At 49.4% G+C, this 70,382-nt stretch overlaps 2 protein-coding genes across 4 annotated transcripts in view; both read right to left on the bottom strand.

Moving 5' to 3' along the window:
* MLEC (malectin) overlaps positions 1-14,560 on the bottom strand; it is a 14,777-nt gene extending 217 nt beyond the window's left edge. The window contains exons 1-5 of one of the 2 annotated variants that reach the window (XM_003280288.4): positions 14,083-14,560; positions 7,344-7,522; positions 6,613-6,789; positions 6,461-6,518; positions 1-5,298 (exon numbers count right to left, since the gene is read on the bottom strand). The exon at positions 1-5,298 is cut by the window's left edge and continues 217 nt beyond it. In XM_003280288.4, coding sequence (XP_003280336.1) covers positions 5,069-5,298; positions 6,461-6,518; positions 6,613-6,789; positions 7,344-7,522; positions 14,083-14,323 — 885 coding nt within the window. In that variant the 5' untranslated portion in view covers positions 14,324-14,560 and the 3' untranslated portion in view covers positions 1-5,068. The remainder of the gene's footprint in view (positions 5,299-6,460; positions 6,519-6,612; positions 6,790-7,343; positions 7,523-14,082) is intronic. The other variant, XM_012510005.2, reaches the window with a different exon arrangement.
* Positions 14,561-32,980: 18,420 nt separating this feature from the next.
* Positions 32,981-59,866, bottom strand: CABP1 (calcium binding protein 1). Of its 2 annotated transcripts, XM_003280286.4 has the most exons (7): positions 49,759-50,781; positions 44,158-44,337; positions 40,438-40,468; positions 40,007-40,150; positions 39,505-39,614; positions 39,128-39,275; positions 32,981-33,430 (listed from the first exon to the last, which is right to left on the bottom strand). In XM_003280286.4, exons 1-7 carry the CDS (start codon positions 49,801-49,803, stop codon positions 33,405-33,407), a joined length of 684 nt encoding a protein of 227 aa, XP_003280334.1. In that variant the 5' UTR covers positions 49,804-50,781; the 3' UTR covers positions 32,981-33,404. The 2 variants fall into 2 exon arrangements, with proteins under 2 accessions (XP_003280334.1, XP_030677367.1); XM_030821507.1 differs by lacking the exons at positions 44,158-44,337; positions 49,759-50,781 and adding an exon at positions 59,087-59,866.
* Positions 59,867-70,382: the final 10,516 nt, after the last annotated feature.

Genomic DNA, 70,382 nt, shown 5'->3' with positions numbered 1-70,382 from the left:
TTGTGGCTACTGACAAAGAGTTGGTTTGGCCTCCACAGAGAGAGGATGGGAAACTAGAGTAGAAGCTACAAGAGCTAAGAACTTGATGCTTTTTCTCCAGTACTTGGTACAGAATAGAGCAGCCAGGCCCAATGTGGAAGGGTGGGGTTGGTTTCCTGACAAACCAGGTTAGACCAATAATGGTTGCAAAGGCTGCCCTGGGCTCAGAATGGGCAGCTGGTCCTTGCCTGGGAAAACTTCGTGGAAGGAAAAGGTAACATTCCTTAAGTCCAAGGAGAGAACCAATCCAGGGTCAAATTTCTTTTCATTCCCTGGATCACAACACACCAGGGAAGAGAGGAGTCAAGAATGTCTCTCCCTGCCAGTGCTCCCCTCCTACCTCGCAACTCGGCTCTCCCTTCCTGACAGTTGTCCTTTGAAAGGACGGAAAGCGCACTTCAGTTTGTTGTTGTTTTTCCTCATACTGAAATAAAGCACTGAAGCTCAAAATAGAGGTGAGAATGGAGTTCTGCTTTCCCCAGTGCTATGTGCCCCCATCTCACAAGACTGCCTGGATGCAAGAGGTGCCAAGGCCCTCTCTGCCAACTCAAACAGGCACTACTGTTTCCCTGGCTGCCAGCACAATCCTGGCTCCTGTGTTTATACTCCTGGGGGAACCCGTCCCAAGAGATCCATCCTGCTCTTTTCCTGCCAACCCAGCTAGTCCCCAAATCACCTGCTCTTATCAAGATGATCTGGCCCCCCATAGCAGGCTAGACAAAAGGCACCTGGAAAGGACAGGCCAGACTGGAAGCAAGCCACACAGATGCAAAGAAGAAACCCGCCCTCACTAGGCAGCTGATCTATTGGTACCAATCTAGTCTCATAACAAAATGAGGAAATCTAGCCCTCTTGCCCCAGAGGTTTAAATACAGAGTCTCAGTTTGGACTGAAAGAGAAAAATTGCTCTAATCTTTCTAAAGCTTGAACATTAAGGCTCCTTTGCAATTTTCTTAGAGCTCTTTGATTGTTAATTATATCTTTCCATCGAAGAGAAGCAAATTTCTTCTGAGATTTCTGAACAGTTCCTGGGTGTTTCTGGTTCTGCTTCAGTGTACTATCACTTTGCCTTGCCTCAGTCTCTCCTTCCTCCAGGGCCACAGAAGGAGAAAGCCCAAAGCATACCCATCCTGCCCTTTAAAAAAAAGAAAAGAAAGAAAGATTCGTCTCTCACTTTGGAAAGCTCACCTACTCTCCTAGGTCCTTCTGGAGAGGCATGGAGGACAATATTCCATGTTGCCATTTGATGCCACTAAGGATCCTCAAGGCAAGAAGACACTTGAATTATGCCAGAGTAGGCCAGCAAAGGGGAGGGAAAGGACAGGGAAGCAGCCCCGTGGCAGGGACTATAGGACCCCTGCCCGGACCTGAATCTAGAGGGAATGCCCCACCCTGGCTCAGAGCAGGAGAGGAAAAGGCACTGTGCTGACCGGGGTGGGTCCTTCCCCAACCCCCAAGGAGGGCAGAGAACCTGCTGATTCTTTCCCTGGGTTTCCCAAGGTGAGCCAATTTCTAGGGAAAGGGATTTTAGCACTAGGAAAAGGAAAATACTGCTGCTGTTTGCTGAAGTTCTCAGCTGAGATTTTAGAAACCATATCCAGGCCTTTCCAGGAGAGGCTACAGGCAGGAGAAGAAGGAAGAGAAATTCCTTAAAACAGAAGCTTCTCCCAAGAGATAAGGAAGTCAAAACCACAGTTCTAAAGCTGGACCAAACACAGGCACAGAAAGGGGGAGGTAAACCTAACTCAAACTTTGCCCTCTCATCAAAGCCTAAGTGCCCGCTAACACGATCCCAGTAGCTCTTAGGCAGTGAGAGCAAGAGAACACGGACACGCTCTCAAACCAACAGGTGGCCCTGTGGGCAGGGCTAGTCTTCCTGGGAGTCTAACGCCATTGACACCTGAAGAAAACTATCTTCCCAGTCATGAGAACTTGGGGTGTCCACTGAGCAGCCTCTCCTCAACAATGGAGATTTTTCAGAAAAGTGAATCTGGTTTAAGGGACACAAATCCCACAGAGTTTCTTGGCACAATGTTTCAGTAAGCATGAGTGAGACCCAAAAATGTCCGATTAGAGACCAACTGGCCCCTGACCTAAGCCAGAGCTAGACTGCAGAACTCTCAGCCCATCTCTGCAGCAGACATCTGCGTCATCCTCCCGGAAATTCAACTCAGGCCACACTTCTGGCAAAAGAAGTTTCACCCTGACTGTCCTTGTTTTCAGCCAGCTGGGCTCAGTGGGATCTAAAAACCTAGGACAGAGTGTAGATTCAGTAGAGGAGCCCGGGCCTCTCCTCCACACACCCCTCACTGGCACCCCTCACCACCTCCCATGCGTCCCCTATGGTGCAGCCTCTCAGTCCTAGCACTAAGCTCAAAATACAGATAGGGGAACAAACAGTGCAAAAAGCAAAACGTGAACAACAGAGTAATTCTTGACACATACAATACAAAAATAAAAATAAAAATAAAGAATCCCACCCCTTTAACCTAAACTTCATGTACCTATATCTTGGAGGAGCCACAAAACAAAAACAAAAACAAAAAAACTTTCAAGTTCAGCATCATGAGCCAGCTGTGGCCAGCCCCAGGGAACTCTTGTTAGCTGGATAGGCTTGGCTCCAGGGGAGTCTACCCCAGCCCCCACTATACTTCTTCCTGTTTCCTCACTTCCCCTTTAGTTTTTGTTAGCCATAGAAAGATGTTCCTTCCTTTCGTTCACAACCAGAGAGGAAAGCGCCCATCCCTAACCCTGAGCTCAGGGGAAAAGGGTGGGCTTGGAAACAGAGGCAGAAGCAAAGCTGCTTGGCTTACAGTACCATTAGGAAATGGCCCCAGGAGTCAGGGTTTCCTTCTGAGACTCTGAGTCACTGAAGGGATGTGTTGAGGTGGAAGGCGGGACCCCCGCCGTCCTCAGACAGACCCAGGCAAACTAACAAACAAGGCAAAATGGAGGCAGCCAGTCCTCCTCCTTCATCTTGACTAATCCAATGGCAGTGGCCCAGGGCTTTGGGGAATTTTGATGGGATAGGAACCAAAGCTACTGCCAGAAGCCTGTTTAGTTAGGATGTTCACTGCCCCAGGCAGGTGGTCCCCAAGACCAAGGCTACAGTACCTTATCCTTTAGAAGCAGGTGAGCTGTGTGAAGCACTGTGGGAAGTATACCTCTGACTGCAGCCTCAGGCCACAACCCTCCAGCTGCCTGACTCAATACCCTAGCACTGAGACCCAAGTCACAGCGAAAACAATAGGCTACAATTCTCAAATGACTAAATGCTGGCCTGGAGTAATCATTAAAGAGCCAAAACCCAGGACATGAGCCCAAGAGCTACCCATTTTGTCACATAAGGAGCAGTTCAAATATATAGAGCTCTTAAAAAACGTACCTAATAAAGCAAACTCAAAATTAAACACATTCTAGAAAAATGGGCCTGGCCTGAGATCCTATATTGACTGCTCCAGTCCAAGCTGAAGCTAATTCTGCTGTCTCCCATCCACAAAATTCCTTCTAGCTTGGCTGGGTCCTCCTTCATTGTTGCCCTAACTGGGAAATGGATGACAATGGCCAGAAAGGAGGGGACCAGGGAAGCTTCATTTCCTATAGAAATTTTTTCAGGGAATTCAAGACTGACACTTAGATGCTAAGGTTAGCTTCAGAGCTGCCAAGGCTCTGGCTGACTGGAATTCTTTCAGTCCCATCACACCAAGAACCAGACTGCTACTTGGATAGAGAAATGAAAGGACGGGGGAGGGAGGGGCATACTATTAAGATCAATAAGAAGCATCACTGGGCCTATATAGCTAATTAGTCTAGTTCCTTGAAGTAGCTCTAGGCATAAACCAAAACTGGCTGAACTGTGACACACAAGAACATGGGAATAAATGAACATCAGATACCAGACACTCTAAACAGTGGTCAGTCACTTAGTAGGGCTCAAGTCTCTGAGGTTGCTCTTAAGCTATGCTAACATAAGCCTTTTCTAATCCAAAGACCAGAAGAGACTTTTAAGGTCAAGTGTTCTGTTGCTGCAGGCTGGAAAGCATCCCTGCCCCCTGGCAGCAAGACCCTACAAAGGGGCCAGTAAAGAACTGCTGGGTCAGGTCCTCCTGGCTGCTGGCTCAGAGATCCAGGGAGGGAGGTACCAACAAGGTGAGGTGGTAAAGGAGAGAACCCCAAATCCCCATGTCTCCTTCCCTTCTTGGCTATAACTTAGTGGGATGGTTGAGAGGGAGAAGAAATTTCAAATGAGCCAGATTAAGGAAACAAACAAAACTGAGAAGAAATCAAGTCCCCAACAGGCACTGAAATCAAAATGATTTGTTGTGGTAACAAGTCAGAGGCGATCTGAGGACCCGACATAACCTAAACGTCTTCGATGCCGGACAGTCTATAACTGGCACATGCCAGGGAGACAAGCAGTGACAAAGCTCAAACACTAAAGGTGGGACCATCACTGGATTAATCCAGAAAGACTTCCAGATAAGAAAGCATTTTCTTTCTTTTCTTTTAATCTCCCTACTGTTTTTTTTTAGTCTTTACCGCACAAATTCTAACCCTTCACACACATTCTTTCAATCCCAGGACATCTGAAGTCTTATCGAGACATAACTTCAGACCATACCTAACTCCCAGTGCTGGTCGTCTCAGGTAATAAGATGGCATTTCCCTGCTGTTAATTTCTAACCTAAAAAAAAGGAACGTGACTCCTCTGAGTTCAGAGTCCTTTCCACTAGGTATACAAATGAGGATCCTTGAGCAGGAAGGATCCAGTTTACCCTAAGTATCCTCAAGAGGAAAGAGACGGCTAGGGGCCAGCCACAAAGAGAGGACGAGGACCGAAGCAGGTCTGGGACCAGGTGGTGAATGAGGGCTGCTCTCTACTCGCTCTGCCTCTTTTTGTCTCCTTTAATTGATGTGTGTTTTTTTGTCTTTTTTTTCATTAATCATTGTGAAAAATATAGAAACCAAAACCAATATGGCTGGTTTCTTTCCCACACCCCTCCACCCTGTTCAGGATGGTCATTTGTTCTCACAACCGGCAGAGGCAGAAGAGGGTTGGAATGAAGACTCCAAAGGCCACCAGGATGGGAAACATGAGGCTGCTGTTGTCCGAGGCATAGGGGTTGGGTGTGCGGGGGCCTGACTGCACCCGGTTCTTATTGGTCTGTTTTTTGAGATTAGACCCTTCATCATATTCTTCTTCTTCTTCTTCCTCTTCTTTCTTCTCCAATCCCGGATGAGGCTGAAGCTTTGGTACATCTAACACAAGGAAGAAAACACTGTTAAGACCCACAGCATTTAAGTAAGAGAGACCCTTCAAAGCAGCAAATAAGCCACAGTAAAGAGATTGCTGTGATTGAACCGGGTCCAGAGAAAAGACCAGAAGTAGCAGAAATAGCTTCTGGTCTACAGAACAGCAGAGTGCTGCAAAAGCTTTAGATTTAACTAGAAAGTAGAAAAAGCCGTGCTCATAGGTTGGTTCACTATCTTACCTTCCTATTCTACTTTTACAGAGCCCCAAGATAACCAGACTGGACAAGGACAATGACCCAATGCCTAAACTTTAACCTTTTCAAATCCCTCCTCCTCCCACAAGCCCACATTCCCTTTTGATTCACACAACAACTGAAGAAAAGTTGACGCAGAGAGTTCTGGGTTCCCAGCACACACTATCCCTCTGTCCTGCCTCCTCCTCAGGGACTTGAACACAGGTCTGTTTGGTGGTAAGACATTCATCCTCCTAGATGTCATAATATCAGCATTTGGGGGACATCAAGACAATAGAATGAAATCCTCAGTGCATTCAAGATTGAGTTGGGGAAAGGTACAGAGGTGGAATGGGGGAGAAATGCCACAAAGACGCAGCCTTCCCTGCAAAAATCAGCCTGAGATGCTGGCAGCCAGGAGAATCTAAACTCTGAGAAAGAAATATACTCTAAGGCTTGATCCCAAGGATAAGGAGACATAAATAAGTGAAGTTTTGTCCCAGTGCAGTCCAGCAATGCTGGAATCTTTCAGAGCATACCAAAACCCTACAGGACTCCTCCTTTTACCTTTTTTTCCCCTAGGAAAGAGATGTCAAACAAACAGAATAAGGACAAGTTTTAGGTGATCCCAAATGACTACAAAGGTCAGGGTACACCAATAGGTAGCATTATTAATCCCAATTTATAGGGAAATTAAAAGCATCCATCCAAGACAAACATCTGATTAAATGGCAGCAATAAGATATACATAGACCTGACTCCAAAGTTTGTGGCTAGTAGCATGTTATGCTTCATCCTCATCCAACTGATTCTGAATCCCCTACAATTTAGCTTTAAGTGTTTCCAAAATAGTAACCAGCTCAATTACCTCCCAAGGGCTTCCTCAACCATATCCCTCCACTCAAGTCAAAAAAGCAGGTCAGAACACAACTTACCATCCACTGTCCCAGCCATGATGTAGAGTGCACAGACCTTGGGATTGTCATAGTACCCCTAGGAAAAGGGAAACAGTGGTCAACCCCACACAGCAGCAAACAACTTCCCCTGTACCCACTCTCTTCGGCAATGGGCAGAATAGGGGAATTACCTTGACAAACTCAATGTAGAGTTTCCCTGTGAAGGTGGACACCTCCCCCTGGACACTCAGCTTCCCCTTTCTGATGCTCATAGGTATAATTTCATCGTGAGCTGTGCTATGCCCAACACGATCAAAGATATCCAAGTCTTTCACCACGACGTGGCCATTCAATCGTACATCAAATACCTTCCAGGATAAGAAAAGGAAACAATGTCAAAACCATCAGCTTTACATCCTTTCAAGCAGTTGGGCATCATGCACCTGTTTGGGCTTCACGTTCAAAAATAATTTAAGAAATGATGGGTCTGGATATCCAGGGTGGCTAGCATCCTTAACCCGGGTCAAATCAAAGCCATGTTCCCTCGCTGCCCAGGAGGTCTTATATTGGCTTTAAGGAACAAAGAATACAAACAAAAAGCTTAGCACAGGAAGAAGGAAATTCACAGGAAGGGACAGAGGAAAAATAAGGCTAAAAACAAGAAGGTGCAGCAAACCATGGAGGGAAGTAGCCAGGAGGGCCTTAACAGGATCAGTTAGTTGGCAAAACAAGGATTCTGGCATTGCTTTCTGTCACTAACCCCCAAGGCAAGTGCAGCCTTGTGGACTATGGAACACGCTTCTCTAGAGCTCATCTGTTCTTCCTTTCTGGAGAGGCTCTCACACTCTCTAGCCCCATAATAGTGGATTGTCCAAGAGCAGCAATGTCCCACTGGTCAAGCAACAGCCTGACTAGGCCTCACCTTTTGCTGGGACTGTGCAAAGTAGACCTCGGCAAATTTCAAGACCAGCACGTAGTCCCCCTCCTCTTTGATGGGCACTTCGTAGCCAAAGGTCTCCTCATTGTACCGCTCAGTTTGATACAGGATCTGGTCCTCAGGGTTGGAACGCAGGATTGGCAGTTTCATGCCATAGTCTGAGGCTGAGGACAAAAGACAAAGAGAAAGCACATCAGAGGCAAGACACAAAAGAAGAGCAAAGACCCCAGAACAGCCAGAGGCATTTCCAGGGCAATGCTAATAACCCTCTCCATAAAAGGGGCCACCCACTCTGCACCTGGCTCCAAACAGAGCTCCAACAAAGGCAGGAATCATACAGCCATTACTATGGAAGAGTAAAATGAAAGAAACTAAACACTAATCAGGCCAACAGCCCCTATAAACCTCAGAGCGGAACTTTCTAAAAGCACATTAAAATGACTTTTTCCCCCTGACTGTATGGAGAACAAGTCTAACTCATTACCACAAGAAAGTGCTGTGTTGCAGCTGCCTGGTTCCCCAAGAGGGAGGGCTTCAGAGAAACCTCCTAAAACAAGGGGGATGGCCAGGAACTCCATACAAGATGAAGTTCAAAGAATGTTTTCTCTCATTCAGAAAAGCCCAGAGTCTAAAACAAACAGGATATCTGCTTTGGAAAGTCATTCTTCATTGTCCTTACGAATAAAATTCCAGCTTTAGTGGTTGTGTTTTTTTTTATAATTTTCATTCAAAAAGTTCCAAAGCTGGTAAACAAAAACAGGCTCATAAAAGAAAGGTGTGACGCTAATTTCCTTACTTCCCACAGACTCACAAAACTCTACCTCACCTACTCACTTGAACATTCACTCAGATAAACCAACAGTAGAAAAAAAAAGTTACTACTGCACCTCCAGTGCCTAGCACGGGACCTGGCACATAGTCGCCACTCATACAGTGTGCTGAATGAACAAATGACAATGAAGGAGGTGCCTGCAAAGCAGTGAAGCCATGCCATTCTGTCCACAAGGCTACAGCATCCTGCAGGGAAAGACAATCTGCCTAAGATGTCCAAGTCCTAGGGGAATCACCTTTCACATTTCACAAACTGACAAGGAATAAGAGAGGGTAGAAGTAAAAAGTTACTTACCTCGGGTCAGTATCAGAAGAGCAGAAAACCTCTCTTGGCCCTGGCCCTCTCCCAACCTTGGTATAAGACAGTTGTATATATGTTTTTTTCTTCCTCTCGCACAACAAACTAAACTCCTGACCTCAGGTGATCCGCTCGCATGGGCCTCCCAAAGTGCTTAGGGTTACAGCTGTGAGCCACCACGCCAGGCCGAATCTTTTTTATGCAAATATAAGATATCACATTTTAGTCTCAGAGGTAAATAGTTCTGCTTCCTCCAGAGAGTAGCCTGACTCCTTTATCCTATAAACACAGTAAGGCTTTCTAGTGCTCCATAAATATACTTTTCCAACTACAGATGTAGCAGTCATGTAGTCTCTCCTCCCGCATGAAATTAAGATTTCAAGACTGCCTTCCAATCTCACATGGTGACCCTGAAGACATCTGGCAACTAGATCCTTTGGGAGACGGCCAGGGGCTGTCATCCCCAGAGCTTTATCTTCTGAATCATCAACAAGGGAGAAGACATGGCAAAAGGTAAAAGATTAACAAAAAGACCCAGTGGCTGAGGTCGAGACCTCAAAAAAATAAACATAACTGTTAACGGTTCCTGTAAGTGACATTAGCCACGAGATCAGAGGGACTGATGAGACAATGGAAGAGGAAACTCATTGCACTTTTGTCTTCAGACTTTTTTCTCCCTATTTCTCCTCAAGAAATCAAAGAGTAGCTGAGCAGTGCATACAAAGGATGTACTGCTAACATGCTCCCCCTCCTTTCCAGCCTCAAAAAACCACTGCCCTGGGATACAAACCTATGAAGACTGAAAGACTGCTATTTCTCTTCCAACTGAGCTCTAAGAATTTCCTTCTTCCATGAGGACCGTGATCCTTACAAATCGGGAACATCAACTACATTTCATTTATAGATACACAGAAAATTTTGTGCAAGTGTGGGGAATTGTCTTTTTGTTTTTGAGGTTTTTTTTGGAGACGGAGTTTCGCTCTTGTTGCCCAAGCTGGAGTGCAATGGCGCAATCTCAGCTCACTGCAACCTCCACCTCCCAGGTTCAAGCAATTCTCCTGCCTCAGCCTCCCGAGTAGCTGGGATTACAGGCGTGCATCACCACGCCCAGATAATTTTTTGTATTTTTAGTAGAAACGCGGTTTCACTATGTTAGCCAAGCTGGTCTCGAACTCCTGACCTCACATAATCCGCCTGTGTCAGCCTCCCAAAGTGCTAGGATTATAGACGTGAGCCACCGCACCAGGCCGAATCTTTTTTTTTTTCTTGCCAAGTGGAAAAAGTGAGAAACTGACAGTAATGTAATCTGTGGCAGTCTCAGTCCCACAGTGAAGAAAACTCAACCATGTGAACAAAAATTGCTTAACAACCTTGGAATTACCTTTAAAATATTTCCCTTTAAAACCCAAGTGGCTTTCCCAAGAGATCTGCCATATGCAAAGTTGAATTTGCCCAAGTCCCAAGAGATGCAGCAGCAAATAAGGGTTTTCCTTCCCTCCTTAGCCTTTATGCATTCACAGCGAAACAGATTTCTCTAAAATACAATGAAGTGTACAGTCAGCATGCTGCTGATATTGGCATAACTCAGTTAACCAAAAAGGAAGGGGGCCGAAGGGCCTACATTATGTCTGCTCTTTCTTAATTTTAGACAATGTAGTAACTAGGCTCCTTGGAAAATTCAGCACAGGGTTCAGGAAAAGACATACATGAAGTGTCACTGAACAAGTTGTTTTCTCTAGGTCTGTTTTCTCACCTATAAAATGGGGAGACCACCTATCCCACAGCATTGTGGTATGGATAAAACAATCCGTATAAAGAGCTCAATACAATGCCTCACACAGAGAGAGACACAGAAACATGGGTATGCTAGCCAGGCAAGGATATGCACTCAATAAGCACTAAATAAATGCCTCCACTCAAGGGAGTTTAGGGAATGGATCAAAAGAAAAGGAAGTAATAAAACTAACTGGAAAACTGCAACTGGGAACCACAAGAGTGGGAAAGCCAGAATGAGCAGAAGCCTGTCCTCCATGAGAACACAGCTGTAGAGCTCCCCTTGGTGCTTTAGCGTCACTCCCACCCCACCCTCAGATCTCCCGGTCACTAGACTGTTCTTCTGGATCACTTGTTTCTCAAGTGAGGCCAGTACCTAAAGAATTGTTCTGAACGGGCTAAGACAGGGAACCCAGGGATTCAGGGACCTAAATTTCCTACCTGTGAACTTCCACTACTTGGAAGGCCTGCAGATGAAGCCTGCCTGTTAGGTGACAGCAGAGGTAGAGAATTCTAAACAACTCCCATGGCTATGAGCAAATCAGAGGCAGCAGTGACTCCTCTCTCATCCCATCTTTCAAGGTCTTACCTCCCCAAAGCCAAATCCTTCCCCAGCTGAAAGGAAGGCAGCCCAGGAAAGGGTCTTCCTTATGGTTACAGAATTAGCAACCTGATAGGCTCTGGTCCCCAGCCAGCTTTTTTCCCCTCTGGAGCCATGTTCTGCCCTATTTTTAATTCCATGTAAAAGGTCATCAAGGAAAAAAAAAAGTGACAGAGACACTTTAAGCTACTCTGGACAGGAGAGTTTACAGTCTTATCAGAAATTTCTAAAGCATGAGAGTTTTTTTGAGAAGGAAAACAAGGCTCAGAGAAGTAAAGCAAGTTTCTTGAGGCCATGCGACTTTAGCAGGTATCTTTCTATGAAGAGGAAATAGCCTTCCCTAAATTCAAGCAAAATTCTGTGCCCTCGGGTCAGATAACCAGGTCTTTTCCTAGTCAGAGTGAAGAGGAACTCAAAATGACCAAGTTACAAATCTGGAACATGGTCAGGCACGATGGTTCACGCCTGTAATCCCAGCACTTTGGGAGGCCAAGGTGGGAAGATCACTTGAGGACAGAAGTTCAAGACCAGCCTGGGCAACATAGAGAGACCCCTGTGTCTACAATAAAAAACAAAATGAAAAATTTTAAATAAATAAATAAAAACCCTGGAATGTGCCTCATACCAAAACCCCAAGGTGAACGCTTCTAAACCACTTTCTGTAGTGGTGCTCCCATCTGTGGAAGCACACAGGCTGAAAAAGCCTTTCCCAGGCTGTAAGCGCTAGCTATCCTCAAGGCAGAAATGAAATTCAATAAATATTCTGAACTGCTTTTGAAAGCATAAGCCACTAGGTGCCCTGGGCCACTCACAATTACAAGAATGTTGAACTACAAAGAAACTATACAGAAACAGCAAGTTCAAAAGAAGGCCAAACCCTTATCTGGACTAACTTGGTAACAAATACCTGAATTCATTCAACATAAAATCAACTTTTCTCAGCATGCTGGAAACAATATCATGGGCAGGTGGGAAAAGAAATAAGGCATACAGTTCCTACTGCAATCAGTGTAAATAGCTGCACGAGGCAAGGATCTCCAAATACCTGGCACACTCTTATCCAAACAGGCCCAGAAGAAAGGCAGCGTGAACAGCTGGACTTCCCTTGGTAGGACTGACTCCTTAGTAGAGAGCTGTCTCCTGAGAGTGCAAGCTTATGCACATCTCAGCCCGACCTAAAGCCAGCAAAATGCCTTTCTCAGGAACCTGGTAAGTGCAATGTTGCAACAAGCTGGTCCACACTGCAGCTGACAAGTGCCACCTCCCACTCCTCATCCATGCCTTAATACTGCTCCAATTCTTACCCAGATTGGTAGAATGGAGAGGGGAACCTTAGCAGGGAACTTTCATTTATACAATGCCCCAAGGACCAGTGTCCGAAATAGGACTCCAGTACACACAAGCTTTGGTAGGTCTCATGTAATTTTACCTGCTACAATAAACTCCTCCCAAGGAACTGCAACCATGAGCCGATAACCCAAGGACAGAGATCTTGGCTGACTGCTGACCAGGCCAAAGAAACACACACACACACACACCACCTGCATCAGCAAATTCAAACCACAATTTCTGAATAAGGGCAGTATCTGGGAACTAAACCTGTGTGGTCTTACTCAGCTTTATCCTCTGCACAACAGACTGAATAGGACGATGTAACCAATGCAAGGCCTGGTATCTGCTAAGTGAAAGAAACCATCCGCTCAGTGCCCTCACCACAGCTATCTCAAGAGGCAAAGTCCACAAACTGTCTAGTTTCCTCAAGGGCTCCTTCCTCCCTGCCCACACTCGTGAAGAAAGAGGAAGGGTCCAGGATAGAGATAGTAATGACCTCCTGCTATAAAGTCTGGCTTTGGCTGCTGCTACCCCTGCTGAAGACTGGAGCCCTGAGTCAGCTGAACCCAGGCTACTGTGATCTACATGCCAGGGCTCAACAAATTCCAAGACAAACATAGAACTTCAGAAAACAGCCCTGTGTCCCAAGACCCTCACATGTGTGAAAGGCAATAAACTCCTTAATATAACAAACTCCAGGACACTGCAATCGACTTGGGAAGAACTCTTTTAGTAAAAGCAAGAGCCAAATCTGGGCATCGCAGAAAAAGAGTGAGAGAAAGTGAAGAGTGAGTCTGTCTCCTGGTTGTCTGGAGGTGGCATACTGCCAATTTGGCAGCCTCTGAACCCAGCATACAGCATCAATCTCCTTCCAACACACGAAGCAAAGAACTTCCTTCTGAAACCTGTTTTCCAATCCCTCCAACAGAAGAAACAAAGATTATAAAGCAGATCTTCCAAAACAGTGGTCTCGGGGCAACCTACATCACAAGCCCCTGGTGCAGAAACCCGGGCCCCAGCAAAAAAGCTCAATCTACTATAATCGATTTCGAGTGGGGACTAGGAATCTGCATTTTTAACCAGCTGCCCTGGCAATTCTGACACACACTAACTTTGGGAAGGGAGCAGCTCTGTTAAAAACCACTGTTGCCCAACAAGTTAAGTCACAATCATTTTCCCCCTAAGCTGGAATTAGAACTCTCAGGATCACCTAGGGGAGGTTGTAAGCATGCTCTGATAGACCATTCGGATTCTTACACTGGTTGACCCAGTTCACACACAGCCACCAGCCTCACGTGCAGGATGGCTTCGATAGAACCACCCTCTGGGGGCGGCCTGCCGATTCTACTTTTAAGCACACATATTCATCGCTCGAAAAGAGGGCGGGGGAGGAGGCTACAATCAAACTTTCCTGGCCCATTCTCTTCGAAGATTCCTTCCTATTCTGGCTAAGAATCAAGCCCCGCTCGCGCTGCAGAAGGGGCAAGGGAAGAGGCCGATTCCTGGGTCGACGACAATCTCCCAAGAACTGTCTCGACAGGAGAAGCAGGGGCACCCATGACCTACAACCCGCGAGGCCTGGAGGTGGCAAAAGGCCGCCTTCGTCATTTCTCTCCCAGCTTGGATGGGAGTGAGGGGTTGAGAAAATGCAGGATGAGAAATCCAAATATAACTAACTTCTGGCCAACTCTCTGCCTGTATGACTCTAGGTATCTTGGAGCCAGTGCCAGGCCCTGAGCTCAGAGTGGGCCCCCGAAGAAGCTGCAGAGAGAAACTTCGCTCCAGAGACGCGGCCCCAGGGTTGAAAGGGGCTCGGGGCCCGCAGCCCCCGGCCGGCTGCGCCCAGCACAGCAGGCCCCGGATCCCGCGGCTCCGCAGGGGACTCTCACCTCGGCCCACCCGGCCTTCCAAAGGGTCCTTGCGGAAGTGGATCCCGTGCACGTCCACATGCGCCTCTCCGCCCGCGTTGACCGCCCAAATGACGCTCTCGGGCAGCCCGGCCCCCGCCGCGCCGGCCACGCCGGCCACGCCGAGCCCGGGTCCCCGGATCGCCGGCAGCAGCAGCAGCAGCAGCAGCAGCAGTCGCAGGAGCGCCACAGCGGTTCCCTCAACCGCCCAGGCTCCCAGCATGGCGGCCACCACCACGGGGGCAGCCCCCGCCGACCCTCGTCCTTGGCTGGCTGCCAGGCCACCCCGGACTCAGAAAAACAGCGCCACGGGCCGCTCCGCCTGAGCCGCCGGGGACATGTCGCTCTCAGGCCTCCTTCTTCTCAGCCACGGGTACCGCCTCCCACCTCAGGAACAACCTACCCCGCAGCCCCGCCCCCGGCCACGACCTGCAGCCAATCAGCGCCCGGCCCTCATTAATTACCCACCACCCTGCCGGGAGGCGCCCGCTCATTGGCTGTCAGGCGCGGGAAAGGGCGTGGCTTCTCCCAGGCGCCGGCCCAGCAGTCGGGCACGAGATGGAGCGCGCGCAGAGGGAGTGAGTTCGGTTGAAGCGGCGGTTGGATGCGGAAGTGGCGGGTGCAGCGCCCAGGCGGCCCCGGAATCCCACAGCTGAATGGGAAAGGTGGCCTGGGGGGGAAGGTTTAGGGTAGGGCGCACTGACACGTCGCCAGCACTTCCGGTGCTCTAGCTCTTGAGACCTAATAGGCTCTGGAGGGGGCGTGGCCGACTTTCCCGCTCCCTCTTCTTTTCTCAGGGAGAAGCATGAGCATAAATTCTAGTAGGAGAAGCAATGGACACTCTCCAGACCTAAGAGACGCAGTCCTTTTCCCCGCGTGAGGGAGACGACCCATGCTTTCCCAGAGAGGCCGCGGACACAGATCTCCAGGGAACGAATCCCACGAGGATAATGCCCCGCCCCCCTCCCCTTAGCGGGCTCGGGGCGGGTGGTAGCGTCCAGACGGCCGTCCAATGAGAAGGCTCCAACGCAGCGGAAACGCGTGGCTTTGAGAGCGAGGGGGTGCCAGGCTGCCCGCGTCTCCATGGCGACAGCCTCTGGCCGGCCTCCGCTGCGTAGGGGCGGGACCGAGGCACCCTAGGCGCTGGCGGGAGTAGCCGCCGGCGGTGCCCAGAGTGGAGGACTGAGTTGTCCCGCACAGGCACGGCCCGAGCTCCCTCCCTGCTCCTTCACAGTTCACCCGGCGCTGTCCCACACTGGCGATCCCTGCGCTTTGGTCGCTGTTCAAACTCCCATTTTTCCGATGGGGAAACTGAGGCACAGAAAGGGACTGAATGTTGCCAAAGGGTCGCGCCGCAAGTGTAGGGCAGAGTCAACGCAAAAAAACAAAACAAAACAAAAAAAACACTTAATGCATTTTCCATAAATACTGGTCGATTTAGAAATTCTCCCTAAAAGGAAAAAAAATGTATCAAGTCCCTACTACCAGGGTTGTCAGATTTGGCAGATAAAATAGGAGAAACCCAGTTATATTTGAATTTCAGCTAAGCAAATGGGACCCACTTATACTAAAAAAAAAAATGCATTGCTTATTAAAATTCAAACTTAACTGGACTTCTTGGTTTTTATCTGCCAATCCTACCTACTACTTAGGCAATGAGCTTTGTGCTACATGAACAAAATACACACCTGGGGTCCCGCATGAGAATCACAGACTTTGCACAACCCATAATGAAATTAATTGTTTAGTTAGAACAGTGATAAGTGCTATACAGGAACAAAACAGGGTACCAAAAATGGAAACTATCAGTGGTGGATCTAAATGCACCCAAATTCCTTCCCAGGCCCCAAATTCAGACCCCACAGGGGTAACTTTTGGAAGTGTTCCCTTCCGGTCTCACTTTCCCCCCTATTTTGCAAGCATCTGGCCTTACTTCCTCCCATAGACATGTTTCCTGTCCAAGGTGTTTCTTTTTTTTTCTCTCTCTCTTTTTTGGAGACAGAGTCTTGCTCTGTCGCCAGGTTGGAGGGCAGTGGTGCAATCTCTGCTCACTGCAAGCTCCGCCTCCCGGGTTCAGGCGATTCTGCTGCCTCAGCCTCCTGAGTAGCTGGGACTACAGGCGCGTGCCACCACGCCCAACTAGTTTTTTTTATTTTTATTAGAGACCGGGTTTCACCATGTTGGCCAGGATGATCTCGATCTCCTGACCTCAGGGTCCGCCGGCTTTGGCCTCCCAAAGTGCTAGGATTATAGGTGTGAGCCACCACCCCTGACCTCTTGGGGTTTCTAATTCTTCTATTCTATCTCTCAAGGTGTCATCTTTTAAGGATCTTGACAACTCAGAGGCTTCAGTTACCCTCAAAGGAGGGGTGTGGTGCAAATGGGGAACAGAAACACAAGTAGTGGTGATGGGGCTTCCTCCCTCCCGGCAGTTGGCCTGCAGAGCCCACGTACCACTCACGTATTGCGCTGCCACCAGGAGCTCATGTTTATTTTATCCTCAAGGCAGTCTAGTCCAGGAGAAACAATCACAAAAATGGATTAATTTTTGGGGGAGGCCTCTAAAGGCCTTCTCTTAGTCCTTCATGTCTTTGGTCACCCCAGAGGGTGAAGAAGATACCTGGCTAGCTCCTATTATTGAGCTCTTCAGATACCATTCGTGGTTGGGCCATCTTTGTAACAAGGAGCCTGGTTCCCTTTCTGAGATCCAGCTGCTCATGAATTAGGCTGTCTTTTCAGTAAAACAAAGTCTGAGACCCTGGAGGCAGGGCACGGGATCCGAGCATGGGATCTAAGACAGGCTGCCTGCATCCCATGCCTAGTCCCATTTACCCACTGTGTGGCCTTGGGCAAGTGATGTACTTCGCTGAGTTTCAGTTTCCTCAATTGTGAAATAGAGATACAGTCATGAGTCACTTAATGACAGGGATGCGTTCTGAAAAATGCATCATTAAGCGATTTTGTCATTGTGCAAAGATCACAGAGTGTACTTACACAAACCTAGATGGGGATAGCCTCCTATACATCTAGGCTATATGGTATAGCCGATAGCTCCTACACTACAAACCTGTACAGCATGTTACCTTACTGAATACTGTAGACAGTTGAACAAAATGGTAAGTATTTGTGTATCTAAACAAAGATACAGTATAAACACAGTATTGGCCAGCCCAGTGGCCCATGCCTGTAATTCCAGCACTTTGGGAGGCTGAGGTGGGTGGATCACTTGAGGCCAGGAGTTCGAGATCAGCCTGACCAACATGGAAAAACCCTGTCTCTACTAAAAATACAAAAATTAGCTGGGCATCGTGGGGCACACCTGTAATCCCAGCTATTCGGAAGGCTGAGGCAGGAGAATCGCTTGAACCTGGGAGGCAGAGATTACAGTGAGCCAAGATCGCACCACTGCACTCCAGCCTGGGTGACAGAGTGAGACCCTGTCTCAAAAAAAAAAAAAAAAAACACACACACACACACACACACACACACTAATCTTTATTTATTTATTCACTTATTTATTGTGGAGACAGACTCTCACTATGTTGTCCAGGCTGGCCTCTAACTTGTGGCCTCAAGTGGTCCTCCTGCCTTGACCTCCCAAAGCCCTGGGATTACAGGCCTAAGCCCCTGCACCTAGCCAATATTATAATCTCACGGGACCATCATCGTATATGTGGTTCATCATTGGCTGAAATGTTATGTGGCACATGACTGGAATACTTTATTTTACTTACTTATTTTTTGAGACAGAGTCTCACTCTTGCCCAGGCTGGAGTGCAGTGGCATGATCTCGGCTCACTTCAGCCTCTGCCTCCCTCCTGGGTTCAAGCAATTCTCGTGCCTCAGCCTCCCAAATAGCTGGGATTATAGGCATGCACCACCATGCCTGGCTAATTTTTGTATTTTTAGTAGTGACAGGGTTTCTCCATGTTGGCCAGCCTGGTCTTGAACTTCTGGCCTCAAGTGATCCACCCACCTTGGCCTCCCAAAGTGCTGGGATTACAGGTGTGAGCAACCGCACCTGGCCTGGAATAGTTTCTATTTCAGAGGGCAGACGTGAGGATTAAAGAAGGTAATAAAACCACATGAAGAAGAGGAGGAGAAGGTGGTAATGCATATAATAAAGTCATTAGAATCGATAAAGAGCCGAAACAATTGTTTAGATACTCCGAGACCAACCACCATAGCCACATAACCAACATTTTAGCACCTGATTTTCCAAAATGCTAACTCTAAACATAAAGCACAAGAATAAGTTTTCTTCCCTTATTAGCATGATTCCACAGAATTAAACCAATCAGCCATAGACAAATCAGCTTAAGTAGTTCTATTTGCCTTTGAAAAAATATGTCAGCCAATCATGAAAAGGGTCTAAATACTTCCTCTTGTGCTACAATTGCTGTCAATTCAGACTTCTTGCCAATCTTGTAATCTCCCGATTCACAGACTCTTCCTTTGTATGCACAATTAACTCCTGAAATTTTAACTTGATCTGATTTTATTTTTGACAGATTCATGCCTGGCACAAGCCAAGGCACTCAACCGATTGCTATTCTGAAATGAAAGTCTCGGCCGGGCATGGTGGCTCACGCCTGTAATCCTAGCACTTTGGAAGGCCGAGGTGAGTGGATCACCTGAGGTTGGGAGTTCGAGACCAGCCTGACCAACATGGAGAAACCCCATCTCTACTAAAAATACAAAATTAGCCGGGCATGGTGTTGCATGCCTGTAATCCCAGCTACTCAGGAGGCTGAGGCAGGAGAATCGCTTGAACCCGGAAGGCGGAAGTTGTGGTGAGCCGATATCGTGCCATTGCACTCCAGCCTGGGTAACAAGAGCGAAACTCCTTCTCAAAAAAAAAAAAAAACAAAAAAAAACGAAAGAAAGTCTCTTGAGTTCTTGCCTTCTGAACTTGTACCCCCACCTTGTACTGTAAGAGGCTGCTAGATCTATGCTTTTTTTTTTTTTTTTTTTTTTTTTTTTGAGACAGGGTCTCGTTCCATTGCCCAGGCTGGAGTACAGTGGCACAATCATGGGTCACTGCAGCCTCGACCTCCCAGGCTCAAGGGATACTCCTACCTCAGCCACCCAAGTACCTGGAACTAGAGGCATGTGCCACCATGCCCCACTAATTTTTTTATTTTTTTGTAGAGATGGGGTCTTTTGCTATGTTGCCCAAGCTGGTTCGAACTCCTGGGCTCAAGCAGTCCTCACACCTCGGCCTGCCAGAGTGCTGGTATTACAGGCATGAGCCACTGCACTTGGTCCCAGATATATGCTTTTAGGAGCTCTTGATAAAATTATTTGTAGCTGCAAATACGTACGAGTCTACAGCACCTCAATTCTTGGCTGGGCGTGGTGGCTCACGCCTGTAATCCCAGCACTTTGGGGGGCCAAGGCAGGTGAATCACCTGAGGTCAGGAGTTCAAGACTAGCCTGGCCAACATGTCGAGACCCCCATCTCTATAAAAATATAAAAATTAGCCAGGCATGGTAGCATGCGCTTGTAGTCCCAGCTACTCAGGAGGCTGAGGCAGGAGAATCGCTTGAACCCAGGAGGTGGAGGTTGCAGTGAGCCAAGATCATGCCACTACACTCCAGCCTGGGCGACAGAGTGAGACTCTGTCTCAAAAAAAAAAAAATTGACTCCTCAGAAGAATTCAACTAAGGGGCAAAAGGCAGAGAGAGAGAGACAGAGTCAAGTTTTAGAGCAGGAATAAAAGGAAGTAAAAGGCCAGGCACAGTGGCTCATGCCTGTAATCCCAGCACTTTGGGAGGCCAAGGCGGGTGGATCACCTGAGGTCAGGAGTTTGAGACCAGCCTGGCCAACATGGAGAAACCCCATCACTACTAAAAATACAAAAATTAGCTGGGCGTGATGGCGTGTGCCTGTAGTCTCAGCTACTAGGGAGGCTGAGGCAGGAGAATCGCTTGAACTCAGGAAGCAGAGGTTGTAGTGACCTGAGATCGCACTACTGTACTCCAGCCTGGGTGACAGAGCAAGCACTCGTCTCAAAAAAAGAAAAATTACTCACCTGAGGTGGTATCAGGAGTAGGACCCCCATCTTGTACTGTAAAAGGCTACTAGATCTATGCCTTTTTTTTTTTTTTTTTTTTGAGGCAGAGTCTCTCTCTGTTGCCCAGGCTGGAGTGCAGTGGCACGAACTCGGCTCACTGCAACCTCTGCCTCCTGGGTTCATGCAATTCTCCGGCCTCAGCATCCTGAGTAGCTGGGACTACAGGCATGCTACGACATCCAGCTAATTTTTGAATTTTTAGTGGAGACAGGGTTTCACCATGTTGGCCAGGCTGGTCTCAAACTCTTGTCCTCCGGTGATCCGCCCGCCTTGGCCTCCCAAAGTGCTGGGATTACAGGCGTGAGCCACTGCGCCCGGTCCTTTTTTTTTTTTTGAGACAGGGTTTCTCTCTGTTGCCCAGGCTGGAGAACAGTGACATAATCATGGGTCACTGTAGCCTCTACCTCCTGGGCTCAAGGGATCCTCCCACCTTAGTCTCCCTAGTAACTGGGACTAGACGCATGTGCCACCATGCCCCACTGAATTTTTTTTCGTAGAGATGAGGTCTTTTGCTATACTGCCCAGGCTGGTCTCAAACTCCTGGGCTCTCCTCCTGCCTCGGCCTCCCAAAGTGCTGGGATTACAAGCATGAGCCTTGATAGGGTTGGGGGCAGAAGACAAAAAGGTCAGAGTCAGGCTAGAGGGCCTGAACCCAGGGCAGGATTATATCCAAAAGCACTGACCTAGAGGGGTCCCCAGATAACCCCAGGTTTGCTCTCAGGATGGACCATGCAGAAGGCATGGAGTCTGAACCCTGGGAAAGCTGAGAAGAGTGTCAGTCCCCAGGTGGCCCTGGGCCCAGGCCCAGACAATGAGGAATTTGGGCTCCAGTCTCCCATTTCCCCTCCCTGCTGTGAAAGGTCATCCCCATCTGAGAGCCCAGAAACACTTGGGGCGGCTGCATTCCCACCTCCTTCAGCTGGGGCTGGTTTGATGCAAACATTTCTGCAAATCCTCCAGCACTCTCTCAGGATGGAGCACTTGCCCTCGTTAGAGTAACAGGAATGAAGATCTGGGGGACAGACAGAGCTGGGTTCAGTTCCTTCCTCAGCAGCTTCCCGATCACATCACTTCCTTTCTTGCTGAGTCTCCTTTCTCCTGAAACACATCACATTGATGTAAGGACTAAATAGGTAGTTCTTAAATGGGCAGCAGTTATTTTTCTCTGTGGAAGAAAGATACACTTTTTGTAGAAAATGCGGACGACATAGAAGAGAATTTTTTTTTTTTTTTTCCCATACAAAGTCTTACTCTGTTGCCCAGGTTGGAATGCAGTGGTGTGATTTCTGCTCACTGCAGCCTCTGCCCCCCGGGTTCAAGCAATTCGCCTGCCCCAGCCTCCTTGAGTAGCTGGGATTACAGGTATGTGCCACCACATCTGGCTAATTTTTGTACTTCTAGTAGAGATGGGGTTTCACCATGTTGGCCAGGCTGGTCTCAAACTCCAGAGCTCAAGTGATCCACCCACCTCAGTCTCCCCAAGTATTGGGATTTCAGGCATGAGCTACCATGCTGGCCAGAAGAGATTTTTTTAAAGATAAAATTCGCCATAATTTCTTTTTTCTTTTTTTTCTTGCTTTGAGACGGAGTTTCGCTCTTGTTGCCCAGGGTGGAGCGCAATGGCGCGATCTCAACTCACTGCAACCTCCACCTTCCTGGTTCAAGTGATTCTCCTGCCTCAGCATCCCTAGCAGCTGGGCTTACAGGCATGCGCCACCACGCCCAGCTAATTTTGTATTTTTAGTAGAGACGGGGTTTCTCCATGTTGGTCATACTGGTCTTGAACTCCCGACCTCAAGTGATCCACCCACCTTGGCTTCTCAAAGTGCTGGGATTACAGACGTGAGCCACTGCGCCCGGCCCAAAATTCACCAAAATTTCATCCAAAACTGAAATAAGGCATATAAACCCAGGTCCCGACAGAGCAGCTTCTCAATAATCATTGGTTTCTACTTATCTGATGCTCTTAATGACCTCAAAACGTTGGAAAAATAGGACATGTTCTATTTTTTGCAGATGAGAAGCTAAAGCTCAGAGGGTTGAGTGATTTGTCCAAAGTCACGCAATGAACAGCCAGAATCCAATGTTTTGGCATCTAATATACTTCTTTTCTTTTGAGCTTGGCTATGTAGCAAACGTAGTTTGGTGCAAATCACAGCTCTGCCATTAATCACTGTGTGACTTTGGGTAAATGAATTCACCTCTCTGATCCTTAGTTTCTTCATTTGTGGGATGGAGAGAATAATTGTGCCCACCTTGTAGGATTGTTAAAAATAAGAAGACATATTTTAAATGAACAAAAAATTAAAGGATTTTTTTTTTTTTGGAGATGGTGTCTCGCTCTGTCACCCAGGCTGGAGTGCAGTGGCATGATCTCATTTCACTGCAACCTCAGCCTCCTCAGTTCAAGTGATTCTCCTGCCTCAGCCTCCCAAGTAGCTGCGACTACAGACATACACCACCATGCCTGGCTAATTTTTGTATTTTTAGTGGAGACAAGGTTTCACCATGTTGGCCAGGCTGGTCTCGAACCCCTGACCTCAGATGATCTGCCCCCTCCCCCCCCAGCATCCCAAAGTACTGGGATTACAGGCATGTGTCACCACACCCGTCCAGGATGTGGTTTTTAAAATTAGCATTGTGGGACCATTGAGCACGTAGCTAAGTGATCAGTAAATCATAGTTGTGGGTGTTTGGGGCATAGAGACCTGGATTTAAAGCCTAGCTCCACTTCTTAGAGCTGTGTGGCCCTTGGAAAGTCGTTTCTCCTCTCTGGGCCTCAGTTGTCTCACTTGTACAATGGATATAATTAGAAGACCTACCATGTGGGGCTGTTAGGAGCCATTCACAGCATGCCTGGCCCGTAGAAGTCCTCAGTGCACAGAAGCTATTAATTATGTATGAAGAAATAATTATAACAGGTACTGCTGGCAGTCTGATAAATAGAAAAGACCTTGATGAAGTTCTGAGGCTAAGGAGTGGGAAATACCATTCTCCCCAAGGGAGAAAAAAACCAAAGGGAGCCAGAGTTCAAAAGGGGAAGATGAAGCAGCTGTGTTTAAGCCCCGAGAGGCAATTTCACCTTGACCCATAAAACTGAAAAGGGTTGTGTCTTCCTGTCCAGATAAGGATCAGAAGAACAAAGTGTACTATTAATTAAGTCCTGCCTATTTTTAAGTTTATGGGCTATTTTTCCCCCTTAAAGATAAACTCACAATAAAAGTTCAAAAGGCAAACACAAGGCAGGGGTGGGAGCCAGTCCTGCCAGCCCTGAAACTCTGAGGTGGGTGGTCTGGTCCCAAGACCAAGTTTGCTCACCTTGGGCCTCTGGGAGTTAGACCACAGAGGGACCAGAGCAATCCAGAGAGGTGGGGAGCCAGCCCACTGTGTCTGCTGGTCCTGGCCCCCAGGGTGCAACTCGAACTGAGAAACCTGGCCGGGTCCCCAGCTTCGCAGGAGGGAGAATGGACTTGGCATGTCTTCACTTCCCCCAAGAGGATATGAGTCACAGTGAAGAAGCCAGCCAGGCCCAGTATGGTCATGGTCTAGGCAGAGAACAGAAAAAGCAAGTGCCTTCCCTTCTGGGTGGCCTTGGACAAGTCATTTCCCTTCTGCACCTTGGTTTCCTCATCTGTGAATGAGATGGTGATAACTTTCAGCCTCCTAGAGTTGCAATGAGTACAATAGAAAGCAACTTCAGCTGGGCGCTGTGGCTCACACCTGTAATTCCAACACTTTAGGAGGCTGAGGCAGGTGGATCGCTTGAGCCCAGGAGTTCAATACTAGCCTGGGCAACATCGTGAGACACCCCCCCACTCCCGTCTCTACAAAAAATAAAAACAATAGCTGGGCATTGTGGCGCATGCCTGTAGTCCCAACTACTTGGGAGGCTGAAGTGGGAGGATCACTTGAGCCCAGGAGGCAGAGGCTGCAGTGAGCCAAGATCGTGCCACTGTACTCCAGCCTGGGCAACAGAGTGAGACTCTATCTCAAAAAAAAAAAAAAAAAAAAAAAGAAGGCTGGGCACAGAGGCTCATGCCTGTAAGTCCAGCACTTTGGGAGGCCAAGGCGGGCAGATCACTTGAGGTCAGGAGTTCAAGACCAGCCTGGCCAACATGGTGAAACTTTGTCTCTCCCAAAAATACGAAAATCAGCCAGGCATAGTGGCAGGCACCTGTGGTCCCAGCTGCTCGGGAGGCTGAGGCAGGAGAATCGCTTGAGCCCGGGAGGCGGAGGTTGCAGTGAGCCGAGATCACACTACTGCACTCCAGCCTGGGCAACAGAGCGAGACTCTATCTCAGGAAAAAAAAAAAACCCACAAACTTCAAGAGAATGCCTTACAGACTTACAGACAGAGTCTCACTGTGTTGCCCAGGCTGCACTCAAACTCCTGGCCTTAATTGATCCCAAGTGGCTAGGATTACAGACGTGTACCACTGCACTCGGCTTATTAGCTGCCTATATCATCATCTCCCAGACTTTTGTCATTGTGTTAAGGACACAATTGTTGAGTCAGGAATGCCAGGAGGATCTTCACTATCCACTGTCAGTGTAAGCTTGGCAAGTCACATTCCTTCTCTGAACCTAAGTTTCCTCACCTGGAAATGAGGTGTAAAGACAGAGTGAGATGGTGAATAAAAAGGACTAAAGTACACATACTCAGAAATAAAGCTGGCCGGGCGTGGTGGCTTATGCCTGTAATCCCAACACTTTGGGAGGCTGAGGCAGGTGGATCACCTAAAGTCCGGAGTTCAAGACCAGCCTGACCAACATGGAGAGACCCCATCTTTACTAATAATACAAAATTAGCCGGGTGTGGTGGCACATGCCTGTAATCCCAGCTACTCAGAAGGCTGAGGCAAAAGAATCGCTTGAACCCGGGAGGCGGAGGTTGTGATGAGCCGAGATCACATCATTATGCTCCAGCCTGGGCAACAAGAGCAAAACTCCATCTCAAAAAAAAAAAAAAAAGAAAAGAAAAGAAGAAAGAAAGAAAGCAGCTGTTTTATTCTTTTCAGTTTCTTTCCTAGAGCCGGACACATTAGGGAGGTAACAAGGAGTCCTATAGCCAGCACCTGCACATTGGATTATAAATGGCCAGGTTACTTGTCAGCTGCCCCTCCAGACAAGAGCATTCTGCCATGATGGGAAGGTAGTCTGTCCACACCACATGAGCCTATTGAACAGGTGAAATGTGACTGGTATCTCTGGGGAACTAATTCTTTGTTTAATTTTAATTCATTTAAATAGACACATATGGCTACTGGCTACCATATTGGACAGCATAATCTAGACTATTATCTCCATGAGACTAGGAATCAAGGCTGAGATGGAGTCTCACTCCCATCATGCAGGCTGGAGTGCAGTGCTGCGATCTCGGTTCACTGCAACCTCCACCTCCCGGGTTCAAGCGATTCTCCTGCCTCAGCCTCCCAAGTAGCTGGGATTACAGGTGCCCACCATCACACCCGGCTAATTTTTGTATTTTTAGTAGAGACGGGGTTTCATCATGTTGGCCAGGCTGGTCTCGAACTCCTGACCTCAGGTGATCAGCCTGCCTTGGTCTCCCAAAGTGCTGAGATTACAGGTGTGAGCCACTATGCCTGCCCGATACAATAAATCATTGCTAAGTGCCTACTAGACAGTGAAGACACTATGCTGGACAAGGTAGAAATGGTCTCCACCAACATGGAGCTTACATTCTAGTGAAGGGGAGGGAGCCTCAGACAATAAGCAGATACAAACATATTGTCGTATAATTAAATATGTCAGGCCAGAGATTTCATATGTGCTCTGAAGAATACAAATGAGCTGTGGTGGTGACTTCCTTCCTTCCTTCAATAGATAAGTCAAGAAAACGACATTTAAGTTCAACCCCAGAAATGAGAAGGATCTAGCTATTCAAAGAGTGCAGGGAAAAGCACTCTTTTCCCTGGAACCATCAGCTGGAGTGCAGAAGCAGGCAGCAGACACCACCAGGGGCATGAAAGGATACTCCAGCCCTGCAGTCTCTGCTACAGGCACAGCAGGATCAGGGCTGCCTTGCAGGACCACGTGGTGCAGACAGCCCCTCCCTGGTCTAGAGCCAGATCCCAGATTTAAGCTATGATTATCTTGTCACTGTCAATAAGAGGTGCTGCCATAGCCATTCAAGAATGCCATGCCCAACTTTCTCTTCCCCTTTCCTTGAGAAGGAATCGCTGAGGCATGACAACACATGGGAGAGAGTGGTAGGCAACTGGAGAGTAACAACCGACAAGAATGATAGTGAACACTTCTATTTAATTTTTTGTTTTGAGACATGGCCTCATTCCATCATCCAGGTTGGAGTGCAGTGGCATGAACATGGTTCACTGCAGCCTCAACTTCCTGGGCTCAAGTGATCTCTGTGCCTCAGCCTCCTGAGTAGCTGGGACCACAGATTCCCACCACCATGCCTGGCTAATTTTTAATTTTTTAAAATAGAGATGGGGTCTTGCTATGTTGTCCAGGCTGGTCTCAAACTCCCAGGCTCAAGCAGTCCTCTCACTTTGGCCTTCCGAAGTGCTGGAATTACAGGCATGAGTCACCACACCAGGCAGCAAAAACATTTACGATGCTTACTGCATGCCAGGCACTATTCCAAAGGCTTCGCATATAATAATTTGTTTCATCTTCAGAACAACCCTATCACATCATCCCCCTGGTCAGGAACCACTGGTGGTTTAGTGGTAGAATTCTTGCCTCCCTATAACATCATCCCCATTTTACAGATGAGGAAGCTGAGACCTAAAGAGTCTTATAACCTACCCAAGATGACACGGTTGATAAGTAGTAGAACTCAGATTGGAACCCAGATAGCTGGCTCCTGAACCTACACTTGTTTTTTTTTAGACTTTTTTTTTTTTTTGAGACGGAGTCTCGCTCTGTCACCCAGGCTGGAGTGCAGTGAGTGGCATGATCTCGGCTCACTGTAACCTCCGCCTCCCGGGTTCAAGCGATTCTCCTGCCTCAGCCTCCCGAGTAGCTGGGACTACAGGCGCCTGCCACCACGCCCGGCTAATTTTTTGTATTTTTAGTAGAGACGGGGTTTCACCATGTTAGCCAGGATGGTCTCGATCTCCTGACCTTGTGATCCTCTCACCTTGGCCTCCCAAAGTGCTGGGATTAAAGGTGTGAGCCACCATGCCAGGACTTTTTAGATTTTTTTATTGTAAAATAAGACACAGAAAACCACACAGAACAAATGTACAACTTGGTGAATTATCATGAAGCAAACACTGTTGTAATCACCTTACTTGTTAAGAAATAGAACTTTCTCAGACGCCCCAGAAGCTCCTCTCTGTGCCCCTTCGCAATCATAGCTTTTCCCTCCTTCTCTCTAAAAGCAACCACTTTCCTGACTTTTATAGTAATAATTCCCTTGGGTTTCTTTTTAAAAATCTTTTTTTTTTTTTTTTTTTTTTTGCGATGGAATCATCATGTTGCCCAGGCTGGAGTGCAGTGGCATGATCTCAGATCACTGTAACTTCTGCCTCCCAGGTTCAAGCTATTCTCGTTCCTCAGCCCCTTGAGTAGCTGAGATTGCAGGCACACACCACCATGCCTGGCTAGTTTTTGTGTTTTTAGTAGAGACGGGTTTTCGCCGTGTTGGCCGGGCTGGTCTCGAACTCCTGACCTCATGTGATCCGCCCACCTCGGCCTCCCAAAGTGCTAGGATTACAGGCGTGAGCCACCATGCCCGGCCCATCTCTTTCTTTTTCTTGTAATTTGCTTTGAAGAGTATGAGCCATTTGACCTGTATTGCTTTTCCCAGTTTGGAGTTTGTGGATGTCAAAAACTGATGTCCTCCTCATGGTACAGCTCAACATGTGTCTCTGCCCGTGGATTTTTTCCAAATTGCCAGCTGGATCTCAAGGCATGATCAGATTCAGATTTGATCCCTTCAGCAACCCCAGGGGCTGGTGTTGTGTTCTCTCATCAGTGGTATCTAATGTCTGGCTTTCTGGTATTTTTGCTTGTTTGTCTTTGAGATGGGATCGCGCTCGGTTGTCCAGGCTGGAGTACAGTGGCTTGATCATAGCTCACTGCAGACTCGAACTCCTGGGCTCAAGCAATTCTCCCACCTCAGCCTCTCAAGTAGCTGGGACTATAGGTACATGCGACCACATCTGGCTAATTTTTTAAATTTTTTGTGGAGATGAGGGCTCACTGTGTTACCCAACCTGGTCTTGAACCCCTGCTTCAAGTGATCCTCCCTCCTCAGCCTCCCAAAGCACTGGGATCACAGGCGCAATCCACTGCACCCAGCCTGGCTCTCTGCTTTTTGATCAGAGCTCATGCTTTTAACCACACTGCTATGGGAACGCCTCCCGGCTACCCTCAGCTACCTGGGTTTTCTTCTATCTTCTGGACAAATTTGTCCTCAAAGGTGAGCCCTTCATAGCACTAGTGTTTCTGTGGCCGTGGGCCTGGCTAATGCCAGAAGGCAGCCCCTCAGAGTTCCCATCTGAGCCTCTCCACACTCCAAGGTCTGCGGAGGGATGGGTTCCTGCCTCCCTGTTGAGTGTCACCTCTCTCTGCTCCTCTCTCCAGCCCAGTATATCAGTTAGACAAAATTCCACTTAGTTTCCCAAAAGGGCCACACTCTCCCTTACCTTGGGGCCTTTGCCTGTGCTGCAAACCAGAAATAGTGCCCCTGACCACCACTTCTTCTTTTTTTTTTTTTTTTTTTTAAGACGGAGTCTTGCTCTGTTGCCCAGGTTGGAGTGCAGTGGCACAATCTCGGCTCACTGCAACCTCTGCCTCCTGGGTTCAAGTGATTCTCCTGCCTCAGCCTCCCGAGTAGCTGGGATTGCAGGCGCACACCACCATGCCTGGCTAATTTTTTGTATTTTTGGTAGAGATGGTGTTTCACCATTTGGCCAGGCTGGTCTCGAACTCCTGACCTCAAATGATCCGCCTGCCTCGGCCTCCAGAAGTCCTGGGACTACAGGCATGAGCCACCATGCCCACCCTGCCTGCCCACCTCTCCTAACTAAGCACTGCTGATCCTTGAGGTCCTAGTAGATCTGTCCGTTTCTCCCCACACCCACCAGATTGAATTGGGTGCCTTTTATGTACCTCTGGGGCTCTAGGCTAACCTAGTGGGTACTACTAATATGTAGCACTTAGGCCACTAGATTACATTTGTCTGGTTTCTGATCTATTTGCCCTGCTAGAGTCTGAATTGCTTGAGGACAGGAAGTCTTGCATGGGGCCTGGCACATAGTAGGAGCTCAATAAACATCAAGTGCATGTGTGCATGAATGAGCAGACAAATTGGCCTTTATGAGTCAGCAGGAGGCAAATCCAGGTGCAACAGAACAGCTTTCAGACAAAGAGCTTTTCTTTTTGGTTTTTGAGACAAAAGTCTCACTCTCCCACCCAGGCTGAGTGCAGCGGTGCAATCTCCCCTCTGCCTCCCGGGTTCAGGTGATTCTCGTCCCTCAGCCTCCCGTATAGCTGGGATTACAGGCATGCACCGCCACATCTGGCTAATTTTTGTATTTTTAGTAGAGATGGAGTTTCATCATGTTGGCCAGGCTGGTCTCGAACTCCTGACCTCAAGTGATCCACCCATCTTGGCCTCCCAAAGTGCTGGGATTACAGGTATGAGCCACCTCGCTCAGCCTTAGACAAAGAGCTTCTCTAAGATGACACACCCAGAGCTCCCCACCAGGGAAGGCAGTGGTGCAGGTTGCAGAAAGAACTCTTGCCTAGGAAAGTGCATCTCAGTCCTTGAAAAGTCTCAGAGTCCTTTCTTCAAACAATCATACTAGGAACCCCAAAATATAAGACAAGTTGCTGGGCACTGTGGCTCACGCCTGTAATCCCAGCACTTTGGGAAGCTGAGATGGAAGGATCCCTTGAGGCCAGGAGTTCAAGACAGCCTGGACAACAGATTGAGACCCTGTCTCTACAAAAAAATTTAAAAATCAGCTGGTGTGCATCTGTAGTCCTAGTTATGCAGGAGGCTGAAGCAGGAGGATCGCTTGAGCCCTGGAGTTCAAGACTGCAGTGAGCTATGATCCCACCACTGCACTCCAGCCTGGGCGCCAGAGTGAGACCCTGTCTCTGAAACAAAGAAAGAAAGAAAAAAAAAAATCGTTTCCTGGCGGGAGCCAAAACAAAAAACAAAAGCAAATAAAAATAATTTTAAAATGAACAAACCAACAAAAAGACAAATTAACGGGGAGGAGTCCTAGCTTCAGCATGGGAGGAGGCAGAAGGCCTGCCCTGGGCCTCCCCTTACCCTGAGCATTAAGGGGCCTCTGAACAGTAGCCTGGCTACACTCTCCATTTCCTTTATCACAACTGGCATATCTATGATTTTATTATCTTTTTTTTAGACACAGTCTCACTGTGTCGCCCAGGCTGGGGTGAAGTAGCGTAATCTCGGCTCACTGCAACCTCCGCCTCCCGTGTTCAAGCAATTCTCTTGTCTCAAACTCCCTAATAGCTGAGATTGCAGTCATACACCACTACGCCTGGCTAATTTTTGTATTTTTAGTACAGACGGGGTTTCACCATGTTGGCCAGGCTTGCCACTTCTTTGATTTTAGGCAGCCACACACTGGGGACAAATGAGTCCTAGTTTATCCCTAAGTCTATCCTGAGTGGTGTTCCTGGGGGCTCACCCTGCCGGCTGAGAGAAATGTCTACAGAAGCCCTCTTCCTGCAAGTTGCCCTCCAAGGCCACTGCGTTTCTGAAACAGTGAAACTCTGGAGTCTCTGGGCAGAGCCAAGCTAGTACAGAGGCAGGCAGGGCTGCAGGCCTGCCTAGCAGGGCACAGAGCCAAGGGCTTAGTCTCAGAATTGGATTATTAGAGTGAATTTGGAGCTCCCAGTCCCACTGACCTCGGGATCGTGAGGATTACCCGGGCCTCTGGCTGGGGCCCACGATCCTCCACATTCCCTGCCAGGTCTGAGAATAAGGATCCTCCCTCTGCGGCAGCACAGCGGGCGACGGATGCTCTGCCCACCTCCCACCCCCAGCCATCAGCCCTGCAGCCTCCCCTGGCTGCCTGGAGGCACACCAGCCTCCCTTGTGTCTGGGATTTACAGCAGTGCTATTCGGGTTGTTGTCCACGGACTGGCAGCATCAGCACCCTCTGGGAACTTGTAAGAGATGCAAATTCATGGACCGCACCCCAGACATGGGATCAGAATCACTGCGAGGGTGGCTTCACAAATGCTCCAGGCAATTCTGCTGTATGCTAAGGTTTGGGAACCAATGGCTTGAGGTGCACCGGCCACCCCACACACCTGCCCAAGTACGCTCCAAGCCTGTCTAAGACGACAACTTCTACCCACAAATTTCTCCTTTGGGCTCCTTTAAGACTTCACTTATAGAAACGAATTACAATGGATCTTTTCAATTGCATGATTCCACTGCAGTCTGAATAGCAGTCCCTGGGGTGTGCAGTGCCATGCAATGCCCTGAGGGCACTTGCTATGCACTGACCCCATCCTTTATCATCCCCACATTACACATGAGGAAACTGAGCTTCAGAAAGGGGACGCGACTGGCCCTAAGTCACACAGCAAGCAAACCCTGGGCCTATCGGCTACACATCTTCTTCCCACTCAGCAGAGAGGATGGCAGCTATTTCTTTCTTATTTTAGACGGAGTCTCGCTCCGTCACCCAGTGGCGTGATCTCGGCTCACTGCAGCCTCCACCTCCTGGGTTCAAGTGATTCTCCTGACTCAGGCTCCCAAGTAGCTGGGACTCTAGGCGCATGCCACCACGCCTGGCTAATTTTTCTATTTTTGTAGAGACAGGGTTTTGCCATGTTGGCCAGGTTGATCTTGAACTCCTGAATTCAGGTGATCCTCCCGCCTCAGCCTCCCAAAGTGCTGGGATTACAGGCGTGAGCCACAGCGCCCAGCCAGTGGCAGCTGTGTCTATATCTGTCTGTCCACACACACTGGGATTTCCTCCAGGGCAAAACCCTTCTCATCACTTCATTGGGCAAGCCTTTTCTGACCTCCCTACAGGAGGCCAGGCCTCCTTATTATATCCTGCCAAAGGTCCCTATATTTTTCCTTCATAGCAGTATCACAATTTGTAATCCTATATGATGTGTTTCTCTCATGCCTGTCTCTCCAACCAGTATGAAAGTTCCAGGAAGTCAGAAGTGATACAGACCCTGCTGGATGCTTCTTTTCTTATAGAACCTGATTTTGTTTGAGGAAGCTGAGTACCCAGCTAAATAACTAACTACATTCTTCAGTCTCCCTTAGCAGTCCCAGGTTCTGGCCCACAGATGAGAATGGAAGTCACTGAGTACATAATAGGTACTCAATAAATGCACGTTGGCCAGGCATGGAGGCTCATGCCTGGAATCCCAGCACTTTGGGAGACCAAGGCAGGCAGATCACTTGAGGTCAGGAGTTTGAGACCAGCCTGTCCAACATGGTGAAACCTCATCTCTACTAAAAATACAAAAATTAGCCAGGCGTGGTGGCGGGTGCCTGTAATCCCAGCTACTTGGGAGGCTGAGGCAGGATAATCGCTTGACCCTGGGAAGCAGAGGTTACAGTGAGCTGAGATCACGCCACTGCACTCCAGCCTGGGTGACAGAGCTAGACCCTGTCTCAAAACAGAAAACATGGGAAGTTCAAAAGAACCCTCATTTGACTTCATCTCGAAATAAATAAATAAACAAATAAAAAATGCTGAATGCAAAAATGATCAGCTGGTTCTGGGCATGCAGCTTGTATTCAGGAAATGTGAGGGTCATCTAACCAGGCCCAAGGAGGAAAGACCATCACGGCTGTCTTGCTCTTGGAAATATTTTTATTGGTTCTGAGATAACAGGGCTGAGGCGAGCTGGGACGGGCGCAGAGCGAAGGTGGGAGGCTTTGCCCTGGGGCGGACATGCTGTGTGGGGTCTGCTGGCGGGCTCCCTGGCCCACCCAGCCAGCAGCAGCTGGGCACATGGCCCTTGGCGCCTGGCATGACCTCTGCCGGCTTGGCACGGTGGCCTCCTCGTCAGCGGGTACCCCCGCTTTCCAGTTGCAGGAGTTAGTCTTTCACAGTGCAGAGGGGTGGGGGTCCGGGGTGGGCGCCTCCCCGGGGTGCAGGCAGGCCCCATCTGCCAGTACATCCTGGGCTCTCGGCGGCTACAGCGGGTGAGGCAAGCTCTGGCTCCTCTTCGCCCCGCCTTTGGGAGCTTGGCAGTTCTGGAGGGGCCCTCGCGGCCTCAGCGGGACATCATCCGGACAAACTCTAGAAGGGTAGAGGAGCAGCTGGGGAGCAAGCAGCAGCCAGAGGCCTCCCCACGGTGCTGCCTTCAGACCCCATCCCATTGCCACTGCCCCAACTCTGTGCTGGTCCCCCATCCATTCCGCCCCCTCCAATCCATCGACACAGCAGCCAGCGAGAGTGTTCTAATCTGCGGATCTGACCCCGCGTAAACCTCCCACGGCTCTCCACTGGAAAATCTCCAATATCCTGACACAGCCTCATGGCCCTCCCTGATCTGGCCCCAGCTGACATCTCCAGCCATATCTCTCGGGCTAACTCCCAACCTCTGTGCTCCAACTACACACATCTTCTTTTCAGCCCCTCAAGTGCAGCTGGCGCACTCTCTCTCTCACCTCTCAGCATTTTTTTTTTTTTTTGAGATGGAGTCTTGCTCTGTCACCCAGGCTGGAGTGCAGTGATGCCATCTCAGCTTACTGAAGCCTCCACCTCCTGGGTTCAAGTGATTCTCCTGCCTCAGCCTCCCGAGTAGCTGGGATTACAGGTGTGCACTACCACGCTCAGCTAATTTTTGTACTTTTAGTAGAGACAGGGTTTCACCATGTTGGCCAGGCTGGTCTCCTCTCAGCTTTTCTGAAAGCAACCTGTACCCCCTCCCTTCTTCTTCTTCCTCTTTTTTTTTTTTTTTTTTTTTTAATGTAGAGACAGAGTCTCGCTCTCTCGCCCAGGCTAGAGTGCAGTGGCATGATTATAGCTCACTGTAATGTCAAACTCCTGGGCTCTAGCAATCCTCCTGCCTTGGCCTCCCAAAGTGCTGGGATTACAGGTGTGGCCACCGTGCCCAGCACCCCCCTCTTTTTTCTTTTCTTTTCTTTTCTTTTTTTTTTTTTTGAGACGGAGTCTTGCTCTGTCGCGCAGGCCGGAGTGCAGTGGCATGCTCTCGGCTTACTGCAAGCTCCACCTCCCGGGTTCACGCCATTCTCCTGCCTCGGCCTCCCGAGTAGCTGGGACCAGGCGCCCGCCACCACGTCCGGCTAATTTTTTGTATTTTTACAGAGACGGGGTTTCACCATGTTAGCCAGGATGGTCTCGATCTCCTGACCTCGTGATCCGCCCGCCTCGGCTTCCCAAAGTGGTGGGATTACAGGCGTGAGCCACTGCGCCGGGCCTCTCTCTCTCTCTTTTTTTAAGGGGGATTTTAGGTTTACAGCAAAATGTATTAGAAAGTATGGAGATTTTTTTCTGCAACCCCTGTCCCCGCATATGCATAGCCTCCCACACCGACAACATTCCACACAGAGTGAGGCATTTGTTATAACTGAGAAACCTACACTGACACATTGTTATCACCTGGAGAACACAGTTTACATCAGGGTTCATTGTTGGCAATGTACATTCTATGGGTTTGGACAAATGTGTAATGACATGCATTCTCTGCTGTTGTATCATACAGAACCGTTTCTTTTTATTTTTATTTATTTATTTATTTTTTCGAGACAGGGTCTCACTTTGTCACCCAGGCTGGAGTACAATGGCATAATCTCGGCTCACTGCAGCCTCGACCTCCTGGGTTCAAGTGATCCTCCCACCTCAGCAATCCAGGTAGCTGGGACTACAGGCATCCGCCACCATGCCTGGCTAATTTTTTTTGTATTTTTAGTAGAGACGGGGTTTCGCCATGTTGCCCAGGCTGGTCTCGAACTCCTGACCTCAAGTGATCCTCCTGCCTCAGCCTCCCAAAATACTAGGATTACAGGCATGAGCCACTGTACCTGGCCTCATACAGAATAGTTTCACTGCCCTAAAAATCTTCTCTGCTCTGCCTATTCATCCCTCCCTCCCCCCAACCCCTTGCAACCACTGATCTTTTTACTGTCTCCATAGTTTTGCCTTTTCCAGAATGTCATATAGACAAAATCATATGGTATGCAGTGTTTTCAGATTGGCTTTTCACTTAGTAATATGCATTTCTGTCCCCTTTTCACCATGTCTTCTCATGACTAGATAGCTCATCTCTCTCTCTCTTTTTTTTTTTTTTTCTTTTTGAGACAGAGTCTTGCTCTGTTGCTCAGGCTGGAGTGCAGCAGTACCATCTCAGCTCACTACAACCTCTGCCTCCCAGGTTCAAGCGATTCTGTGTCTCAGCCTCCCAAGTAGCTGGGATTACAGGTGCACACCACCACACCCGGCTAATTTTTTTTGTATTTTTAATAGAGAACAGGGTTTCACCATGTTGATCAGGCTGGTCTCAAACTCCTGGCATCAAGTGATCTGCCCACCTCGGCCTCCCATAGTGCTGGGATTACAGGCATGAGCCACAGAGGCTGGCCTAGCTCATCTCTTTTTAGCACTGAGCAATATCCCATTGTCTGGATGTGCCACCGTTTATTTATCCATCACTTACTGAAAGGACACCTTGGTTGTTTCCAAGTTTGGACAATTATGAATAAAGCTGCTATAAGCATCTATGTACAGATTTGTGTGGACATAGGTTTTCAACTCATTTGGGTAAATACCTGCCCTTCCCTCTCACCTGGTGGCTCTTCTCATTTTGGGGGGCTCTAATTATTTATAACCTCCTCCAGGAAGTCTTACCTAATCCCTCCCTGCAGCTTGGCACAGGCGCCCCCTCTATCGCAGCCCCCTGTGCTTCCCCCAGCACACATGGATTATGCTATTGTTTTCTCTGGTTTTCTTGCTGGTCTTGGGCTCTTCCAGGCAGAGACCAGATCTCAGGACACAGCAGATGTACAATGCATCCTCGTAGGGTGAATGGGGGATGCCAGGCTTTCGAGAGCAAGGCTGTCATCTGTGGTGGGCGCTACCTGGATACAGGGAGACCTGAGATTTTCAGATCTGGTGATAACAAAGCCTTCTCTCCAACTATTCACGCTCCCCGGCCTTGAAGCCCAACTGCTCCTGAGAGAAAACCTCCCAGCCTTTGTGTTCTGGACACTCACGGTCTCTGGCACATGCTTATCTTGTCTTTCTGCTCAGAATGCAAGTTCCCGGTGCACAGAGTCAACATTTTACCCTTTTCCTGTATCCCGTAGTGCCTCACATGGTGTCATGCACAAGACTGCATTCTGCTGTCATTTCAGGCCTGGGGCTGTGCCCCAGCTCTGCCTCTTAGTAGGCAGGCAATCTTGAGCTAGTTATATTACTTCTCTGAGCCTCAGTTTCCTCATCTGTAACATGAGGTTATAATAATGCAATCCATAGAGTCATTGTGAGAATTAAATGTAATAATATGTGTGAAGCTACTTAGTACAATGACTGCACATAAGTGTACAGTAAATTATAACTATTATGATTATTATTGATTCTTTAAAAAGAAAGTCTTTGAGGCTGGGCGCGGTGGCTCACGACTGTAATCCCAGCACTTTGGGAGGCCAAGGCGGGTGGATCACTTCAGGCCAGAAGTTCAAGACCAGCCTGGCCAACATGGTGAAACCCTGTCTCTACTAAAAATACAAAAAATTAGCCAGGCATGGTGGCGCACCCCTACAGTCCCAGCTACTCGGGAGGCTGAGGCACAAGAATCACTTGAACCCGGGAGGTGGAGGTTGCAGTGAGCCGAGATTACGCCACTGCACTCCAGCCTGGGCGACAGAGCAAGACCCTGTCTTAAAATAAATAAATAAATAAATAAATAAATAACCTTTCACTGAGCACTAGCTGTGTTATGCAGGAAATGCAGAGATTAAGAAAATAGGGTTCTTCTTTCAAAGTTCAGAGTCTATTGGGAAGACAACTCTAACCAGCAGTTAGGGGACAGTGTGAAGAACAGGTGAGTCTGACGTGCTGTGAAAACCCAGAAAAGAGGAAGTTCAGTTTGAGGAACCAGGGAAGGGTGCTAGAAGGAGTCTCACCGTCGAGTCACGAAGAATGTCCCTTGGGCTAACAGAACTTAGCCCAAGTAAAAAACAGGATAGGCCAGGTGCAGTGGCTCACACCTGTAATCCCAGCACTTTGGGAGGCCGAGGCGGGCGGATCACCTGAGTTCAGGAGTTCGAGACCAGCCTGGCCAACATGGTGAAACCCCATCTCTACTAAAAATACAAAAATTAGCTGGACGTGGTGGTAGGCGCCTGTAATCCCAGCTATTCAGGAGGCTGAAGCAGAAGAATCGCTTGAACCCAGGAGGCAGAGGTTGCAGTGAGCTGAGATCATGCCATTGTACTCCGGCCTGGGGTACAAGAGCGAGACTTTGTCTCAAAAAAAAAAAAAAAGAACAGGATGAAAGCCCTCCTGGTGGCCAGGCGCAGTGGCTCACGCCTGTAATCCCAGCACTTTGGGAGGCCGAGGCAGGTGGATCACTTGAGGTTAGGAGTTCAAGACTAGCCTGGTCAACATGGTGAAACCCATCTCAACTAAAAATACAAAAATTAGCCAGGCATGGTGGTGGCCGCCTGTAATCCCAGCTACTTGGGAAGCTGAGGCAGGAGAATCGCTTGAATCCGGGAGGCACAGTTTGCAGTGAGCCAAGATCCTGCCACCACACTCCAGCCTGGGCAACAGAGTGAGACTCTGTCTCAAACAAACAAACAAATGAACAAACAACAACAAAAAAGCCCTCCTGGCAAAAAGATCAGTGTATTCAAGAGGGACCCTAGCAGCTTCACTGATCACAAGTATTTTGGTGGAGTGTGAATGAAGGACTGTGAGTTGTGGCTGGGGAGGTGAGCTGTGGTCAGATCTTAGAGAGCCTGAGTGTCAAGCTGAGGAATGTAATGTTCAGAAAACACCTACCGTGGATGGATGCATGCATGGGTAGACAGATAAATGGATAGAGAAGGATGGGTGCAGATGGACACAGGGATGGGTGAATGGATGAGTAGATGAATATAGATGGGGAAATGACTGAACAGATAGATGGATAGATCAATGCAAGTATGGGTAGAAGTATATGCAGACAAAGAGACATGAATGTGTGAATGGAAGTATAGAAGTATGAACACATAGAGAGATCTATATAAGTAGATGACTACGTAGATAGATTCATGGGTAAATATAGAAAAGAATGAATAGATGCATGAATGGACAGATAAATGCATGGATAAATTGCTATAGGAATGATTGTTTAGAGATGGAGGAATGGATAAATAGGCATATGGACAGATAAGGAGATAAACAGATGAAAAGATGGAGAGATAGATATGGAAAGATGGACAGATAGATGGATAGGTGGATGGATGGATGGATGGATGGATGGGTGGATAGATATGTAGACGAATGGATGGATGGATGGATAGATATGTAGACGAATGGATGGATGGATGGATGGATAAATGGATGGATGGATGATGGACAGATAGATAGATAGGTAGATGAATGGATGAATGGATAAATGGACAGATGGATGGATAGGTAGAGGATGGATTGATGGATAGATGGGTAGATAAATGGATGGATGGATGGATGGATGGATGGATGATGGACAGATGGATAGATAGGTAGATGAATGGATGGATAAATGGACAGATGAATGGAAAGGTAGAGGATGGATAGATGGATGGATGGACAGATGCATGAATAGATGCATGGGGAAGGGATGGGAGGTGGATTAGATGGGGGCATGGATGGAGGGATAGGAGGATGAAAGGGCTGGGGGTTGGAAAGTTAGGGCGGATTGATGGTTGCATGATAGATACACAATTGGAGGGCTCCATGGATGGCCACTGCTGGCTTGCTTCTCTCCCACTTTCAAGCCCCACCTACCTTCAAAGTCCACTCGTCCATCCCCATTGAGGTCCACATCTCGGATAATTTCCTCTATGTCTCGGTGTCCCACCTGATGACCCAGGAGCTTCCTCATAGCCTCTCGCAGCTCACTGGTGCTTATTTCCCCATCACCGTTGGTGTCAAACTAGAGAAGGCAGGAAGGGAGGAGGGTTGCCCCAACATGGCGATTGGCAGCAGCAGATCCCAAAGTTGAGCTCCTTCTCCAGTGTCATTGCCCCCCTTTACCAGAGACCTTTCTCTGTCCAAGCTCCCTCCCCTGATCTGGGACTTGGGGCTCAGGCTTCTTTTGAAGTATTTATACTGCAGATAGGATTCCAATAGCCGCCCCATGCCTGCCTGCCTCTGTCCATTACCTCTCGGAAAGCATCTCGCAGTTCCTTTACACCAATCATATCTGCTGTCTCTGCCAGGAGTTTAGGCCCCATTAGCTCCACGAAGTCATCAAAATCTACATGGCCACCCACTGGAAAAAGAGGAAAGGGCTAGGTCATCCCCAATATACCCATTCTCTGTCTTCAACTAGACAACTGACAGAATGGGCAACCCCTCCTTGACCTGCTCATCAGACAGAGACAAACTCAATAATAACAAGAGCCCTCTGTTCATTTCTTCCTGTGAGCCAGTTATTGGGCTGTTTTACAGATATTCCCTAATCTACTTTCTGGGCTCCACTCCTCCAATTCAACCCTCATTTTACAGGTGAGGAAACCGAGGCTCAGGGAGGGTAAGTGGTTGGCCCCAGATCACAGAGCTGGAAAGAGGTGGATGCAGAATTTGAAGCCAGTCCTGTCTGACTGCAGAGGACGGCAAGGGTGAGGACCGGAAGGGATGCAGGTGCCTGGTAGAGGGACTCACGGTTCATGTTGATCTGCTGGGACAGTTCGATGAGCTCCATCTCGGTGGGCATGTAGCCCATGGTGCGCATGCAGTTGCCCAGGTCCCGGCAGTTGATGTAGCCATCCTTGTCCTTGTCGAATTCTCTGAAGGCCTCTCGGAGCTCTGGGGAAGTGAGCAAAGGTGGATGTGGTCGGGGGTAGGACCCGCAGAGCCTCTGTGGGCAAAGGCAGCCCAAAGGCCCACCGGCATGGAAAGAGAGGCCCAGGAGCTTCCCAGGATGCTGGGGCACTTCTCTTGCCTCCTGTGCACACCTTCAGCAGCTGGTTTCACAGAAGATACCCCACGTTGCACCAGGCCCCATTCCCAGGGGCCTCTCTTCCCATCAACCTCCCTTCCCACACCTTCCTAGAGGGCTAGGCAGTCCTTTCCCCCAAGGGGCCAAGTTTTACCTTCAATTTCCTCTGGTCGCAGTGATCTATCCTGAAACAAAAGAACGTGTCCTATTAGCCATGACAAGAGACCAGGAAGTCACAAAATATCTAACCTGGGGGCCATCCAAGTGGCAGCAGGCACTGGGTAGGAGGTGATGAGGATGCAGCACAGGTGTGCCTGGATCAGATCCTTGAGGGGAAAAGAAAGCCCCACATCTCCCTTAGACATAGAAGCTCCTGGGCCCCTACCAGGAGATGCCCAAGGAGCCACCAGCCCCACCAGCCTGGGCACAGAACCTCTGTGCCTCCAGCTCTTGTTCCAGATACAAGAATGGGTCAGCAGGAGTTTGAGGCTGTAGTGCGCTATGATGGTGCCATTGCACTCTGTCACCCTGGGCAACAGAGTGAGACCCTGTCTCAGGAAAAAAAAAAAAAAAGAATGAGTCAGGGAACAGAGCTTGTCTGGTGACAAAAACCTGCAAATAAAACAGGGTCCAGGGAGGTCACAATAGGGAGAAGAGAGCATCACCCAATGAAACAGGAAGAGCAGGGCGACAGAGGCTGCAAGACAACAGAAGAGGCGCAGGAGGGGAGAGAAGGCAGGGCCATCCTGAAGTGGGGGTAGGAGGACAGGGAGGAGTCAGGGGGAGACGTGGCAGCAGAATGGGGCTGTGCCTGCTTCCCAGGACCTGCCCCACCTTCTCCAATTTAACCCCCATCCCTATACATTCCCCTGTCACAGGACACCACATAGGACCCCGGGGGCCACCAGTGCTTCTGGCTGCAGCCAGGGTCCAAAAAGCACATGTCTCCAGCCTCAAGCAGTGCCCAGGTCTCCTGGACAATCAAGGCAACCCTGAATCTAGGCGTCAGAACAGGTGGCAGAGACGTCTCCAAGGAGCAGGCCTGGAGGAAGCTCAGGTTGGTGAGGTGCCAGTTGTCCCGGGCCGGCCCAGGAGGGAGACAGACTGGCATGAAATGGATACAGGTGCCCAGCTGGACCTGGTTAGTAGACTCCAAAAGTGGCCTTCAGCGTCCAGCCTCCCGCGTGTTGCAGCTCTTTGCCTTTGGTCAGGGAGAACGCCAGGCAGGCGTGCCCATCCTGAAGAGGCTCACACAGGTATGGGCACACCTCTCATGAACACAGACACGCAGGCATGCCACAGGGAGCATGCTGCACCTCCACTGTGCACGCAGGCCGTTCCAGCCAACGGGGCCAGGGTGGGTAGAGACAGCCACTCCAAACTGGCCCCAGAACAAAAGACGACAACACCAGAAAATCTGCAGATCATCTAGAAAGGGAAGGGCTGCTGAGTCACATCTCGTGGGACAACCAGGTGCATAGGACCAAGAGCTCAGAGGTAGCTCTGTGTGGCAGGACAGTGTTGAGAGTGTGTGTGAGCTCGGAGGGAGCAGGCTGCAAGCTCCCAGCTCCGCCAGGCTTGGGGTAGGGGTAACCCGAAGGGAGGCGTGTCTCTGAGATGACTGCATGGACATTCACCTAAAAAGCTCGCCATGGGCCAGGCACGGTGGCCCACGCCTGTAATCCTGGCACTTTACGAGGCCAAGGCAAGGGGATCACTTGAAGCCAGGAGTTCAAGACCAGCCTGGGCGATATAGTGAGACCTCGTCTCTACAAAAAAAACACCTTGTTTTAGTTAGCCAAGCATGGTGGTGCACGCCTGTAGTCCCAGCTACTCGGAAGGCTGAGGCAGGAGACTCACTTGAGCCTGGGAGGCAGAGATTGCAGTGAGCCAAGATTGCACCACTGCACTTCAGCCTGGACAAGAGAGTGAGACTCTGTCTCAAAAAAAAAAAAAAAAAAAAAGCTGGTGATGGTCCCTGGCTCAAGGGTAGGTCACAGCCACTCCAACACAAATCCATATGTTCCTAGACGTTTTTGGGTGACCAAAAAGGATGTTTTGTGCAATGGGTCATACCAGCAGTCTGTGAAAGTGAGTGAGTAAGCACACGTGTGTACACATACATGCAGAGCATACTCCCTAGGACCAGCTACTGAGACCCAATAAATCCTTTCCCATGCATCAGGCCGTAAGCAGCCTCCCATTTCTCCAGGGCCCAGTTCTGCAGGACTTGGGAGGAACAAGCATTGCTGACCCCATGGCAGCCCCTTCCGTTCCTCCTGTATGCCCAGAGCCCCGGGGACAGCAAAGCCAGGTGCCCCTTCACGGGGTGTGCCCGCCACCAGAGCTGGTCTGCTGAGCACTGATGGCTGGTCCTTGGATCACACTCCCCGTGCACAACAATAGCTATGTGTGTTCTCTGCCCTGGAGTAGAGCCAGGGATGCCCATTAATGTGCCAGGAAGATCACGTGCAGCAACTCAGGGTCAGGTGGAATGGGGTGCAGGAACACGCCTTTCTCCCCAATTCATGTGGTTGGGGAGACGCACTTGGGCCCTAGAGGCAGACAGACCTGAGTATGAAGCTCAGATCTACTTCCTCAGGCAGGTCACTCTGTTGTTTGAGCCACAGTCTCCTCATCTGTAAAATGAGTTAATACCAGTACCCACCTCAAAGGGCCTTAGTGTGCATTCAGTGAGACAAGCTATTAAAGTGTTTAGCATGTGGCATTCAATAAACGCAACCTACAAATGTTTACCTGTATAACATCCTCATTAGTCCTCTCCTCTCTTTGAACTATTTAGCTACTTGTAGAAAGCTGGCCAATTCAGTAGCCTCTAGCCACATGTGGCTATGTAAATTTGAGTAAGAATAACATAAAATACATAATTCAGTTCCTTAGTTGCACTAGCCAAATTTCAAGTGGTCAGTAGCCACATGTGGCTAGTGGCTACTCTATGGGACAGCATGGAATTTAGAATATTTCCAACATTGTAGAAAGTTCTACCAGATAGTGCCACATATACAGAGTTGTCATTAGGAGCACAAGAGGCTTTTGAGTCAGACTATCCAAGTGTGAATCCTACCTCTACGACCAACAAGCTGTTACCTCGAGCATGTGACCTCTGCACACCAGTTTCCCTCCTTCCTTCCTTCCTTCCTTCCTTCCTTCCTTCCTTCCTTTCTTTCTCTCTCTCTCTCTCCTCTCTTTCTCTCTTTCTCTCTCTCTTTCTCTCTTTCTTTCTTATTGGAGTCTCACTGTGTCGCCCAGGCTGGAGTGCCATGGCACGACCTTGGCTCACTGCAACCTCTGCCTCCTGGGTTCCAGCGATTCTCCTGCCTCAGCCTCTCAAGTAGCTGGGATTACAGGAACCCGCCACCACGCCCAGCTAATTTTTGTATTTTAGTAGAGATGGGGTTTCACCATGTTGGCCAGGCTGGTCTCAAACTCCTGACCTCAAGTGATCCACCCACCTCGGCCTCCCAAAGTGCTGAGATTACAGGCATGAGCCACTGCGCCCAGCCCAAGTCAGTTTTCTCATCTGTAAAATGGGGATGATAAAAGCACCTACCTCTTAGGGTTGCTCTGAGGCTTAAATGAGGCAATCCGCCAACACACTAGGCACAGTGCTCACCTAGTAAGGGCTCAAAACAATGTATCTGATATTATTATTATTATTATTATTATTATTATTATTATTATTTTGCTGGTGGATATGGACTCACCAGCACTTTGTAGCCATGAGTGGAAAACTCTGGGGATCAGATTCATAAGTTGCGGGTGTGAGCTCTGTATAGACCCCTTCTTCATCCCAGCACCTCCTCACACCCTGTGAAGCCGAGTTCAGCGGGCTACACTGGGCCAACTTACGTACAGGCTGCCTGTTCTCAGCGAAGCCCTTGCGCAGGAAAATGCAGGCAGGGCCCAGCAGGTTGTGCATAACTGCGCAGTTCTGGGCCAGCATCAGGAGCGGTCCCGGGAGCTCGGCGTCGGCCGCCAGCCCCTCCTCGCTCGTCTGCACCACCATGTAGCTGGTCTGTTCCTCCTGGCACATCTTCAGCCAGCACCAAGCAAATGCAAAAGAGAGGCAGGGTGTCACCTCCCTGCCCAGCCTGGCTCCTGGTCCCGGGAGGGGCTTTCCACAAGAGGGGACCCTGAGAGTCAAGGAGCGGGATTCAGAGAGCCCTGAGCGTGCACAGGCATCAAATCGGTCCAACAGACGGAGTATCCAATCCTTGACGGAAATGGTGGTTCCGGGGAGAGCTGAATGTGATGCCCTCTGTGTGGCACATGCACACGTGCACACACACACACACACACGCACTGGCACATTCGTATGCACAGAATCACACACCCATGTGCATGAAGAGACAGGAGCTGCCGGGGGCTTCTATTCTCACCAATGGGAAGTGTTCACTCAGAGCCTAATGAAACAACATCCTTTCCCAAAATGCTCCCAACCTCCCAGTTCAATCAGTCTCCAGGGCTAAGTCATTCCTCCCAGCTCCCAAACGGACTTGTCCTACCCCAGCCAGATCCCCGCTGGAAGGCTGTGAGGGCAATCGGAGCTGGCAGCATGGAGACCAGGCTTGGCTGGTCTGCCAGACTGGAGGTTGCACATGCAGGTGCCATTGCTGACATAAACGAAGCAGGCAGGGTGTGAGAGGTGGGGACTGGGGCAAAGTGGAAACATGCCCCCTCCTTTTTTGTGTGTGGCTAGTGCACTCTGTCGCCCAGGCTGGAGTGCAGTGGCGTGATCTTGGCTCACTGCAACCTCTGACTCCCAGATTCAAGTGATTCTCCTGCCTCAGCCTCCCGAGTAGCTCGGTTTACAGGCACCCGCCACCACACCGGCTAATTTTTTTTTCCGTATTTTCAGCAAAGATGGGGTTTCACCATGTTGACCAGGCTGGTCTCAAACTCCTGATCTCAGGTGATCCTCCTGCCTCAGCCTCCCGAAGTGCTGGGGTTACAGGCGTGAGCCACCGCACCTAGCCGAGATGGTGCCCTCTCTGAAGAGGCAGCACTACTTAACTCCAGCCCAGTGTAACCAGATCTGATTTAAAGCACCAGGTGGGCCACACAAGGCACATCTGTAGGTAGGATTCCACCCAGTTTGTGATTTCAAGACTAGACACTCTCTGCCATCCGCCAGTTCTCCTTTTCCTCCCTCCCGCCTTCTCTGGCTCCCTGCCTGGCCCAGAGTGCCGGACCTCTAGAGGCTAAGGCAGGGGCCTTCTCTGGCTCCCTGCCTGGCCCAGAGTGCCGGACCTCTAGAGGCTAAGGCAGGGGCCTTCTCTGCTTACCTAATATAGCTGTGCTCCCAGGCCCTGACCAGCCGATCCTCCGCCCTGAAGGTTCCCATGCAGCTATAAAAAGTCAGCACTGCCTACAGACCTTCCCCTTAGGACAACAGCAGCATCCAGACACAACATTCAGTTCTCCCCAGCCTCCCGGGATGCCCAGTGCCTCTCCAGAATCCAGCTCCTGCACTCTGCCTTCAGCCTGGAGTTTACATACCTTCCTTCAATGTGGGGGGATTTGGCTAGAGTAGGACCTTCCCAAGGAGCGACAGGAGCTGAAACCCTGAGGGCTGTCTTTGTCTGAGAACTGCAGGTCTGCACACCCTGTCCTTCTATCCTACTGCATTCTACTTGCAGTCAGATTCCTCCAGGGCAAAGAAGGCCTTGCTTAGGAGAACATCCCAAGACCCAGGGGCAGCCTGTCCTTCCAGGTTGAGATGCAGAACAACCTCCTGCCCACCGTGTCCTCTCCTGCTTCCTCTCCCCAAAGCCCTGTGGGGCTACAGACGGAGACTCCCTTCCAACTTCCTAAGCCCCTTCCAGGCCTAGAGATGGTGGTGCAGTGTTCTGGTTCCCCAAAGGGGAAAGAGCTACTCAGGCTGGAGGTGAAGGAACTCAGTCCCAGGGTCAAGTTCAATGAGTGCAATAAATGTCTGTTTTAGGTGATCCCAGAACTTGAGGGATATCAGACAGGCCAACAGCCCCTCCTGGTTTGATATCCCAAAGACTTGTGATTCAGAGCCTCAGCTTCACTCCCTCAGACTTCTGGGACCTAGACTAGAGCGAGGCAAGACTAGAGCGAGGCAGAACAAGAGAGACTTTCCCATCTGGGAGAGTGGATCAAAGCATGCCTGAGATGACAGTGACTGGCCGAACCCCCAGGAACCAGTCTCAGGTGATGTCTGCAGAGAGTCAGCGTTTTTGTTTCTGGCTGAATCTTCTGCACTTGGCTCAGAGATAGCATAACCCAGGAAGGCGGGGAGGTAGCAGGTGGCACAGAACTCCAAGAGGTGAGCCAGACGTGGTGGCTCACGCCTGCCATCCCAGCACTTTGGGAGGCCAAGGCGGGTGGATCACCTGAAGTTGGAAGTTCAAGACCAGCCTGCCAACATGGCGAAACCCCGTCTCTACTAAAAATACAAAAATTAGCCGGGTGTGGTGGCGGGCACCTGTAATCCCAGCTACTTGGGAAGCTGAGGCAGGAGAATCGCTGAACCCAGGAGGCAGAGGCTTCAGTGAGCCGAGATTATGCCACTGCACTCCAGCTTGGGTAACAGAGCGAGACTCCATCTCGAAAACACACAAAAAAAAACAAAAAACAAAACAAAACAAAACAAAAACTTTAAAAGGCAGTTTAGCCTGCTGGCTTTGGGCTCAAACAGTCTTAGGGACAAATTCTGGCTCTGCCACTTGCTTGCTGTGTGACCTTGGGCAGGTCATTTCACCTCTCTGTGCTCCAGTTTCCTTCTCCATACTGTGGGAGATGATCATGACTAGTCACAGGATTCCTGCAACAAGTAATGAGTTATACACATAAAGTGCTCTGCATGGTGGCTAGGGCATGGCAAGAGGAGGTGAATAAATAGAGTTGCCATAGTGATGGCAATGATGGCGATGATGATGGTGGTGGCAGTGATGTAATTTAAGAGATGCTGGGTGCCAGAAGGCATTTACTTCTGGCTGCAGAAGAAGTGGGGGAGCATCTGCCAATCAGAAAAGAAATGAGAAGGATGGAGAGGAATTTGCTCCCATGAAGAATGGAGCAGTGGTAGCTGGGGAATTTCCACTGCATCTCTTGATCATAATACTGCCTGGCACCAAGTTGCCCCAGAGGCTGCAATTCTTCTCTGGCCAATGATGGCACCTGACAGCCTTGTCCTGCCCAGCTCTGAGCCTGGTGCAGGCTGACTCTCACCATTTCCAGTTCCCCAGATACCGCTCAGGAAGCCAAGTGGGCAGCAGCCCATGGACCGACAATTTCTTCTGGCACCAAGGCGACGTCTCCTAAGTGTGGCATGGCAACAGGAGGGGCAAGCGTGCCTCATGACCTAACAGCTTTCTAATAACACAAGCTGGCCAAGAGTATGCATGTCAAAGCTCCCTCTCGCTGAATGACGCTGAATGAAGGTCTTCAAGGAGAAGCCGAATGAGGGAGTGCCTGGTGAGCGGGGAGGGGACTGATGCGCTGAGCGGGAATTTGGACCAGATGACTTCTAAGGTCAGATCCGGAAATCTATGAATAACATTTCTGACAGCAGGGGAAAGAGAGAGGCAGCCTCTCATAGAGGAAAAAATAAAAATAAAATGCCAGCTCTGATTTTACACAGACCAGGGTTTAAATCCCAGCTCTGCTTCCTATCGACTGTGTAACCTTAGGAAGGCTCTATCTCTGAGTCCAGCTTCTTTCTCTATAAAATAGCCAAAAGAACTACGTAGTGGAAAAGAGAAAACGAGATAACAGACATTAGGTATGTTGTAGATATTTAGAAAAAAAAGCAATTACTAATACTATGATAGAAACATGAAATTGAATGCAGTCAGTTTTTTTTTATCTTTTACTCTATGGACTGAAAATCTCTCCTATTTCCTGTTTCTCCTCCATCCCGCTTCTCTAAAACCCAGAGCAGAACAATTATAGTTATGATGACAAGAATACTAACATTTATTGACTACTATAGGCCAGGCACTGTGCGCAGCACTTTATTTCATTCTCAGAATCACCTTAAGAGGTGGATATTAGCATGCCCAATTGATGGATGGACAAGGGAATCGAGGAACAGAGAGGTTAAGTAATTTGTCTAAGGTCACATGGCCAGAAAGAGGAGGCCTTTGTAGTCTGACTCTTAAGCACACTGTTGTGTAAGGGAAGATGGGTGGGAAAGAAGGATAATCCTTGTTCTTAAGTTCACTTCCTCAAGCTCTGGATGGAACCTATTACAAGGGCTAATTCCGATCACTTTCTGCTTCTCTGGAACAGCGCGGAGGCCACTTCCGATGCAGAAGACTCCCCTAAGAAGGTACCAGATTATGGGGGAGGTGTGCATGGAAGAAACAACAAGCCCTTGGAAGGATCCAAGGAACAGCAAAGATTAGAAGGAATTTGATGTGAGCAGCTTAGCCAAATGAGGAAGACGACAAGCAGAAAAGCCCAAAATGTCCTAAATTGAGAGGCTGTTAAACTGACCGAGATAGGATGGGGTTGGGGATAGAGACGCCAATAGCTCACCCAAGGCCATAGGTAAGTCACTTAACCCCTCCCTCTGAATGTCAATCAAGTTCCCTGTCTGGAAAATGGAAGAATTGGAGGAAAACAACCCCATCATTCCCTCTTCCTTTAAATAATATCTGAGTCTCTTCTATGGCCTGGCTACAGAGGGCTAGAAAAATAGGCAGAGCCCACCTAACCCAAAACTCTATAGGTGCAAACCCAGCCTTGCATGAAAGATGCTTTAGAGATGATCATTTTCTTTCTAAAAGGAATTTTTGCAAAAAAAAAAAAAAATCCAAGTGTATGGTGATAAAGCCACCACAGAAAGTGACTTACATGCAACCCCTGCTCAACACATCACCCGGGCAGCCTACTTCTTAATGGAAAACTCCTGGGCCCTAAAACCACTCGGGTCCTATTTGAGATACTCTGACTTAACTCGAGAATTATTGGGGAAGAATTATCGTTTGGTTCCTTTCAGTAGCGATGGGATCTACTTCAAAATCCACAATTCTGAAGGCTTAGAGGCCATCAGAGAGGCTCACAGACCCTCAAAGGATATGAATGAGTTCCTGGCCTTGCTGCTGGGAAGGGTCTTCAGATTCTGCCAGTTTTAAGGGACTTGGCCAGTCCCTTGAATGACTGAGGTGCCAGTCAAGTTCACTGACATCTTAAGGATCCACCCTTTTCATTTTACATCCCAGAAACCCCAAGGCTACACAGTTTCTTTCCTAAGCCTTGTGCAAATTCCCAAACACAGTTTCACTCCGACCCCCATGCCCAAAGCCTGGGACACAGAAAACGGCAGTAGGAGGGTGTTTGGGGTAGAAGCAGGGAGGCAGCCCCGGACAGAACCCCTGGGAAGGGTAGCAAGCTCCAGCCACCCTTTCTGTGCCCAACCTCTGAGACAGATGGTGAGATACCCCTAATCCCCAGCCCCAGATCTTGGAAACCAAAAACATACCTTCCTTGAGAGATTTCTCAGTGGAGACTTGACACAGTTGCCCATCCTAAGTTGAGGCAGCCCCTCTTGGGATCCCCGGGTCCATGAAGGAGGCTCCTGGGGGACTGAGGGACTTCCGTCCCAGTCTCTGCCAACCCCAGCCTCCCTCCGTCTGTGCCGTTCTTCCTCCAGGACGGATGTGAGCCCTCTCTTGCGCGCGTGCTCTCTTACTCGTCTGCCTGCTCCTGCTCTCCGATTTTTTTTTTTTGGGGTGGATTTTGTGTGTGTTTGTGTGTGGGTTTCACTTTCTGGGCACTTTCTTAAGGAGATGAAAGCAGAAGGGGAGAGTGCAGGGCACAGGGAAAATCACCTCGAGAGCTGATGGCAGAGGGGAACCAAGCTGGAGAAGGCTGCCGAATCATCTACTTCAGATTAGCGCTCAGTCCTCTCTCTGGTTCTCTCCCCTTCTCTCGGCCCCTCCTTTCCCCGCTGCCAAATCTGCAGGGAGATGGCCTCAGGGAGGGGGGCCCAGAATGGCAGCTGCGGCTGGGAATTAGGCCAGCAGGCCCAGAAAGGGAAGCTGGCTAGTTTGGGTTCCCGAAGCCAGGGTGCCTGCCGCACAGCTCCCAGCCTTATGTGCGCGCGCACACGCACACACACACACGTGCATGCACGCACACACACACACGCACACACACACACATGCATGCACACACAAGCACTCAGGGAGATGAATGCCCCTTCCAAAGAGCAGTGAGCTGGACAAGCACTCACTGCCCCTGGCAATTCCAGCTGCATTGAGAGCTACGGCTCCAGTCGAGAGCCTGGGAGGTCTGGTGACGCCTCCATCATGCTCCATTTTTCACACTTGCCTTGTCACTGAAATGGGACGAGGCTCGGGAGCCGGCAGTGCAGATGAGCCAACAGTCAGATCAGATCCTTCTGCTCTGTGTGCAATATCTCCGACTCAAAGGAAACCAGGAGATGGCCCCAACAGGAGCATGACGGAGGCAGCGCAGGCAGAGAGAGCATGAGCAAAAGGTCTCAGAACCTCCTCCTCCTCGCCCCCTGCCTCATCCAGAGCAAAGACCTCTCCTCAGCTTCCTTGGGGTGCCGAGCAGAGAAGAAGCCCTTTACGAAGCGCTCTTCGAGGTCCCACAGCTGGAGCTTTTTAGGTGACTGGCTCTTCCTCGTCCTTCCAGGGTCGGCTTTGATATGAATTCATCTCACGCCTCAGATGTCCCGTTTGAGACCTACAGCCCCAGCCAGATTCCCCGCGTGCAAGTGTCCCTGTTTCCTGCACCCAGCTTTTTCCAGCAGGGGGCACCAGAGATAGACTGGAAGCAGAACTCCTCCCAGGCCCCCGATGCAGCCGATTCTTGCCCGCTAGCTCAGTTTTCAGCCCGGAGAGCCTCCTTTCCCAGGAACTTTTGTCCCATGTGGGGTGACTGCTCAGAACTCCTGTTAGGAAGATGGGTGGGGGCGCTGCACAGAGGGTGCTCACTCCTAGGGAGCTGGGAAGAAGGTCCCTGGATAACTCCTTGACCTCCCCGGTGCTGCTGCTGACAACCACGCAATGGTTTAATCAGGGGAGTTACTCAGCAGCCTTGTTTGGGCCAAACCTCTGGAGGGGGAGATGGAGGAGGAGGAGACTGGGGGGGCGGGTATTGATGACTAAAGAACAGAAAAGAGGGTTATGATGCGTGTCTCTTGGAAACAGCATGAAGGAAGCAGGCCCAGGCAGAGGTCAGTGGACTCCGATGAATGGGAAGGACGGGGAGTTGAGTCTAGCTCTGCCAGCTTCTTTTTTTTTTAAGACAGTGTCTTGCTCTGTTGCCCAGGCTGGAGCGCAGTGCCGCAATCTCAGCTCACTGCAACCTCTGCCTCCTGGGTTGAAGCGATTCTCCTGGCTCAGCCTCCCGAGTAGCTGGGATTACAGACGCACACCCTCATGCCTGGCTAACTTTTGTATTTTTAGTAGAGATGGGGTTTCACCACGTTCAACAGGCTACTCTTGAACTCCTGACCTCAGGTGATCCACCTGCCTTGGCCTCCCAAAGTGCTGGGATTACAGACATGAGCCACCATGCCCAGCACTGCCAGCTTCTGACTGGGTGGCTGCCTCCCATTCCTGAACTTCAGTTTCCCCCACTGGAAAATGGGGCTTTCCCTAGCTTGCTTATATAGCATACATGAGAAAGTGTGAGACACCGAATAGCTACTGGATCGGTAATTATTTAAATGGAAGAAAGAAGTATCACTTGTCCAGTGGAGAAATGTCAGGCACTGTGCTTGGCTCTGGGAGCGTTGTTGGGGGATAAGAGAAACACAGTCCCTGATTTCAGGGTGCTTACATTCTAGCAGGTGGGCAGGAAATATTAGAGCTGGGACACAGTTATCTGATTACATTTCAGATAAATGCTGTGAAGGGAAAACACAAAAACTCTGAGAATGTGAACGAGGGGAATCTGAGTCTACGGGATCAGGAAAGACTTGCAGGCAAAATCTAGAAAACAGACCATATGTAGGCTCCTTTGAAACAATAGTGCTCACTAGGGACCCCAGAGGGAAGCTCAGGTTAAGGTCCAGGTATGAATGGGTGGATATATGTAAAGGCCAAAACAGCACAGCGTAAAGCAGAGATTCTCAATGCTGGCTGTAGACTGGTATAACTGGGGAGCTTCCCCAGAAATTCTGACTTAATTCTGTCTCCGATGGGCACCGGGCATTGGTATTGCTCAGTACTCCCAGGTAATTCTAACCTGCAGCCGATGTTGGGAAGCACTGATGTAGAGGCTAAGAGCTTGGGGCAGGGCGTGGTGGCTCACGCCTGTAATCCCAGCACTTTGGGAGGCATAGGCAGGTGGATCACCTGAGGTCAGGAGTTTGAGGCCAGCCTGGTGAACATGGTGAAATCCCATCTCTACTAAAAAAAAAAAAAAAAAAAAAAAAAAAAAATACAAAAGTTAGCTGGGCGTGGTGGCAGGTGCCTGCAGTCTCTGCTATTCGAGAGGCTGAGGCAAGAGAATCCCTTGAACCCGGGAGGTGGAGATTGCAGTGAGCTGAGATTGCGTCATTGTACTCCAGCCTAAGCAACAGAGCGAGACTTCGTCTCAAAAAAAAAAAAAGGCTTGGACTGCGGAGTCACACTGACTTGGATTCAAATCATGTCCTGGGCCGGGCATGGTGGCTCACACCTGTAATCCTTGGAGGCCAAGGCAGGAGGATCATTGAGCCCAGGAGTTTGAGACCAGCCTGGACAACATAGTGAGACCTTGTCTCTATTTAAAAAAAAAAAAATCTTGTCTGCTGCTTAGTAACCATGTGGCCTAGAGGACATGTTGATCTTTCTCGGCTTCAGTTTCTTCATTTATAAAATAGGGATTCTAATAGCACCTCCCACAGGGCTCTTGTGAGGAGCTAATGAGATAATACATGCAAAGGGCTTGGCACTGTGCCAAGCATCTAGAAAGCGCCGTCTTCCCCTGCCCAGCATTGGTATTAAAGGGCCAAGCGTGGCATCCATTTGTTCAGCAGGGCATCAACTCAGTCAAATCTGGTGGTTCCTGCCCCCTGCAGGCGAGTCCGGGCATAGCACCCACTTGTCGACCTTGGGATATGCCTCTGTCCTTGGAAACAGGAGACAGGAGCCGGCAAAACCAGGCCTCTATGGAAAAATTACACACTTTGAAGAAATCCCATCCTGCTTTGGGGGCAGGTGCAGGAGCTGATACTAGCTTGAGGTTTGAGGATAGCAAGGGATCCAGGGATTTTGATGTGCTTTAAAGCTTACTTAAAGCTTACTTGAGCTGGGCAGGTAGGCAGGAGGGACAGATGGCTCAGACTTCAGTAGGAAATTTTAAAAGGGCTGAACAGCTGGGTATGGCGGCTTATGCCTGTAATCCCAGCACTTCAAGAGGCTGAGGTGGGAGGATCAGTTGAGGCCAGGAGTTCAAGAGCAGCCTGGGCAACATAGCAAGACCCCATCTCCATTAAAAATGTTTAAATTAGCCAGGCATGGCAGCTGTGCCCCTGGTCATAGATACTCAGGAGGCTGGGGCAGGAGGATCACTTGAGCCCAGGAGTTTGAGGCTGCAGTGAGCTATGATTGTACCCTGTACTCCAGCCTGGGTGACAGAGCAAGACCTTGTCTCTTCAAAACAAAACAAAACAAAAAACAAAAAAGGCTGAACGGTGGGGGCTTCCTATAAGGAGTGAAGCATGTTGTATGCCCCCACCTCCCATCTCTATCCACTGTGGCAGCAGCCCTTGGGCCTCCGGAAGCCCTACTTTGAGTGCTGGAATGGAATAACAGGATCAGAGGGATAAGAAGGATAAACTCATTGCTGATTATTCCTGATTAGAAGGGAGGCTGGCCTTTGGCCCTCGTCAGTTCTATCACCAGCATTTGAACTATCACCAGCCTTTGAACTTGGATGACAGCCCAGTACTAAGACACTCAGGGAAAGCTGGAGTGTAACGTGAGAGGTGCTTTGCAGATGCTTCTGACAAACAGGGAACACACTTATGTGACTTCCCACCAAAGCAGCATGGCACATACAGAACATGCAGGTATTTTCAGAGACATGCAGACTACAATTCTCAGCACAGTCCTGCCACCTACTTATTTACTTATTTTTAGAGACAGGGTCTCACTCTGTCACTGTGGCTAGAGTAGAGTGGTGCAATCATAGCTCACTGCAGCCTCAAACTCTTGGGCTCAAGCAGTCCTCCTGACTTGGCTTTCCAAAGTGCTGCAATTACAGATGTGAACCACTACACCTGGCCCTGCCTTGTACTTACTATATGACCTTTGGACAAGTCACTTCCTCTCTCTTGAGCCTTCCTCATTTCTTTATTTTTTTTCCAGTCTTCCTCTGTCACCCAGGCTGGAGTGCAGAGGCACAATCTCAGCTCACTGCAACCTCCACCTCCTGGGTTCAAGCAATTCTCATGCCTCAGCCTCCCAAGTAGCTGGGGTTACAGGCACCCACCACCACACCCAGCTAATTTTTGTATTTTTAGTAGAGACAGGTCTCACTGTGTTGGCCAGGCTGGTCTCAAACTCCTGACCTCAAGTGATCCACCCGCCTCGGCCTCCCAAAGTGCTGGGATTACATGTGTGAGCCACCGTGCCTGGCCAAGCCTTCATCGTTTCTAAAATTGTTGTGGTGGGGGTGGGGGGGTTGATGCTAACCTTCACAGGTAGCTGTGAAGATAAGAAGATACTTTGTCCACTGTGCAGTGGGCTCTAGACTGAGGCTCAAGTGCCATTGTTGCCTCTCAAAAACAGCTGGAGGCAAAGGCCGACCTCCTGGAGGACTCTCACTGAACTGACTCCAAGCCACTCCTATCACCTGTGGCTGATGTTAACCACAAGCTGACCCTCACTTTCCCTCTCCCCAGGCCCCAGAGAAAACCTATAGGGGCTCCAAGCCCTCTCAGAGAGAAGGAGGGAGACACATGACTGGAGCAGGAGTGAGGAATAGACACAGCCCTATCTTAGGAACATAGGCTTAGTGCAATTAAATCCATGACCCAAACCACCATGGCATCTCTCCCCATCTAAACCACAGGAACTGGCCAGGCGCGGTGGCTCACACCTGTAATCCCAGCACTTTGGGAGGTTGAGGAAGGTGGATTACTTGAGGTCAGGAGTTCGAGACCAGCCTGGCCAACATGGTGAAACCCCATCTCTACTAAAAATACAAAAATTAGCCAGGTGTGGTGGCAGGCACCTGTAATTCCAGCTATTAGAGAGGCTGAAGCACGTGAATGGCTTGAATCTTGGAGGCAGAGGTTGCAGTAAGCCAAGATCATACCACTGCACTCTAGCCTGGGTGACAGAGTGACACTGTGTCTCAAAATAAACAAACAAACCACAGGAACTAAGGAAGCCTCTGAAGTCCGGAGGCTGGTGATACCATTGATTCACTCATTCATTCATTCATTCATTAAATACTGTGATCCTGCTATGTGCAAAGCAGTATGGGAACAGGGATAGCCTATCTGTATTAGGAGACATGTTTCTACAGCTGGAAAAATGAGAAGGATGGGACAGAGCTGTGGGTTTTATCCACATTTGCCTCCTCCATAAGGCATGTTTCTTCTCAAGCTCAGGGTAAGGAGCAGAAAGCCTGTTTCTTAAAATAGTCTTCCAAGACCCAAAGCCCCATGTCATCATGCCTCTGCCGAGTTAATTTCTGACATCACATCTTCTCTAGGCAGCTGGGTGGCATGTCCTTAGCTGGCCACAAAGAAGGAGTACGGAAGATCCTTTGACATTCAGCTCCTTCCCTTAATAGCCATCCTCACCTGGCTCAGAATCAGCTTTCAAAGTACCTTACCCAGGCCCTCATTCAATTACCCTATTAATAACAGCAATAACATTAATGAAGGCTGCCCTTTATCCAGCACCCACTATGAGCCAGGCATTTGATATCCTTAATCTTGTGTAAGCCTCCTAATAACTGCAAAGCAGTTTTTGTCAATCTCATTCCTGGATGAAGAAACCAAGACCAGAGAGAGAAAATAACATGTCCAAGGTCACAGAGATTGAAAGTGACAGAGCCAGGATTAGAACTTGCATCTCTGCTATCTCCCAAGCCACCATTCCATGCCTTAGCCTCAAAACCATGCTGTCTCCCTGCATATGCAATAAGGATGCTCTATGAGGTCACCGGGAGAGTTTTCATCCCTGTTTCCTTTAAGGTAGGAATTCATCTTGGTGCCTTCAGTGTCATTCTGAACCCTGGCTCTCTGAGACTATTACAAATGAAAAGGAAGAAGGCCTTGGTAGTTAATCAACAATAACAACAACAAAGAAGAAGAATAACTAACACTGATAGAGTTAGCAAGGGCTCCGTGCCAGGCCTGGGCCAAGCTCTATCTCTCCATATCCCATTTAATCTCCCAAGCACCCTGATGATCCCTACGTTGCAGGTAAAGAAATAGACTTGGCCAGGCACGGTGGCTCATGCCTGTCATCCCAGCACTTTGGGAGGCTGAAACAGGTGGATCACTTGAGCCCAGGATTTTCAGACTGCCCGGGCAACATAGTGAGACCCTGTCTCTATTATAAAATATATTTTTTAAAAAAGAAATAGACTTAATGAGGTTAGGCAATTCAGTTAAGTTAAAAACAAATGAAACTTGGGGAGACATCAAAAATATACTTCCCCAGGGCTGTATTTTGTCCCAAGCAGATCTTAACTAAAAGTTTCTGTATTCAGAACCCCATCTGCCTTCTCTTGGTTCTGACCCTGCCTCTAAGGACAGAAATCTCAATACGAAGAAAAGGGAAGAAAAGATTAATTCCTCTCTGTCACAGGAGACTGGAGGCTCTGACACAAAAGTCCCAGCCTGCGTTTGCTGTTGTTGCTCACGTAGATGACTTGGAGGTGTCAGATGGAAGCCCAAACTGAATGTGCTGGGCTTTAAAGTAAAAGCCCGCAGCTCTGAGAGGCAAGAGCTTCCACAGCGAGGTAGTAAATATTTGATGGGAACTTCCAGCTCCTCCTGACTCAGGTGACCCTGGCGACATTTCAGAACATTGAGCCGGAAAATTCATTTAATGACTGAGAAATTAGAAGGAGAAACAAAAGCACGTCGCTACAATGCTCGGAGCTCAGAAAGGGCTCATGTAGGCAAATTCTGCAAGACAGGAAAGAGAGGACTCTTTTTTTTTTTTTTTCAGGAGCTGAGTCAGATCAGTAGCAAACTGAGTAACCAGAAAGTGTATGATTCTAGGCCAATGACCTACCCTTCCAAACTGCTAGGTACAGCCAGGCCCCTGGCTATCTGGTTCACTGTTGTCTTCCTGGTGTCTAGCAAATGTCTGAACAAACAAATCACAGGAACTAAGGAAACCCCTGAAGGTTTCCTTAATAAATGCTCAAGAAATAATTGATAAACGAATGAATTGGTATCACCCATTCAACAACCCAGCATTCCTGCTGCAACCCAGCCCCAATCCAAAGACCACTCGTGCCCTGACAGCCTACACCTCCTCATTAACACAAACCACTGCAGTGAACTCCCCTGATACATCGCCTCACTAACTCTCACGGCTCTGCATCCAATCTCTACTCCAGAGAACTGTTTCCAGCTAACTCGGCTAACGAGGGCTCCCTGCAGGAACAAAGCCACACACCACTGCCCTATGGCCCCACCACAGCAGCCCCACGCAACCCAAATCCATGTGCGGCTGCCTTCATGTCAGACCTCCACCAGCATCAGCCACTGCCGAGTAGTATTTTGAAAAGAAATGTGCAGATCTGAAGCAAAACACACAGGGCCTCCTTGAAAGTCTGATCCGGCGTGGCAAGCCAGGAGCTTGAAACAGCTTCTTTATGCTAGATCTTAGCACAGAAAGGCACAGGCCCCCCCTGTTTCCCTACAAACCACGCAAACGCTCTCATCAGACCTCTGCATGACACCTCTCGGAGGCTGCCACAGAACTGTCTCAAAGCTGTGCCAATGAGTTTGACTTGATTACAGACTCCGAACTAGGGGAAACCCTGGCTTTTTTGCTCAGGAGTTCAGAGGTTTCCTTCTACTGAGCCTGTTTCCCCAGCAGCACAGCCTCAAACTGTAGACCTGGATTGTGACTACGGAGCTGCTTTTAAAGGGCAGGCTCCCAGGTGCCTGGGACTCTTGAGGGAAAGGCCCGGGGGAACCACTGATGACCTCTTCGTGGCCTTTCTGACCCTTCCAATGGCATCCCTGGAGTGACAGCCTCCTTAAACCACTCCGAAGTTCTAGTTTGCGCCACAGCTCTGCATGCCCCTCCATGCCTACCCAGACACCTCTTCTCTTTCCTCATATTTTTGGATCTCCTAACTTTTCTCAGGCCTTCAGGGACATGATAGGCAGTGGCTAGTGTCCCTCGCCCTCAAGTAATTCTGTGTTCTCTGAGGTCCCCTCTCTTGACCCCCAGACTCCAAACCGCTTGCTCTCCTGAGTCGCTCCCTGGCGGTACTGGCCAGAGGCCAGAGGAGTGGGTTTGGCGCCACCTGCTCGGAGCGCCCCTCCTCGACCCCCGCAAATCTCCAGGAGGGTCGTAGAGGTCGCTCTCTTCCAGGACTGGCGGGTTCCGGCGGCTATGAGGGAGGCTAGCGGGGAGGGCCTTGCCCCAAGAGGCCCGGAGCGTGGACAGCGCACGGGGTGCTGAACCAGGCACTGGGAGGAGGAGTGCCGGCAAGGGCGCCAGCCCGGGGAGGACGAGGTGAGCCGAGGCGTGACCCGTGGGGGGCCACGGGCCGCGGGAGGAGGCTGTGGACGCGCAGCCGCGGCCGGCAGGGTCCCGAGCGCCTTTCCAGGGAGCGCTGACGGGAGGCGCGGCCCTTACCTGGCCGAAGGCGGAGCTGAGCATGGGGCGCAGCCGGTGGAGGAACGGGTCCGCCTCGGACGCGGCGGCTGGAACGGAGTCCCCGCGGCCCGGGGCTCGCAGAGAGCCCCGGAGGCCGAGCGCCGGGGACAGTCCCCGTTCCTCCCCATCCCGCCCGCGGGCCGGTGGCAGCGGCGACGACGGCGAAGGTCGGGACGCCGCGGCCGGCAGCGCCTCCCGGGGCCTGCAGTGCGCCTGGGGGAGCCCACGCTGGCTCCCCCGCGCGCCCTCCTCTCGCGGCGCCGGCCGGCACAGGGGCCTCCGCGAACTGGGGTCCCCGGACGACTGCGGCGTCGCCGGGCAGGAGCCGGGTAGCCGGCGGCTGGGCAGCCCCGGGTCCCGGGCAGGGCCGTGGCGGGGAGCCCGGCTGCCCCCGCTCGCCGCCGCCGCCTTCAGCAGCGACGTCTTGGACTCGCTTTTGGCGATGTGCGAGCTCATCGCGGCGGGGCCCGCGCTCGCATGGCCCGGCGGGGGCGGCGCGGTGCGGCGTGGCGCGGGGCCCCTGGCGGGCAGAGAACGGGGCGCCCGGCGGGAGCCAAGCCCGAGGACGCGCTGGAGGCGGGCGCCGTCCCCCGGCCGCTTAAATGCGGCCCCGTCGCCGCCGCCCATGTGACAGCGCAGCCTCTACGCCCGGAGCCCGGAGCTCCCGGCGGCTGGCGGTGCAGATCTGGGGGCGCTGCCGGCTGTCCCCGGAGAGCCCACCCCCGGCTCCCTGGCGGCCCAGGTACCGCCGCGCCCCGCCCCTTGCCCCGCCCCGCCCTGGGGGAGCCCCGCTTCCGGGCGGCCCCTGGCGGCGAAGGGGACGCTGCAACGCCGAGCGGGAGCACGAGGAGGGAAGAGGCTTGGCAATGGGCCGCAAAGAGGCCGAGACCCCGGGAGTGCCGGCAGCGCTCTTTAGCACGCCTGGAGGCTCCTGCAGAGCCCCGGAACCGCCCGAACCTCCAGAAATGCAGGCAGAGTGCACTCCCCAGGGGGTACAACTTTGGCAATGAGGACTACAGAGGTCCGAGGAGAACCGGAGACCCGAGGAGCGTGAAGGCACTCTATGACACCACTGCCTACAAACGCAGGGGCTGGAATGCAGTGACAGGACACTGCTGGGAGGAAAGGCTCCCAGCGCCTCCGTGTGGGGCTGCCTCCACTCCCAGTACCGTGCGGGGGGACTAGGACGACCCTGGTAACTCAGCCACAGGATATCAGTTCTCAGAATAGAAGAGAAGCCAGGTCTGGCAGCACCTGATGATGGTAAGTCTCAGGTAGGACCCATTTGCTGCCCCTCCAGCTCTTGTCCCCTCTTTCACCTTCATGCCTTTCTAGATGCTAGAGAAATTCCTGCTCTTGGTGGGCAGCAGGGAGCCTCCCAGGCCTGATCTGAATCTCAAATCCCAGCTCTGCCACCTACCATCTGGGTAACTTGGGCAGGTGTCATCAACCTCTCTGAGCCTTGTTCTCCTCTTCTGTAAAAGGCAGATGATAAGCATAACTAATTTCTTGGTAACAGCAGACGATACTATGCACACAAAAGGCCTAGGCCAGTGCTTGGACAGGCGACCATCTAGTTAAGCCAGTTCCCTTCCCCCTGCACATCATGAGGCCCCATCTACCTTCTTCTTTAGTACCCGGTGCTTGAGCTTTGCGGGGGACTGGAGGGGTTCCTCCCAGGCTCTCCCTGTTCTGGTCCCTGGCCCCAATGCCATCCACAGTCTGGTCACTGCTCGGCCTCATTAAAAGGATACACGAGGCCGGGCACAGTGGCTCGCACCTGTAATCCCAGCACTTTGGGAGGCCAAGACCGGCGGATCACTTGAGGTCAGGAGTTCGAGACCAGCCTGGCCAACATGGTGAAACCCTGTCTCTACTAAAAATACAAAAATTAGCCAGGCATGGTGGTGGGCGCCAGTAATCCCAGCCACTTGTAGGCAGGAGAATCACTTGAACCCGGGAAGTGAAAGTTGCAGTGAGCCGAGATTGGGTCACTACACTCCAGCCTGGGCAACAGAGTGAGACCCTGTCTCAAAAAAAAAAAAAAAAAAAAAAAAGAAGGATACACAAACAGATTGCCGATATTACACTTCACTCATGCCAAGAGTTCATCCTTCTCTGCACTGTCTGCTTCTTTACAGAGTCTCACTCTGTCGCCAGGCTGGAGTGCAGTGGCACGATCTCGGCTCACTGCAACCTCTGCCCCCCCGGGTTCAAGCGATTCTCCTGCCTCAGCCTCCCGAGTAGCTGGGATTACAGGCGCCCGCCACCATGCCCAGCTAATTTTTTGTATTTTTAGTAGAGATGGGGTCTCACCATGTTAGCCAGGATGGTCTCGATCTCCTGACCTCATGATCTGCCCGCCTCGGCTTCCCAAAATGCTGGGATTACAGGCGTGAGCCACCGCGCTGGGCACTGTGTGCCTCTTTTACTTACCCATAGGCAAGGAATTAAGGAAAATGGATGGGCTGGGAAAGCAACTGCCCAGAGGCTAAAGTAAACTAGGAAAGTGTGGCAAATTGTTCCCCAGATCAGCTACCCTTAAGGGACTGAATTGCCATATCAAAGCCACTCAGGTTCCTAAAGCCCAAATCCTGAAGCAGCCTGGGAAGTCGCAGCCCTGAAGGCTCATTGCAGGGTCCGCTGGGATATGCAGGGTGTAATGAGTCCACCCTTTGAGTTCAAGGTCAGTCAATGTCTTACCTGTTCCAGCCCTCAGAATAATCAGTGTTTGGCAGGATTAAAAACAAAGGCACATTCAATATAAATCACAGGAGATAAAGAACCTTATCAGAAACCCTCAGGAGCCAATGAGAGGCAGAGGACTGCTGGGTATTCTAAATCCCTGCTGTGCCACTGTTGATAACCTTTCTGAAATGCCCTAAATATTTTTGGGCAAGACCTTGGTCACCAACTAGTTTCTGAAAAACTGAAGAATATGATTATGTTACCTATGATTACTAAATAAATAAAAATTATGTCCATGAAGCAAATGGATGAAACACCTTCACTCATATCCCAGATAATCCTGGATGTATGCCACGATTCCATTTCATTTGTAAAATGTATTAATTTGGTCACTTATTTGACAAATAGGTATACAACCAGGCACTGCAGTAGTCATCTTAGATACAAAGATTGATCCACTCATTCAACAAATAATGGAGTGCCTATTATCTGCCAGGCAGTGTTGTAGGTACCAGGGATATGATAGCAAACAAAATGGTCTCTATCCTCAGCAACAAATAAACAAATACATAAATGCATGGAAAAGTAATGGTGACAAACTGGTGGTGTTTCATGCCATGGGGAGAAATAAAGCAGGTAAGAGAGTAGGGCTTAACGGGGGGTGCTATTTTATTTATTTATTTAATATTTTTACATAGAGACAGGGTCTCGCTATGTTGGCCAGGTTGGTCTTAAACTCCTGACATCAAGCAATCTTCCTGCCTCGGCCTTCTAAAATGCTGGGATTACAGGCATGAGCCACTGTGCCCGACTGAGGGTGGTCTTTTAGAGAGTGATTAAGGAAGGCCTCTCTGCAGAGGAAATATCTGAATAGAAACTCAAATGAAGTAAAGGAGCAAGTCATGTATATATCTGGGAGAAGAGCTTCCCTGGCAGAGGGAGGCTGTTCAAAAGCCCTGAGGAGGGAATAGCTTGGCATGTTCCAGGAGAAGCGGAGATAAAGGAGGCTGGAGTGAGTGAGGGGGAAAGTAGGAGAGATGAAACTGGAGAGGAAAGCAGGGGCCAGAAAAGTCAAGGCTTTGGGTTTCCTCTAAGTGTGAAGGGAAGCCACTGGTGGGTTTGCAGCAGTGGATGGCATATGATAGTTGACATTATTAAAGCACCACTGGGGCCAGGCACAATGGCTCATGCCTGTAACCCCAGCACTTTGGGAGGCCAAGGCAGGAGGAATTGCCTGATGTTAAGAGTTCAAGACTAGCCTAGGCAACATAGTGCAATGTCATCTCTACCAAAGAAATATATACAAAAATCAGCCGGGCTTGCTGGCATGAACTTATAGTCCCAGCTACTTGGGAGTCTGAGATGGGAAGATGGCTTGGGCCTGGGAGTTAGAGATTGCAGTGAGCCAAGATCCCACCACTGCACTCCAGCCTGGGCAAAAGAGCCAAACCCTGCCTCAAAAAAAAAAAAAAGGCAGAGGGTCAGGGGAGAAAACCAACTAAACTATAATGGGAAATGTGTAATAAGGGGATTATGAGCTAAGTTACATGGGAGAACCCTAAGGGGAGCTAGAGAAAGCATTAGAGGAGGTCACATTTGAGCTGCTTTTTGAAGAATAAGTGAAATGCCATCAGATGAATAAAGAAGGCCAAAGGAAGGTCATGCCAGGCAGGGGGCATACAGTAAGTCAGGGTTGGGAGTGTGAACCTGCATGGCATGCTTGGGAATCATTTGGCAATTGAAGGGGGAGGGAAAATGAGGGCTGGGAAATGGGCCTAGAAAGGTGGTTTGGAACTAGACCATGAAAGATCTTGAGTGTGACATTCAGCAGTTTGTACTTTATTTTATTGGCAATGGAGAAGCCTTGAAGGTTTTGTGAGTTTGTGTAGGATGCAAGCAGAACTGTGTTTTTGAAATGATGCTTCAAAATGCAATGCAAAATGCAAGCAGAACTGTGGGTTTTTTTGGTTTTTGCTTTTTGTTTTTGAGATGGAGTCTCGCTCTGTCACCTAGGCTGGAGTGAAGTGGTCCAATCTCGGCTTACTGCAACCTCCGCCTCCCAGGTTCAAGCGATTCTCCTGCCTCAGCCTCCCGAGTATCTGGGATTACAGGTGCCTGCCACCATGTCCAGCTAATTTTTTTTTGTATTTTTAGTAGAGACAGTGTTTCACCAGGTTGGCCAGGCTGGTCTCCAACTCCTGACCTCAAGTGATCCGCCCACCTTGGCCTCCCAAAGTGCTGGGATGACAGGTGTGAGCCACTGCGCCCGGCCCAGAAGTGTGTTTTTGAAATGATGCTTCAAAAATGCAATGCAAAAAATACATTGTCAGGTGGGCTGGAAGGAGACTGAAGGCAAGACCAATGAGGTTCATTCGCTTAACAGAAATTACTGAGTGCCCACCAAGGGCTAGGCCTCGGGAATAGAATAGTAAATAAGTGAATATCATACCTTTCTTCATGGATTTTAAGTCTGGTGGGCAGGACATGAGGACTAATTTCAGAGGCTGGTCAGATCCAGGAATATTCCAGAAATACCATCATTAAGACATGGAAAATCCTGAATGTGGAAAATGAGAATGGCTTGCCTCACTGATTGTGAGATGCAATGCAAATCCAGTTGCTTCAAAGTATCCTGCCATGTAAAAACGATTTTAAAAGAATCTTTTTGGATTGTATATACCTTTACAGCTTTAAAAGCACTTTCACGGCCAGGCGCGGTGGCTCAAGCCTGTAATCCCAGCACTTTGGGATGCCAAGGCGGGAGGATCACCTGAGGTCAGGAGTTCGGGACCAGCCTGGCAAACATGGTGAAATCCCATCTCTACTAAAACTACAAAAATTAGCTGGTGTGGTGGCGGGTGCCTATAATCTCAGCTACTCAGGAGGCTGAGGTAGGAAAATCGCTTGAACCTGGGAGGCGGAGTTTGCAGTGAGCCGAGATCGTGCCATTACACTCCAGCCAGGGCGACAGTGTGAAACTCCATCTCAAAAAAAAAAAAAAAAAAAAAAAGCACTTTCACATAAAGCCTCTCATTTGCCTTTAGGTGTTACACAAATTGTAATTATTAAATAATTACCTGTTGTTATATTATTTGACTGTATAATCATTGGTGAAAACTAGGCAGAAAAAGAGCTGTTTTGCAGCAGTGGAAAGGCATCTCAGCATACAAGCGCAGTGAAATAGAAAAGGTGGGTTTGGGAGGACTGCATCAGTGTAGAGAGAACAGTGTGTTTAGCTGTCTTTATGCCTCATTTCTAAGAGAATCTATCCAGAAAGAGTAAGGCAGGGTTAAGAGCAAAACTCCTAAAATGTACCTGGATCTCTCATTTAACAGATCGCAGTTCAATGATGCCATGTCCCTGTAGCAAACTCCTTTTAAAATTGTTGTTTCCTCACCAAGACTGTATGTCACGTTTAGAGTCTTGAAAAAGGTTGTGGAGCATTTACACGGTGGTGCTTGAATTCATTCTCTGTGATGTACTTTGTCTAACTTGTTCCTTTCTGCTATTGTCAGAATCAAATTTTGCACTTAATCTCCCCTTGTTTTCAGATGACGATATCTCTGTTAGGTTTCAGAAAGCTGGGATTACAAAATGTTCTTACGGTTTTAAGTCCTCTGTGTGATTGGGAAACTCAGGAAAGGATTGGATGAGATTTTAGAGGGTGGGGGTAATAGTCAGTGGACTACATAGAGGATTCTTTTCCAATAATCTGCCCTTGGACCCAAATGTTCATCACTTGAGAGGATGTCAAGATTTTTTTTTTTTTTTTTTCAAGACAAAGTCTCACTCAGTTGCCCAGGCTGGAGTGCAGTGGTGCCATCATAGCTCACTGGAGACTTGACCTCCCAGGCTCAAGCATTCCTCCCACCTCAGCCTTCCAAGCAGCTGGGACTACAGGTACATGCCACCATGCCCACCTAATTTTTTAATTTGTAGTAGAGATGAAGTCTCACTCAGTTGCCCAAGTTGGTCTCAAACTCCTGAGCTCAAGCAGTCCTCCCACCTCGGCCTCCCAAAGTGCTGGAATTACAGGTGTGAGCCACCACGTCCGGCCTCCAAGATTTTTAAAATAAAAATGAAAAGGGTTTTTATGGGTTATAAGAATTTATACCTGGGACTGGGCGCAGCAGCCCATGCCTGTAATCCCAGCACTTTGGGAGGCCAAGACGGGTGGGTCACTTGAGTCAGGAGTTCGAGATCAGCCTGGCCAACATGGTGAAATCCTGGCTCTACTAAAAATACAAAAATTAGCTGGGTGTGGTGGCACATGCCTATAGTCCCAGCTACTTGGGAGGCTGAGTCAGGAGAATCACTTGAACCCAGGAGGCAGAGGTTGCAGTGAGTGGAGATTGTGCCATTGCACTCCAGCCTGGGTGATGCAGGAAGACTCAGTTTCAAAAAAAAAAAAAAAAAGCCTGGATCAAAACTGAACTATACACTGAAGACAGTACATCTCACTGTGCATAAATAATAATTCAATAAAAAGAAAAATCAAACCATCAGGACAGATAGAGCAAAAAATAATTAATACTGACAAGTACAACGGTTGACTGGACCTAATTTTTTTTTTTGAGACAGAGTCTCACTCTGTTGCCAGGCTGGAGTGCAGTGGCTCAATCTCGGCTCACTGCAACCTCTGCCTCCTGGGTTCAAGCAATTCTCCTGCCTCGGCCTCCCAAGTAGCTGGGACTACAGGTACGTGCCACCATGCCCAGCTAATTTTTGTATTTTTAGTAGAGACAGGATTTCACCATGTTCGCCAGGATAGTCTGGATCTCTTGACTTCAATATCTGCCCATCTTGGCCTCCCAAAGTGCTGGGATTACAGGCGTGAGCCACCGTGCCCAGCCTAATTTTTTTTTTATTTGTGGTAGAGATGAGGTCTTGCTCAGTTGCCCAGGCTGGTCTCAAACTCCTTAGCTTAAAAAATCCTCCTACCTCGGCCTCCCAAAGTGCAGGGATTACAGGCATGAGCCACTGTACCCGGCCTCCATTTTTAACATAAAAATGAAAAGGGGTATGGGTTGCAAGAATATATGCATGAGTCAAAACTGAACTATACACTCAAGACTGTACATCTCCACTGCATATAAATAATAACTCAATAAAAAGAAAAATCAAACCATCAGGACAGATAGAGCAAAAATAATTAATACTGACAAGTACAACAGTCGACTGGACCATTTTAGGGGCATGAATTATGATTTTGGTGACTGAACTCACTTGGTTACTGAGGCAAAGGAAGGAAGAAGCATTGATGAAGGAAATCCTATCCCTTACAGATGACTGATGGGTCAGAAGTTACCATCTTTTAAAAACAGTACACTTGGGGCCGGGCATGGAGGCTCACACCTGTAATCCCAGCACTTTGGGAGGCTAAGGCAGGCAGATCACCTGAGGTCAGGAGTTCAGGACCCGCCTGACCAACATGGAGAAACCCCATCTCTACTAAAATTACAAAATTAGCCGGGCATGGTGGCGCATGCCTGTAATCCCAGCTACTCAGGAGGCTGAGGGAGGAGAATTGTTTGAACCCAGGAGGCGGAGGTTGCGAAGAGCCAAGATCGCGTCATTGCACTCCAGCAGCACACTTGGCCAGGCACACTGGCTCATGCCTGTAATCCCAGCACTTTGGGAGGCCACGTGGGTGGATCACTTGAGGTCAGGAGTTTGAGACCAGACTGGCCAACATGGTAAAACCCATGTCTACTAAAAATACAAAATTTTGCCACATGTGGTGGCGGGAGCCTGTAATCCCAGCTACTCAGAAGGCTGAGGCACAAAAATCGCTTGAACCTGGGAGGCAGAGGTTGCAGTGAGCCAATATCCTGTCACTGTACTCCAGCCTGGGCGACAGAGCGAGACTCTGTCATAAATAAATACATACATACATAAATACATAAATAAATAGCATGCCCGACCTCCATATGTTAGAACCTATCGTCTCCATCATTCCTCATTCAGAATATTCCCCCTTTCTTTGCCTAATCCAGAGCAGTTCCCAACCTCTCTGAGATCCTCACTGGATGCAGGAAGTGGTCACCCCCTATGCTTTGCACCTTTAATACTACTGCCATGCACCCCAGTGCTCTAACAGGGTAGGTACATTCAATAAGTTGACCACACACCAGAAGCCACCCATGACATCTACGCAGTTTCCATGAGACGAAATGCAACCCATGTTCAGATGACCCCACCACATTCCAGCCACCATGGCCTCCTTTATGATCTGTCTTCCCACATCCCACTAAACTATATGTTCCATGAAAGCAGAGACAAGCTCTGATTTATATACATCCTGCATTTAGCACAGTGACCAAAACATAATAGCATAATAGGTGCTCACACAATATTATTTAGTGAATAACAAATTTTTAAAAAGAAAACCATTATTGCTTTTTTTTTTTTTTTGAGATGGAGTCTTGCTCTGTCACCCAGGCTAGATAGAGTGCAGTGGTGCAATCTCGGCTCACTGCAACCTCTGCCTCCCAGGTTCAAACGATTCTCCTGCATCAGCCTCCCAAGGAGCTGGGATTACAGGCATGCATCACCACACCTGGCTAATTTTTATATGTTTAGTAGAGATGGGGTTTTGCCATGTTGACCAGGCTGGTCTCGAACTCCTGACCTCGGGTGATCCACCCACCTAGGCCTCCCAAAGTGCTGGGATTACAGGTGTGAGCCACCGCACCAGCCCATTATTGCTTTTATAGAAATGAGTCCTCTATGCCTAGACTCAGTGGATGGGGGAGGGTGGCCATAAAAGAAGATGCTGCAGGGGCTGTTGTTCTCCTTCAGACAGCTCATTTCTGTTGCGTGCAAATACAACCTGGATCCTGAGTGACAGCAAGCATAAAGGTGTATGTGACCTTTAAGGACCAGGCATGTTTTCGCCACAGGCAGGAGAGTTCTATGTTTTAATTGCCGAGGTTCCATCCAAAAGCAGTCAGCCAACAGGGCAGCCTGTGAGCAGGGCAGTTACATGTAGCACTTGGAGTGGCACTTGGAGTGGTGCCTGGCCCTGCACCAAGAAGACCTACTGGTACTGCACGGTGAAAGCAAAGTGGGTTCAGCAAAGGAAGCTCCCATTGCTGCATGGACAGGTAGAGCTCCTCATGAAATTGAATAAAATAAGACCCTCTCAACAGACTTACGTATTAGCAGAGGGATGGGAGCATGGGGAATTCAAAGATTCAACTCTTTACCCAGTAGTATGGAAGTATTTCAATATTTTAACAATTGAAAAGCAATACCAGAGCACACCAGCCGCTTTCCAGTCCTAAATATTAGAACTCTGCCCACCACTCCTTTCCTTTGGCAGCTGCCACTTCCAGATTTTTAAACAAGATGTATAGGCAATGCCTTTACTAGGACATCTCAGCATTGTGGTTCTGGCTGACAGGGCCTTGCCAGGAGGCTCCTCACCTTACAGAGTTCTGAGATAATTTTCCCTTCGTAAGTGACATCACCGACCTGAAGGTGGACTCCAGGTAACTGCCCTATCTGGGGAACAATCATTTCTGCAGATATGTGACTCGCTGTTGGAGAAATTCAGAGACCTTATCAAGCAGATCTCTACTCTCCCAGCTCTGATACAACCAGCCCTGTCCCTGTGCTGTGTGTAACCCAGCAACAAAGATGTACACAGGGACCAGGCTGAAGGAGGGAGTCACCATTCTGAAGCTAAAAATCTCCAAAGATACTCGGCCTTTAACGGAGGAGGGCTTTTAGAAAAAAAAATCCAGCAAATTCTCTGCCCTTTCAACTTCACTTTCTGTTCTCTTTTTATCTGCTTTCAGCATTTCCAATTAATCTTGGAATGAGAGCCGAGGGCAAGAAGCCAGCGGTGCCTGAGGGATGCTAAAGAGACAACCGATCCAGGGAAACAAATGCCAGCGAGGGACCCCACAGCAGAGACAGACACTGTGAGCAACTCTCCTGTTACCATGAGGCTTGCGAGGCGTGTGCGCGGGTCTCCGCATTGGCACCATCTGCCAATTCCTCAGGAGGACAGAACAAACCAGTGAGGCATGAAGATTAGATTATGTAACGCTCGAGGATTGCTGTTTTCAAAGAGGAAACAAATGGAACGAATTGATTTGCTTGTCAAAGTCATGTCACTAAAGGAGATCTATTCCCTCCCATTCTAAGAGGACCTCATTAAAGAGTGGAATGATTTCACAGATTCAGAAAATGTGAGACCACAATCCACTCCATTCATAGGAGCAAGTCCACTTTCCAGAGTCGCACTCACACATTCTATTCTGGTCCCCCGGCCTGAAAAAATGTCTATCCAGCTACAACCTAAAGGGTACTGACCTGGTGAGGGACATAATTGTCAGTTGCTAGCCATCAGATTCACAGCCAGAGGCCAGGCGTCATGGCTCACGCCTGTAATCCTAGCACTTTGGGAGGCCAAGGTGGGTGGATCATGTGAGGTCAGAAGTTCAAGACCAGCCTGGCCAACATGATGAAACCCCGTCTCTACTAAAAATACAAAAATGACCTGGGCGTGGTGGCACACACCTATAACCCCAGCTACTCAGGAGGCTGGTGCACGAGAATCACTTGAGCCCAAGAGGCA

This window comes from Nomascus leucogenys, chromosome 10 (genome assembly GCF_006542625.1).
Source record: "Nomascus leucogenys isolate Asia chromosome 10, Asia_NLE_v1, whole genome shotgun sequence".
Taxonomy (NCBI): Eukaryota; Metazoa; Chordata; class Mammalia; order Primates; family Hylobatidae; genus Nomascus; species Nomascus leucogenys.
The sequence above is the reverse complement of the archived record's forward strand: the minus strand, read 5'-3'. Positions and strand labels throughout refer to the sequence as shown.

Bases quoted from the DNA above. Each gene is read 5' to 3' on its own strand.
- CABP1 (XM_030821507.1), bottom strand. From the start codon at position 59,734: ATGGGCGGCGGCGACGGGGCCGCATTTAAGCGGCCGGGGGACGGCGCC. The intron at 40,469-59,086 runs GTAAGGGCCGCG...CTTTTGTTTCAG, and splicing joins TCAGCTCCGCCTTCGGCCAG to GATAGATCACTGCGACCAGA. The intron at 39,615-40,006 runs GTGAGTCCCTCT...CTCTTTTTCCAG, and splicing joins CCAGCAGATCAACATGAACC to TGGGTGGCCATGTAGATTTT.